General features: G+C 46.4%; 1 protein-coding gene across 1 annotated transcript; it reads left to right on the top strand.

Moving 5' to 3' along the window:
* The first annotated feature begins 39,193 nt into the window (after positions 1-39,193).
* Positions 39,194-66,430, top strand: LOC142767203 (plancitoxin-1-like). The gene is made up of 7 exons (XM_075868433.1): positions 39,194-39,423; positions 49,208-49,406; positions 51,647-51,725; positions 54,527-54,691; positions 57,442-57,639; positions 60,286-60,533; positions 66,236-66,430. The coding sequence occupies exons 1-7, from the start codon at positions 39,317-39,319 to the stop codon at positions 66,338-66,340; spliced, it is 1,101 nt and encodes a 366-aa protein (XP_075724548.1). The 5' UTR covers positions 39,194-39,316; the 3' UTR covers positions 66,341-66,430.
* The last annotated feature ends 5,646 nt before the right edge of the window (positions 66,431-72,076 follow it).

Genomic DNA, 72,076 nt, shown 5'->3' with positions numbered 1-72,076 from the left:
CAACGTTCGAGTTCGAGTGCAGAGCGTTGAAAACATCATCATTGCTAGTATCACCGACACAGAACGCGCAACCCAGCTGAGAAATATTGCTACCATGCAGTTAGGCGGCACATTTTTGATGCGGAAGCATCTTATACTCGCGCCTTGTAGTGCGCCGTCCGCGCCGTCCGCACCGCTTCTCGAACATTCGACAGCTGACGCGCGCGCATGCGCCGTCGCCCACTCTTCCACCATCTGTGCATCCCTTCCTCCTCTACACACCGTGCGCTTCACTCCTCCACCATCTGTGCACCCTTCCTCCTCTACACACCGCGTTCGACATCTACAATTCTCCTGATTCTCCAGTGGACGCGCATGTGGCGTCGCGCTTCGAGAACATTCAACAGCTGACAGTGCATGCACCGTCGCGCTGTATATATACTCAAGGTCGGCGCTCGCTCGCTCAGTTGCCGCTCGTTGGTTGGTTTGTACGGCGCGTCGACGTCCAAGGTCGCGGTGAAATGAATGCCAACGAATCCACAAACACAATGATCGACGTCCCTTCGACCAGCGCCGCCCTTTCGCATACGTGTGTACGTGTTCACTCATTTAACACCCCCTCCTACAACCACGTTAACCAATTTAGCCATCGACCCAAGTAAGTCGCAATTTAACACCCCATTTCACAACCACGTTAACCAATTTAGCCGTCGACCCAAGTAAGTCGCACTTTAACACCCCGTTAACCAATTATATGTTCCGCATCCTCCTCAGTGTTCCCCCGAGGGAAGCTGCGGGCAATTTTTTTAGTATGAACCCCCACGTGAGACATCCCGAAGATGTATGGAGATGTGTCATCAAGGAACTTCCCCCAGGCACCACCAGTGCCGAAATCGTAACTGGCCTCAGAGTCGACTCACGATACACGGTCCTTGGCGCTCGCATGCTTGGTCGGTCTTCCACCGCCGTCATCACTTTCGATGGCCCACACGTTCCGACTACATCACCTACCAAAGTGTATACTACCGCTGTAAACCCTATCAAGAGTCTCTGCAGTTCTGCCGCAATTGTGGTGCCGTTGGGCAACGACAAGACATCTGTCCCAGGCCCACAGGAGATTCCTCTTACAAGTGCGGACAAGACGCAGTCACCGCAAATCATAAATCCATACCCAACTGCAAAATATGTGAACAACACCATAAAATGGCCGGCAAAAAAAGCCAGAAGAAGCTACGACCAAACCCACCACATTACCAAGCTAGACAACAAAAACTTGAGAAAGCGAAAGCCCAACAAAAGGCTGTGTTTCCCACAGTGAGGATTTTCTCGAGCTCGACAAACCGTTTCCAGCCCCAGTGGCACGCTGCACGACAAGCGCGGCCGAAGCAAGTCTAAGTCTATTCTGCGATCACGCTCCAGGCCTCGCACAAGTCCAGCTCACTCTCCACCAAGCGTCCCAGCTATGCTGATGCAACACGATTAGATTCTACTTCACTCAACAACAACAACACTCCATATTGCTCATTTGCTGTGACTACTGCATTTAAGAATCTGAAAAAAATGGTTTAGAATCAGCAGAAAGCTATGCAAAGTTGCGTGACCAGCTCCAAAGACAAGGTACAGTTGTCGATAAGCTTGCTAAACTATGACAAGAACAAGACAAGATTATTGAGAAGCAAAATGCAAGCATAAAAAGGCTCACTTGATTATTCGAAGAACAACACCAAGCTAAACAACCGGCCACGACAGAGATATTGAAGCTATCGTGGAGGCCAAAGTACACTCTATGATGAAAATTGGCAGATCCCACGTACTGTGGGAATCGACGATATGTGAAGCACGAATGAGAAATGTATACATGTCACTTTAAAATCAGCGCAAAGTTACGAGGTGCAGGTAAATCATGCTGTACAAGACTTTTATGTCATGATTATCCTGTTTGGATGGGTCGTGTACCTTCGTCATCTATTCACGTCACGTGATACCAAATTTAGTAAACGTGGACCTAGAAAAACAGCCGCGAGTACATCATGAAGGGCCCAATATACTCCAATGCAGCGTTGACGCACGCGCAAGCTACATTGCAAAACGCGAGCACTATATAGTCTGATCAATCGAAATAGAAGCAAGGGGCACGCCGCAAGGGGCAGTGATTTCACCAATGCTGTTCAACATTGCCATGATTGGACTGTCAAAGAAATTATCTAGCATTGAAGAATTGAAGCACAGCATCTACGCAGATGACATTACCCTCTGGTGCACAGGTGGAAGCGAGGGGCAGATTGAGAGCGCCCTGCAAGAGGCGATCGATACCGTAGAAGAGTACCTTCGTCCTTCTGGGCTCAAGTGCTCCTCGAGTAAGTCAGAACTTTTACTGTATCGGACTGCACGCCGGGGACCGAAGCCCAGGGGATGGAAGCCGTTAAACCAGATAGACATCCACCTCCGTACAAATCAAGGGGATGCCATCAAGAGGGTCGACTCCATCAAAGTCCTGGGCATGCTGATAGAGTCTAGCGGCACCAACAGCAAATCTATAGCCAAGTTAACTTGGAAAACAGACAGTGCGGTGCACCTCATACGCAGAGTGGCCAACAAAAGAAAAAGGATCAAGGAAGACAACCTCATCAGGTTGATGCATGCGTTTGTTCTAAGCCACTTCACGTACGAGGCAGCAATGCACAACTGGTCAAGAGCAGAGTCCGAGACACTGAATATGCTCCTCAGGAAAGTTTTCAAGAAGGTCCTGGGCCTACCCATACATACAAGCACCGAGCGTCTGCTTGAGCTTGGCATTCACAACACGCTCGAAGAAATAGCAGAAGCCCAAGAGAGAGCACAGTTTGCAAGGTTATCTACAACAAGGTCGGGCAGAATGATCCTGCAGGAGCTGGGCCAACACCCAATGGAAATCAGACGCAATTACAATGATATCCCCGACAACATCAGGGAGAATATCACGGTATCTCCTATACCAAGAAACATGCATCCAGAACACAATGTCGGAAGAAGAATAGCAAGGGCCAGGACTATACTTCGTCAAGTCTCAAACGAGGAACGAGGGGTCGTATTTGTTGACGCGGCTTTTTACGCCAATGGGAAAGCGTTTGTGGCTGTGGTGGTCGATGGGGCTGGCCATGTCGTCAACTCAGCGACGGTCAGGACGAAAGACACAATCATTGCCGAACAGGTGGCCATAGCCTTAGCACTCAAGATAGATAACATTGAAGTCGTCTACAGTGATTCCATGGCAGCACTACGAGCGTTCGCCAAGGGGACGGTCTCTGAACAAACGCTGAGAATACTGCAAGGCAAGAACATAACGCATCATCTTCTGAGTTGGTTCCCAGCTCACCTTGGGCAAATCAACGATTCCCCTCCCAATCTCAATGAAGCAGCCCACGAGGCAGCGCGAGAACTCTCGAACCGCGCCTCCCCGGGGATGCGTTCTACCGGTGAAGGGGATAACCGGGAAATTCTTACAACATATAACGAGCTCACTAAGCATTTCTACCTGTCTAGAAGGATTTTCCCTACACCTCACAAAAATCTAACCCGGCCCCAAGCACTTACATTAAGGCTTTTGCAAACGCGGATGTACCCTACTTTGAAAATGTTACACATTATGTGCCCTGACCTATACCCAAGTAATCTTTGTCCACATTGTGGGGAAATAGCCTCATTAGAACACATGCTCTGGCATTGCAACAAATTCGCTCATATATCGAACATCACCTCTGCCAGATGGGAGGCGGCAATCCGCAGCTCGTCCTTGGCAAATCAGCTCTGGGCTGTCCACCAAGCCCGCGAGGCGGCTGAGGAGCTTGGCATCTCAGTCCCCACGTGGGAGCTGCCCGCAACACAGTGATCTGTGTTTTGGAGGACCAAATAAAAGTTTATCCAATCCAATCCAATATAGTCTGATGCCAGGCGCGACCAGCGTCCGTTGGCGCGGCTCGACGGCAACCGGCACGAAACATGATATACTGCATTTCGCGCCGACGCGTTTTCCAGACAAAACTGCGCCTCCCTCTTTTCGTGACGGAGGGACGCCGGATGCGCTGAAACGTGCATACGTCAAAGCAACGCAGCGCGGCGCGTGCCTGCGAGTATATGGCAGGACCAGCGTCAGGCGTGGCAACGCCAGCGTGACGCGACGAAACGAACGCTGGCGAGCACGCGCACCGCGTCATGCCTTTACTGCGGCATGTAGTCATGTTCTCACATGACACGCATCTCATGATTACCATGTTTGCACCAGTCGCATACCTTCTTCATTCATTGGCGCACGTAATACCAAATTTGGCATATGTGAAGCTAGCGAAACGGCCGCGAGCGCATCATCAGTGTGGAACGTATACATGTTGTTGCATGACAGGCATGTCGTGATTATTATGTTTAGATGTGTCATTTACCTGTGTCGTCCATTCGCGTCACGTAATACCGAGTTTGGTACATGTGATGCTGGCGAAATGGCCGCGAGTGCATCAGGAGCATAGCATGTAGTCATGTTGTTACATGACACGCAGCTCATGATTATCATGTTTGCACGAGTCACATGCCTTCGTCATCCATCCACGTACTGTAATACTAAATTTTTTATGTGTGACGCTAGCGAAACGGCCGCGAGCGCACCATGAGCGTGGCATGTAGTCATGTTAGGGTCTGTCGCTTGCGTTCGCCATGCAATCATGTTATACCATGCCAGTTTTGCAACATGCAATGTGAACGAAACCACCGCGAGAGCTGCAGGAGCATGAAATGTAAAACATGACATTCATGACATACATTTCGTGATTTTTATGTCATGACTAGTCAAATATGTTCTTCATACAGTCTTGTTATGCCATAGCAAGTTTAGTACCGATAGCAATATCGAAACGGCCAGGAGAGGTAAACGCCGTAGGCGGATAGATAGATAGATAGATAGATAGATAGATAGATAGATAGATAGATAGATAGATAGATAGATAGATAGATAGATAGATAGATAGATAGATAGATAGATAGATAGATAGATAGATAGATAGATAGATAGATAGATAGATAGATAGACAGACAGACAGACAGACAGACAGACAGACAGACAGACAGACAGACAGACAGACAGACAGACAGACAGACAGACAGACAGACAGACAGACAGACAGACAGACAGACAGACAGACAGACAGACAGACAGACAGACAGACAGACAGATAGATAGATAGATAGATAGATAGATAGATAGATAGATAGATAGATAGATAGATAGATAGATAGATAGATAGATAGATAGATAGATAGATAGATAGATAGATAGATACGCTTAATGTCGCCAAAGTTCCCTTAGAAATGCTTCGTATTTAAGAACTATAGTCGTCGCCCTTTTTGACTCGCAGCTCACGGTGACAGTAGAACCAAAACGCACAGCAGCAGTCTAGTCGACACTCGAAGCACTTGTCGTGGCGAAGTTGGAGCCCATCTTCGCGAAAATTAGCAACACGTTCACGACGCTCAGCCATAGGATGGACACTCATACAGCACAAATCTACGATCTCAAGTCGCAGCTAATCAACTTCATGTCCCATGTCAAGAACAGCTACATTAGTCACGCGGAACTTGAAGACTGCCATGGCAGAAAAAAATCATGCCCACAGAGAGAAAAAGTTTCTCACTCATTTTCTCTCGAAGGCGAGCAGGTAAACTTGCATACAAGATATTGATAAAGATGGCAGGCTCTATTAATATGATTTCCGACCCCAGCTGGTGAATTTGCAAGAATATATAAAAATAAATCAATGCGATATTATTGCTTCACAAGAGAACAATACCGAAAAAGTGTGGCTCACGGGATGCAACGCCGTCGCTCTGACCCCAAGAACCGCCATTCTACTCAAGAAAACTGTCGCGGCCCAAGCGCACAGGATCGAAGACACTACAGTTGAACACTCCATCGTGGAAAACATACCGTAATTAAAATCGTTACAACGCCTCTACGTCACTAACGTGTACAGCCCACCGCGAGATTATCTCAGGGACTATGATTAACTTCATCCGCGAACTCAGAAAACGCACAAAATGTCAACGGCTCTTGGTCGTAGGGAACTTCAACGTGCCTCACACAGCTTAGGGCTATGTCATCACCACCAAGAAAGGTGTGAGAGTCCACGACTTCTCTCAGCAGCATGGTCTCACATTTTTGGACGATCCGCTCCAGCCCACGAGAGTGGGAAACAGCGTCTCGAGAGATACCACCCCCGACCTCACCTTTACACGAGACGTCAAGATGAGATAGACCTGTGTCCCCGAGACGCTTGGTAGTGATCACCACATAATTCAACTCGAAATTGAATATGACCAACGACTAAAACAGGCACATCAAGACTGACAGATTGGGACGCCTTCAGAAACAAGCTCGATGGTGACGGAATAGCGGACATCGACGCCTGGCTCACCAAGGTTGTACATACCGCCAAGCAGTGCCCCAAAGTATTGCATCTTAACGAAGACAATCCGGCAATAGAATTCCACTTGCTCCACCTCGGCGAGGCCAGACAAGCCTTACTGAATAGATGGAAGAGGCGAAATTGAACAAGAAACTCGGGAAGATGATTTTCTTAATACAGAAGAGAATCACAACAGTATGCCGAACAGCTAGTGAGACACAACTGGCGGGACTTCTGCGATAAGCTGCAGGGTACGCTCAGCACCAAAAAGATGTGGCGCCTGCTGCGCACTGCTCCCGGTAACCGCCCCACCAAGACGCAACAGCGGCAACGAGTACGCCGGCTACTACACAACTACGACGGATCACAGGAAGGCCTATTTCACGAACTTTGCAACAAGCTGTGTGGTGATGTCCAATCAGTGGCAATGCCACCACCACACAAAGTATACGAAGGCATGCCCAACATCGACCTGGACAGGCCCTTCACATAAGCAGAGCTTCAAGCAGCCCTTTCTTAGCTGACAAAAAACGCGAGTCCAAGCAAAGGCAGGATAGTCAACATGCACTCAGACAGATACCCAACCAGGCTATGACTGCTCTCCTACGGTACTCTAATGGCTGCTGGGACAAAAGAGAACTTCTAGCCGTGTGGACGCATTCGGAGGTTATCGTGAAAAGCCCAACCAGTCCTTAGCTATTACCAACCTAAGGACCATTTCTCTGACTTCATGCGTTGGCAAGCTGTTTGAGCATATGATCCATGACCGGCTCACGTCGACCTTTGAGGACAACGGGTACTTTCCAGACACCATGTTCGGATTCTGCCAGCTGCTTTCAACGCAGGACATCTTCGTACTCCTCAAGGAAGATCTAGTTGATCACTTGATTAAGAATAGCAAGTCGTCCGTTCTTGCAACCAATGCCAGAAGCGCCTTGGACAATGTTAGCCATAAAGAAATACTACAAAATCTCGAAGACACCGGCTGCAGTTCCAAGATTTATGACGCCGGCGTTGCCATGCCAGTCGCCGGTCCTGCCATATACTCGCACGCACGCGCAGCGCTGCGCTGCTTTGACGCATGCGCGTTTCAGCGCGTCCGGCGTCCCTCCGTCACGAAAAGAAGGAGACGCAGTGTTGTATGGGTAACGCATCGGCATAGCGTAATGTTACTCTATGGCATCGGCTCGAAATGCAGCATGTGGCATTTCGCGACAGTTTCCGTAGGGCCGCGCCGACGGACCCTGTTCGCGCCTGGCGTCAGACTATGGAGTGGTCGTGTTTCGCTAACGTAGCGTTGCTGAGCCCAGCGCGCGCGCACGTCAACGCTACATTGCAGTACATTGGGCCCTTCATGATGCGCTCGCGGCCGTTTTACTAGCTCCACATATACCAAATTCGGTGTTACGTGACGTCAATGGAAGACGAAATATATGACTGGTGCAAACATGATAATCCTGACACGCGCCTCATGTAAAAACTTGACAACATACCACGCTCATAGCGTGATCGCGCCCGTTTCGCTAGCTCCACATATGCCAAATTTCGTATCGCGTGACGTGAACAGATGACGAAGGCAAACGACACATCCGATCATGATAATCATGACACGGAAGTCATTTACAGCATCATTTACCTCCACGTCGTAACTTTGTGCTGATTTTAAAGTGACATATCAACATTTCTAATTCATGCTTCGCATATCATCGATTCCCACTGTACGTGGTATAGACCTTTTTTTTTATTTCCACCACCTCAAAGCCTTTCTCTCGACTCATCCGCCATATCTCTTGGTTTGCGTTGACAATTGCTCTTTGCAGGTTGTCGTCACGCACCGGCACCTCTGTTATCGCGCATATCACTACCTGTACGTGAGGAGAAATGGCGCGCATGTCATCGACGCTTTTTGCCAGTGTGGTCACTATTCCTGTCGTATCTACATTTAAAACTTCGTTTAAACCGCTTGCAATTATTACGAGATTTCATCCATCAGCTGTATTTTCTAGTTTTGCGCTCGCTTGCGTCACGACTGCTTCCAGCTTGCGTCCTGGGACCGTCTCTACTGCAACCCTCTTGTCACCTCTTACCCACTTTTTGATTGCTTCTGTGCATCAATTTAAATTCGAGTCACCTGCGATTATCACAGACTGTGACTTTTCAGCTTGAGGGTCCTACACCTGGGGGTTACTTGCACCTGTGACGCCAGCTGCTTTGTCCCCTCCCAGTCCCACCACTACATTGCTGAAGCTGGGTCTTGCGACCATTGAACCGGCTAAACCTGTTTTTTCTGAACTTGCTTGCTCTTTCTTTTCCGCCGTTCTGGTTGCCGGTGCCTTACCGTTCTCTCCGTCGGCGCTCCTTTGTTCGCCTTCGCTAGTGCCTCCTCGGTGGATCTGAGCTTTTCTCCCATAGGCCTCGTTATTTCTTACTCTGTCACCAACGCAGTCTCCAGCTCGGTGATTGTCATCAGCAGTTCACTCTGCGCAACCATCGTTTTCCCCATTTTTTCCTCAAGCTCCCATTGCCTACACTTGGCGTCAGCCTTCCCTTCATTTGCGTCTGCACTTGGGTCAATTTTCAAACCCACCACGCATCATAAACATTTTACACTTTTTTAACCATGTCTTTACGACACCTATGGTACTTATGAATTGTCCCACTCGATAATTACAAAACAAGGCGTACGACAAACCCTGCCCAACGAAAAAAGGGGAAAGTTTAAGCTCTACCGCAAAAATTTGCGTGTTCGGTGTACGTGCACCTACCGCATGGGGTGGGAAGAGAAAAAGAAACACTAAGAAACAATCACACACACAAAAACTAGTAAATACCTGGTAAGTGACCTCCGAAAAATCCGTACAATGTAATAAGTGCTAAAAATGTTTTAACTGCTGCCTTATGAATTATAAAAGCAAGCTCTAAACATGCAAAACCACTTATCTGCGCAGACGATCGGAAGCGCTAAAAAAACACGTCCATCCACCACTGTGACCTCCGGATGCGAATCATCGTGCACGCTCGACACTATCGTATACCCTTTACGCCTGACTCATGTGAGTACACCGCAATTTCAGGTGTTGCTAGGTACGCCGCAGGTTGCAGACAATTGGCCCGTTTACTGACTACCGAGGACCAAGGCCACCAGAAGCAACGGAACGTCACCGACCGACCTCTCCCCACTTTCACGACTAGTGCCCTCTTTTGGCTATGGATTCCACCGAGTGCTCCTGGCCTTTCGTTGAAATTACTAGATAATACCACGGGCCCTACCACATTCTCGCCCGTACGTCACCAGTCAGTTATGAGAATGAGCCTTTGACACCGTCTCATGAATTATACGTCGTCGTAGAGAAATTGTACATGTTAGTCGCCTGAAGCCATATTATGACCCCACTATAGAGACTACGCTTTAAGTCACCACGATGGCTACGCTTTTCATCGGGTGATAATCTTGGGAACAATGCGAGACGACGACGAAGCAGCAAGCAAGGCAAGCCACAGCGTTGGTGACGCGTGACCCGAGCTTGCGCTTGCTTGGATTTCGGTTTGCTGCTCACGTTCATTGGCCTTCCAGTTCGTCTGTACGTGAATAAATCACGTGACTCCTGTCTTCCGTTATTTTTCGCGTTGCGACAATTATATATATATATATATATATATATATATATATATATATATATATATATGTGTGTGTGTGTGTGTGTGTGTGTGTGTGTGTGTGTGTGTGTGTGTGTGTGTGTGTGTGTGTGTGTGTGACGTATCAAGTGATGATTAGTACAGGTAGAGAAGGAAGAAGTGCAGAACGGAATAAACATGGGGTATGAGCCACGCCACATCGCCCATTCATCATAGCGTCACACGAGTCGACCGGATCAAGACCTGGCCACCACTCATCAACCTCACATCATTCATGAAGCCACCTGCAGTACGCTTCAACTGAATATCGACCACAGAAGAGGTGATCTCAGGCGCATTCAGTTACTGGCACCATGACAGAACCATCGACTGAGCTCGACATCCCCAAGTACACCGGATCAGCGGACGACGGACCCGTACAGGACTGGTTCAACCTATTCGAGGTCCAAGCCGCCGCTGCATCCTGGTCGGAACGGGAGATGATCATCAACTTCACCGACTACAACTCCGGTGAGGCATTCAAGTTTTACCTGACACACATATTCGAAAACGACGAATCATGGCAAAAACTCAGGGAAGAGATGATTACCCGTTTCAAAGAATACGATGAAGACCTGTTCATACCTCATCAGGGGAAGGCTTTTCAACTGACCCATCAAAGTTACGCGAAGTCTTCCCGCAGTAAACCCATTTTCCAAACGAGATCTCAGAGAAAATATACCACCATTGTACCATCATATGACTCTTCCGAAAAAACGTCACGCATTCGAACACCGACTGGTAACGTGCACGTCGCAACAGACAAGGTAAAGCGTCCGTATACAGAACGAAAACTAGAAAATTTCTCCAAAAAACTAAACCTAAACCTGCCTTTCCCAAGTGCAATGAAATCGGCAATTTCAACGTTTTCACTGCACCACAACTCTTCAGATTTTACAGAACCACCCAAATGCCTTGATGCATCGTGTCACACACAAGGCCCAAACGGTTTCGAGCGTGTGACGGAATTTACGTGTGACGAGCTGGTGAATCCTCGCAATACCAGCCCCCACCCTGACGTTCCCGACGAGGGTCGTTCGACAGACACTGTCAGCCTAACTACGCTGCAAAAAGAAAAACATATGCCATCAGAACCACCTGAAGCCATGTCTGTTGTGCTCTCATCGTCAAGTGACAACACACATGTGAGTCAAAGCACTGCAGGAATTTTGAATCCACCAACGCCGGCGCATTGTCAACTGACAGAAGCATTTAAAATCAAGGATGACTCACAACCATCCTGGGAGCGTTCTCATCAGCCTGTCACGCTGCTTTCATCGCAGGACAAGCCTAGCAGTACAGTGTCGACTACCGACAATCTACTGATCACATCACCATCTAAAGAAAAACAGTTCAACAAAGGCAACTCCACGAACTCCAAGAACTGCAACGGCTACTTGAACAAGAACAACGATCAAGTGGAACCTCCTCACGAGTACACTTGTGGCTGAAAGGTCATCAGAGACAACATCAATTGAAGAAGCAAAGACGAAGTCGATGCCTAAGCCATCTTCGCAGAAAGCAACGTCGACAAAATTTCCTGCACCAGTTCTCAAAGCCATGTCTGCGATCCAACAAACTGAGAGAACGCCACAGAAAGTTGCGAAAGAGACATGAAGCTACTACGTATACAACGGAGAAAAAAAGACATCGTCCCATCATCCTCGGTTCTCACGCGCGCCGACTTGAAGCAAAGCATCTATTGCCACGACGACGCTGGATCCGATGCCAAAGACATCCGTCAAATCAATACTACAAAGATTTCAAGCCTTGTTCGTTCTTCACAAGACCTCAAGTCATGTCATCATTAGAGCAGATGTGCAGGGCGGGGTTATGCTATCCTGGGCGCAACACCCAGCCTCGCCCACCAGAGTTACCCTATATTTGACCGGACAGTTGCCCTCTGCTGTGAATGTGAAGCTTTTGTGCGAGATAAGAAACTGCTTTATGAAATCGAACTACTGTGCATTTTGACATTCTTCACTTTATGCTTTTTGTTGTTTTGTTGATTGTAACGTGCTCATTCTTTCAGGGGGAGGGGGAATCGTGTGACGTATCAAGTGATGGTTAGTAGAGGTAGAGAAGGAAGAAGTGCAGAACGGAATAAACATGGGGTATGAGCCACGCCACATCGCCCATTCATCATAGCGTCACACACACACACACACACACACACACACACACACACACACACACACACACACACACACACACACACACACACATATATATATATATATATATATATATATATATATATATATATATATATATATATATATTGTACCGAAGCATAGTGGCGCCAGCTCTGTGCCAGTGTGAAAGAAGACGTTGACGTCCGTGTGTGGCTCGTGCTTGCCGGGTTCCTGTCGGTACCAGCTTGTTGCGGCTAACGTTTCTGGAATAATAACCTGTGTTTTTACGCAACCTTGCTCGTTGCATTTGGTGGAAACGTGCGGGGTAACGTCCTGGAGCTCCGCAGCCGTAAGCTACCATCTCAGTCCACGATGACCGAGCGCGTCGATCCCCCACAAGGCTCTTCCACGCTGCCACCCGTCATGTGTTCTGGTGTACTTCGTCTGCGTGACCCACCAGTATACAACGGCACTGAAGATCAAGTTGTCGAGGACTGGCTGGCAGAGTACGAGCATGCCAGCGCGATTAACAAGTGGAATGACCCTGCGAAGCTGATTCACGTCATCTTCTACTTGACGGGTTTGGCCAACCTATGGTTCACCAACCACCAAGCTGACATCCCCACCTGGTCGGTTTTCAAAGAGGCCGTCACCTCGTTTTTCGGTCGTCCAGCCATGCGTAAGCTTCGCGCTGAACTGGGACTGCGGGGACGATTTCAGCGAAATGGTGAGAGCTTCACGAGCTACATTGAGGATGTGATCAGCCTCTGTAGGCGAGTTGATGCCAGGATGACGGAGGCTGACAGAATAAAGAACATAATGAAAGGCATTGATGACGACGCTTTTCATATGCTTGTGGCCAAAGACCCACAGACCGTCACGGCCTTGATTCAGTTATGTCAAAGTTTCGATGAGCTGCGCAAGCAACGAGTTTCTTCACGTCGCGCTAATACGCAGACAGCTGATATTTCGGCCTTGGAGTGCAAAAGCAGTGGCCCCGACTACAGCGTGTTAATGCCTCAAATTCAACAGTACATCCGGGAGGAAGTTGCTCGACAGCTCTCTCTTGTCGCCGCCATCAACGAGACCCCCACAACACTGGACCACTCACTTCGCCGTGCTATTCAGACGCAAGTTGCCGAGGCTCTCCCTTCGCCCACATCCCCAATATCAGTGGCTGCACCGCTGACTTATGCAGAAGCCGTCCGCCGACCTTCTGCCCAACCGCCGCTCCCTTCATACAGTCCAGCCACCAACTACTACAGGTCACCAGTTTCAGTTTATCCGGTAAATCGGCCCATTCCACCATCTCGAACACCTGTCAACTCTTGGCGTACTCCGGATAACCGGCCCGTCTGCTACAATTGTGGTATTGCAGGACATGTCGCGCGCTACTGTCGTCGCCGTGGATTCTATTTTAATGATGTGCCGCATTCCAGCAACATACCTCGGCCATCAGAATCGCATGTGACACCTAATTCACATGACCCCCGCTCACGTCGACCAGACTTCAGCCGACGTCGATCTCCTTCACCCCGTCTTCGGTCTCCTTCCCCCATGCTTCGCCGTTCCAACCACGCCCAGGAGGAAAACTAACAGTCGCAGTTCCTGAGGCAAGAGCTGCGCCACCGACGAAATTTCCAAGCCTCATCTATCGCCCCCTAACGAGATTGCCGTGTTTGTGGACGGTTTCGCCACAACTGCTCTTGTCGACACAGGTGCCGCTATTTGTATAATCAGTGAAGTGTTATGCCGCAAACTGAACAAAGTGACGACTCCACTGGTTGAAATTTCTTTACGCACGGCGAGTTCGCAACACGTCCAACCTTCTGCCACATGCACTGCTCGTGTTGTGATTCAAGGAGTGCTATACATCGTAGAATTTGTCGTCCTTCCGCATGCGTCTCATGAAATCATCCTGGGATGGAACTTTCTTTCCGCTAATCATGCGGTTGTCGACTGCGCTCGTGCTCAACTCGTTTTGTTTCCATTCAGCACGACATTCATAGATCTCCCTCGCTCACCCAAAAAGGTGATCGTCGCCGCTGACGTCGCCATTTCTGCTTTTTGGGTCACCGCGGTATCTCTTTTGTGCAACTCCGTTTCCGATTCAACTGCCCTATTTATGCCGTCACAAGAATGCGCTCGTCGCCGGAACCTTGTCGTCCCGTTTGCCGTCATAACACTTGCCGATGGCTCCAGTGCCGTGTACGTGTGTAATCCGTTCCCTTGTCCCGCTACCGTATTGCATGGCGAATGCATTGGGAGTCTTGACACTTATGATGACATCTTTCCTTTCGATGCCCGTTCTTATACGACACCGATGTCCGTGGATGCTGTCACAGCTGGCACCGCGCCCTCACTACCTGACGAAGACGTTCTGTTGCGCAGCGTAGACACCGGCCTTACGCAAGACCAGCGCAATCAGCTCATTCAACTACTTGACCGTTTCCGCGCCTCCTTCGACCACGGACAACCTCCCTTGCGACGCACGTCAGTTGTCGCTCACCATATCGACACCGGTCATCATACTCCACTTCGTCAGCGCCCCTACCGCGTCTCGCAGGCCGAGCGTGACGTCATCACTCAACACGTCGACGAGATGCTGCAACGTGGTGTTATTCAGCACTCACACAGTCCTTGGGCTTCGCCAGTGGTCCTCGTGCGAAAAAAGGATGGCTCCATCAGGTTTTGCGTGGATTATCGTCGACTAAACAACATCACACGCAAGGATGTTTATCCCCCGCCACGCATTGATGACGCCTTGGATTGCCTTCAAGGTGCGGAGTTTTTCTCTTCACTGGATCTGCGCTCTGGATATTGGCAAGTACCAATGGCTGAACCAGACCGTCCAAAAACGGCGTTTGTGACCCCTGACGGCTTATATGAATTTAATGTAATGCCCTTCGGTCTTTGCAATGCGCCTGCGACTTTTGAAAGAATGATGGACAGTGTCCTCAGGGGACTTAAATGGCACATCTGTCTTTGCTATTTAGACGACATAGTTGTATTCTCGGTGAATTTCGAAACTCATCTTTCCCGTCTGGAACAAGTTCTCCAGTGCCTTACGGCAGCCGGGTTGCAACTTAACTTCAAGAAATGTCGTTTTGGCGCCCGCAAACTCACAATTCTTGGCCACGTCGTTTCAAAAGAAGGAATATCGCCAGATCCTGCCAAACTGCGTGCCGTTGCCGAGTACCCCAAGCCTACTACCCTAAAGGAGCTTCGTAGTTTCATAGGCTTGTGTTCCTATTTTTGGCGTTTCATTCGCAATTTTGCCTCTATAATTGCCCCTCTGACTCAGCTTCTCTCCCGTAGCACGGACCTCTCTGGCTGGAATTCCCACTGCGATGAGGCATTCACGGCGCTACGCCGGCTACTCATCTCTCCGCCAGTTCTCCGCCACTTCAATCCCAATGCACCCACTGAAATTCACACGGATGCAAGCGGTGTCGGCCTCGGTGCCATTCTCGCTCAACGCAAGGATGGCTGCGACGAGTACGTTGTCGCCTATGCCAGCCGTACACTAACGAAGGCAGAGTCCAACTATTCCGTCACGGAAAAGGAGCGCTTGGCTATCATTTGGGCTATAGGAAAATTTCGCACCTACCTTTACGGACGCCAGTTTGATGTCACAGATCACCATGCCTTATGCTGGTTAGCGTCCATGAAAGATCCTACTGGCCGCCTCGCTCGTTGGGCTTTACGCCTTCAGGAATACGATATCCGTGTTGTTTATCGCTCAGGACGCAGACATTCAGACGCCGATGCACTATCCCGTTCTCCACTGCCTCCTGACCTTGCCTGCTTATCAACTGCCATTTGCGATTCGTCATCGTTGAGCATCACTGACATGCCATCCGAACAGCGCAAGGATCCCTGGATCAATTCTTCGCTCGACGTCCTCTCTCACAGTTCGTCAGAAACGACTTCACGCTCCCTCTCTCGTCAAGCAAGACACTTTGCTGTCCGTGAAGGCTTGTTGTATCGCCGCAATTACGTGACGGATCGCCGTAGGTGGCTCCTTGTCATCCCTCGTCATTTGCGTTCGGACATCTGCGCTGCCTTTCACGATGACCCCCAGTGTGGCCACGCTGGAGTATTTAAGACTTACTCTCGCCTTCGTCTAAGATACTACTGGCGCGGCATGTATCGGCACGTTCGCCAGTACGTTCGGTCATGCACCACGTGTCAACGACGCAAGACGCCTTCTCACAGCACTGCTGGCCCTTTGCAACCCTTAACCTGCCCAGCGAGACCATTCGACCGCGTCGGAATTGATATTTATGGTCCTCTACCCAACTCTCTTCGAGGCAACCGGTGGATTATCGTCGCCGTGGATCATTTAACACGCTACGCTGAAACATCTGCGCTGCCTGCTACCACTGCGAAAGACGTTGCGTCCTTTCTTCTTCACCATCTCATTTTGCGACACGGTGCACCTCGTGAATTACTCAGTGACCGTGGATGCGTGTTTCTCTCGAACGCCGTCGACGAGCTACTCAAGGCATGTCGCACTGTTCATAGGAAATCCTCGGCATACCATCCCCAAACCAATGGCATGACAGAACGCTTTAACCGTACCCTTGGAGATATGCTTGCCATGTACGCCTCTGACGACCACACCAATTGGAACCAAGTGCTCCCTTTTGTCACGTACGCGTACAACTCTGCGCCACAAACAACCACTGGCTTTTCTCCTTTCTTCCTTCTGTACGGACGTGAGCCATCATGCTCCATGGACACCATTCTCCCTTACAGGCCTGATGTTTCCGAAGCGACGCCTGTTTCCGAAGCAGCTGCTTATGCCGAAGAGTGTCGTCAACTCGCTCGCTCATTTACCGCACAAGACCAATGGCGCCAGAAAACTGACCATGATTCCTCTGCGTCTACTGTACACTATAACCCAGGAATGCTGGTTTAGCTCTGGGTCCCGTCCACCCCTCCTGGTCTTTCCCCGAAGCTTTCGTCGAAATACCATGGCCCCTACCGTGTGGTACGGCAAACATCTCCTGTCAACTATGAAGTTGAGCCCTTTGATCCACCCTCGGACCAACGCTGCCGTGGGCGTGAAACAGTACACGTATCACGCCTCAAACCGTGCTATGACCCCCTTGTCGTGTCCTTTCCCTAGGTCGCCAGGTTGGCTCCTTTCTGCGCGGGGAGTAATTGTACCGAAGCATAGTGGCGCCAGCTCTGTGCCAGCGTGAAAGAAGACGTTGACGTCCGTGTGTGGCTCGTGCTTGCCGGGTTCCTGTCGGTACCAGCTTGTTGCGGCTAACGTTTCTGGAATAATAACCTGTGTTTTTACGCAACCTTGCTAGTTGCAATATATATATATATATATATATATATATATATATATATATATATATATATATATATATATATATATATATATATATATATATATATATATATATATATATATATATATATATATATATAGATGAAATAGATGATCAGAGTTTCTTCCGGCTACCGTAATAAAAGTTATAAACTTCGAGAATAGTGCAGTATAGGAAACAAAACAATAAAATATTTATTTAATCCTAACAGTTTCGGCTGGTGGACCAGCCTTCTTCGGAGGATGTAAGTGAAATGATACAAGTTCCCGTAGCAGAGGGTGACCCTCTGCTACGGGAACTTGTATCATTTCACTTACATCCTCCGAAGAAGGCTGGTCCACCAGCCGAAACTGTTAGGATTAAATAAATATTTTATTGTTTTGTTTCCTATACTGCACTATTCTCGAAAAATATATATATATATATAGTCTAGTAGATCCTCCGTGAGCGGTCACAACGTGGTTTATTTCGACGTTTCGGCCTAGAGTCTAGCCTTCATCATTCCTGATGAAGGCCAGACTCTAGGCCGAAACGTTGAAATAAACCACGTTGTGACCGCTCACGGAGGATCTACTAGACTATATGCAACGCTACGGCCACTCAACCACCATGCCTGCCTATATATATATATATATATATATATATATATATATATATATAGTCGCAACGCGGAACATAACAGAAGACAGGAGTCCAGTGCGACAAGGATAAACCAAGGTCTGTATTTACAGATCGCAAGCCAGAACATAAGACCCAACGTCGTCTTCCTCAGATCTCAGTAAGGGTTGTTCCTCGTGCTTGTTGCTTAGTTGTCCTCGGTCATCCTGATGGATTTTAGTCTTGACATCAGCCTCCCTTCCAAAAGAACATCGTCCCGATGCTTCATAATCACAGGTGTTTGTATCCCCTGGCAGCGCATGAGTTCTTTCGGACAAGTATGGTTTCATTCGAACCACGTGCACGACTTTTGGTGCATGTCTTTGACGTTTTGAGCAGCGCGCACTATCAGGAACGACCTCGTAGTTAACGTCACTGAGGCGTCGCAGAATTTTATACGGCCCGAATTACTGTCTTAAATGTTTTCCCGAGAGGCCAAGACGCCGAATTGGAGTCCAGACCTAGACTCTTTCTCCCAGCTCGTATCAGACAGGTCGGTGACGAAGGTTGTAACGCCTTGAATCGTCGTCCTGCTGACGACGAATACTTATGCGCGCGAGTTGTCGGGCTTCTTCGGCAAGCTGGGTGACGTAATCGACATCGGTTTCTTCACCTTCGCACTCATGTGGTAGCATATAGCATCCAGCATTGTAGTAACTTCACGGCCATGAAGAAGACGGAATGGCGCCATTCGTGTTGTTTCTTGATGCGCCATGTTATATGCGAACGTGACGTATGGCAAGATCTCATCCTAGTTCTTATGTTCCGCATCGACGCACATGCAAAGCATACCCGCAAGTGTCTTGTTGAGGCGCTCCGTCGCACCGTTGGTTTGCGGATGATGCACCGTTGTTCGCCGGTGAGATGTGTCACTAAGTCTTAGAACCGTTTGCAATAGTTCGGCTGTGAATGCAGATCCCCTATCGGTTATCACCACTTACGGAGCGCCATGCCACAGCACCACATTCTCAACGAAAAATGTGGTGTCCTCACTTGCAGTGCCTCTCTCCAGAGCCTTGGTTTTGGCATAACGGGTGAGGTAGTAGGTGGCTACTATAATCTATCTACAACCCACCGAGGAGGTTGGAAATGGACGCAAGAGGTCCATTCCGACTTGGGCGAACGGAGCACATGGTACGTCAATAGGATGGAGGAAACCTGCTGGTCTGACGGGTGGTACTTTCCTGCGCTGGCAATCAATGCATGTCCGGACGTAGTTTTGAACGGCCGCCATCAGTGTAGGCCAGTAGTATACTCTGTATAGTGCTCGCGTATAACCTAAGTGGCCGGATGCTGGTTCATCGTGACGTGCCTGTAATACTTCACTCCTCAGAAAAGTTGGGACTACAAGTAAATATAATCGCCTCCGTTTGACGTAAAGTTCACCTTGTACAAGACGTCGTTGCGCAAGCGAAACGATGATAGCCCTCTCGCAAACAGTTTCGGCACAGCTGAAGTGCGACCTTCCGGAAAACGAATGATGGGTTTTATTTCCGGGTCGCCTCGGTATAGCTGTGCAACAGTATACCGTGTTTAGAACTCCTACAAAGACGGCGTCGTCATCTTCTGCCTTCGCAGGTTCGTATGGCGCATGAAAAAGGCAATCGACGCCTGAGTGTCGCTTTCCCGACCCGTAGACAATAGTCATGTCGAATTGTTGGAGCTTGAGAATCTAGCACGCTAACCGTCCTGATGGGTCTTTTAAATTGGTCAGCCAGCAAAGGAAATGATGGTCAATGACCACATTAAAAGGGTGGCCGTACAAATATGGGCGGAATTTCATATCGGCCCACACTACCGCAAAGCACTCTTTTTTGTAGTGGAGTAATTTTCTACCGATCAGGAAAGGGTTCTGCTCGCGTAAGCGATGACTCGTTCGGTGCCATCCTGCCTCTGCATGAGTACAGCTCCTAAGCCGATATTGCTGGCGTTGGTGTGAACCGTTGTCTGGGCGCCATCGTCAGAGTGTCCGAGGACTGGTGGTTTTTGGAGACGCTGCCGCAGCTCGTTGGAGGCTTTTAGCTGTTCGTCATTCCACACGAATGCGACGTCTTCCCTGGTGAGGCGTGTCAACAGCGAGGCAATGCGGGAGAATTTCTCAATGAAGCGTTGATAGTAAGCGCAGAGCCCTAAAAATTGTCGGACCGCCTTTTTGTCTGATAGCACTGAAAAATTTGCAACTGCTACTATTTTTTCGGGGTCAGGCCGCACTCCTTCACTGCTAACCAGGTGCCCAAGGAACAAAAGCTCTTCGAAGCCAAAGTGGCATTTTTCCGGTTTAAGCGTTAGTCCTGCAGAACGTATAGCTTGAAATATTGCGTGCATTCGCTTAGTGCGGTCGTCAAATGTAGCAGAGAATACGATGACGTCATCCAAATACACTATACACTGCGCTCTTTCCTGTCTCTCTTGTTTTTTTCTTCAAGTTTGTGCAGCAATTCAATTTTTCAAACACTAAGCACGTCTGCCACTTGAGGCCTGATAACACGGTGTCCATTAGCCTCTGAAATGTTACCGGTGCTGAGCACAAGCCGAAGGGAAGTACCTTAAATTTATAAAGGCCATCGGGTGTCACGAATGCTGTTTTTTCGCGATTTTTTTCATCGACTTCTATTTGCCAATACCCGCTCCTTAATTACATCGACTTGGCTTCAGTCATCGGTGACGTCAGTGGAGCCGAGTATAAAGCACCAAGATTTCGCCTTCCGCCTCAGAGGGCACGGCAACGTTCTTCAGAACAACATGTCTAAGCTTGCATGGATTGTCGTGCAGGTGTTTCTTCTTGTGAAGCCTGGTCCGCTGCCTGATACTGGACGGCCATCCCACTCTGGGCATGCGCCGCTGGATCGCGCTCCAGGCACGTGGAAACCACCGTCGCCATCGCAGCTACGCACCCTCGTCTCCAGTGAACCACGCCGTTGGCTTCAGTCATCGGTGACGTCAGTGGAGCCGAGTATAAAGCACCAAGATTTCGCCTTCCGCCTCAGAGGGCACGGCAACGTTCTTCAGAACAACATGTCTAAGCTTGCATGGATTGTCGTGCAGGTCAGTTTTCACACCCCTAATTCATCTGTCCGTACTAGTTGCTACGCGCTTTTGATTCTGCCGTGCCCTCGGCAATGTGCCCAAATTGTTGACGATTGCTGGTCTGTCTTAACGATTTTGCTGTGTGGTGATATGGAGAGCAACCCTGGTCCAGATCTTGAGGAACTTATAAATAGTATACTAGCTGAACTAAAACAATCTAAAGAGGAACAAAAGAAACGCGACACCATACTTTCAGACATTAACCTTTTAAATGCCGCACTATGAAGCAATAGGAAAAAAACTGAAATTTATGTTGATAATGTGCATTGGCCTTCTAAATTAACTATGATAAAAAATCCAGCCACATTCACAATGACTAAGCATGTTTTTTCGCATGTTCCATTTTTGGAACATTGGCATTTCCCATATGCAAAACACACATTTTCTCTGGAACAACTTTTATTGACTTTTCAGTCGGGTTTTCTCATTCAGGATAACGGAAGAATAATATTTAGCGTCATACAATGTCTCTGAAAAGCATAGATATTTATAACAACACTTTATGAAAATTTCTTCTTTCATACTACTGGCTGTAATACAGTGAGCAAGCAAATCACAAACCGTGGTAAGCGGCAAAGCCTTTCTTGTGCATCTGCTTTTTGCACTGCTGGCACTGATTCATTGTATTCTTCTTGCATTCCGCGCACCTTCCCTGAGTCGTTGAGATGATGTAGTGGCCATCAGTGTTTCTGTCCTCATATCTCGGATGAACCCAGGGTCCAGGTCTTACAGTGAGTTTCTGCTTGAGCTGCAGCAAGGACATGGTGACATCCCGCCGAAAGGCGATGTGCGTCATGGTGGCATCACTACCCTTGTGAATCTCGCAGTGGAGGAGCCATCCTGCGACGACAGCTATGTTCAAACCATTGCTGGAAAGGTTCCATCACTATTTCTTGCTCCTCAGTCTTGGTCGATAGCTTCCGAGGAGGCGGTCCATTATATCTACTCCACCCCTGCCCTAATTGTATTTTCTGATCAATTATGGTTGAGGAATGTCCACCTTTTTGTTTGAGCGTCGTGAGGAGCGTTTCGGACTTCCAACAGGCTCTTGACTGAGGTGGTTAGATGAAACTGTGACGACTGCATTGTCATTCCACCTGCATGCGCAGACTGCCCCGTCACACTTGTAGTAGAAAGATCCTCTTTCTTCCTTTTCGATGTTTTTCAAGCTCTTCAGTGGACAACAACCGGTTCTTGTGGCATGTTCACCCCATACTGGTGTATGGGAGCGCTTTGAAGTATTTGTTTTCCGAGCGTTCGTTGAAGCTTTGCGTCCTTTTCCAGCAGTAAATTGCCGCCCCGCTGGTTTCTTTCGTCGTGGCTCAGGACTCGCACATGCAGTAGACGAATCAACGTCTTCATCGCTGCACTGCATAACTTCAACGTGCCAGCAAACATCATCGGGAACAACTTCAGAAAAGTCGTTTTCGTTCACGTGTTCCTCGTCAGTAATATTGCCATCTTCAACAGGCGGCAATTGGCATACAGACGCACCTTCGCGTTCGTCACCGGGAAGGCTAAACAAAAGGTCAATTGCTGCCTCCAAAGTGAGGAAGCATTGTGCCATGACCTACAACGAAAGTTATTGCGGTGTAAAGCACAGTACTAGAAAAAGAAAACCAGCTGCAAGGTAGTTTTCTACCTACATTCACAGGGATTGATGTAGCTAGGCACTGTAGTTCAATGCTGCTCTTTCCACGTGTCTGGCAAACTCAAAATGATGCCCAGGAAAGCTTATGTTCAAGTTTATGCCAAGCGCTGCCCAGCGGGCGCCATCGACAAGGCAGAAAAAGAAAAAGAACGAGGCGAAATGCTCGCGTGCGTCTACGCTGCGTTTGACACTGTGAAACGCCAATGTTCCAAAAAAGGAACATCCGCACAAAGCTCTCAAGCTGAAAACTAGATTGTCTTTGTTATTTTTTTATTGTATTGTCACGTAATCCCGAACTATTTGCCGATATTTTAGTTCTGCTTTGCTCACTGCAACATTACTTTTTCCATCGGAATAGTGCAACAAACATCTGGTGGTCAAGGAGCGCCAAATATGCATGTTTTTAAAAATTTATCTAATGATTTTCCGTAGGTTCATAATAGAAATTAAAACTGCTATGTTTTTCACAAGCATCAATGAGTATGCGTGAACTTATAATATTAATATGCGATATATTGGAGAGGAAATAAAAAATTAGGTTTCGTATGTTCCAATTTTGGAACATTGGCAAGTAAAAGGTTAACAAAAAACTTTCCAAACTAGACGAAGTATTAAAGGTATCAAAGGCGAACGAAGAAAAAATAAAGAAACTGGAGGGAAGAATAGAGCGCGTAGAAAAGGCTCTGACAGGAGAAGACAAAAAGCTTGTCGATTACGAAGATCGTTCAAGAAGGAATAATTTGGTCGTATTCGGCATACCGGAAGGACCAGACGAAAACAGAGAAATTTTGGAAGACAAAGTTGTTTCTAAAGTTTTCCAAGACATCCTAAAGGTCACAGTTACTTCCGTGGAGCGCATTCATAGAATTGGACGGGTGAATGAACAACGCCCAAGGCCGGTCATTGTGCGGTTGTACAATCACAACGAAAAACTTTTGCTTTTCAAGAAGTGTAGCATACTAAAAGATTCGGGTGTATCAATATCTCACGACTACTCGCAAGCAGCACTTCAGCTACGAAAAAAGCTCTGGAAAACAGTAAAGGACAACAGAAGTCAGGGTGATAAGGCGTACTTAGTTTATGATAAGTTTTACATCAATTATGACGTCTACGTATGGGACGAGCATCAAAACCGTAGGAAACTGTTGCGCAGCGCTGCGCGCTCAGAAGATTGACATCACAATGACGAGCAAACCTTAGCGCACAAGCGGCTTCGTTTGATAAACCTCAATGCACAGAGCCTGCGGAACAAACAAGAACAGTTTGAACATGTTCTGCTATCCTATGACCCTCACATAGCCATAATTTCAGAAACCTGGTTGCACCCTGACGATCGAGATAGTTGCGTGTTTCCGCCTTCATATACGTGCTATCGTAAGGATCGCAAAACAAGGGGCGGTGAGACTGCAGTTCTTGTCAAAAGTGGTGTGCCGTCATATCAATTGCCCGAGATTGATGTCGACCACGAAAGTGTGCTTTGCAGATGTGAATTTTTAGGAAACCAAATCATCGTCGTAGGTCTGTACAGACCACCCAATGCTGAGCCAGATTTCTTGTTAAAACTTTACGACAAGCTAAATCAGTATCGCAACCAAATTCTTTTAGTTGTTGGGGATTTCAATCTGCCTTGTATTAATTGGGAAACGCTAAAGTGCGGCCCAACAGACATACCGAATTCTGAAATTTTTCTGGACATGCTCTTGGCGTTTAATCTGACCCAAACCGTTTTACTTCCCACTCGGGTGACAAGCTGTACGTCTTCGATTCTAGATCTCGTCTTGTGCTCCTCAACTATAACTGACATTACCACCGATATTTGTGAGGGAATTTCAGATCATAAACTGGTATACTTTACGTCATTGCTCCCACGTCAATCCAACCCACCCCAATACAAACCTATTACTATAAAGCAGTACACATCTGCAGATGATGTAAATATAACTAATTATCTCGAGGAAGCCGTTGTTTTGTTTGATGATAGTGATGACATCAATACATTATGGACAAAGTTCAAAGCGCACTGTCATTTCTGTATCCAGCATTTTATTCCAGATAAAGTGAAAAAAGTTGGCAGGACGAATCCGTGGATAAATAGAGAAATAATTCATGTGAAGCGCAAATTAAAACGCTTGCGGAAACATTCCAATGCTGCTCAAGCAGGCATTTTTGATTTACAGGCTACATTAAAGTCCAAATTAGCTGCTTCTAGGGATCACTACTTTAATGTGACACTCAATCGTTTTGTATTCGAAAGTCCCTCTAAATTTTGGCAATTTTTATCGAATAAGGGTGGCACGAGGCTTGATCAAATCGCCAAGGGTGATCGGGTACTTACTGATCCAAGAGAAGTGGCGGAGGTGTTTAACGAGTATTTCCAAAGTGTGTTTTCAACGTCAGATCCTTTCAACGGGGCTGTTTGTGAAAATGGTGATTGTGGTGTCATTCAGATTTCTTTGGAAGGTGTCACAGAATTGCTTTTGCGATTGGATCCGAAAAAATCGACAGGCCCTGACGATATCCCTTCCGCATTTCTCAGACGCTATGCTACACTGTTAGCCAGGTTCCTTGTAGTCATTTTGCAGAAATCCGTTTCGTCTGGTGCGATACCTGATGATTGGCGTATTGCACGTGTGACTCATGTGTATAAGAAGGGTAACCGTCTCAATTTTTGAAACTATCGGCCCATCTCTCTCACCTGTCATTGTTGTAAACTGCTGGAACATATTATCGCAAAATACCTCAATAACTTTCTTCAATCCCAAAATATTCTCACTGAGCACCAACACGGTTTCCGACGAGGTCTTTCTACTACTACGCAGTTATTAACTACAATTAATGAATTTGCGAAGGCTCTAGATGCTGGTAGCCAGGTTGACGTGATTTTTTTGACCTCTCGAAGACGTTCGACAAAGTTCCCATAAAAAATTAATAAATAAACTGAAGTCAATTGGCATTCCTTCAGGTATAACAAATTGGGTCACATCTTACCTAGTAAACCGTAAACAATACGTAGAAATTGAGGGTTCGCGCTCGCGTTTCTTAGACGTTTTTTCCGGAGTACCGCAGGGGTCCGTACTCGGTCCTGTTTTATTTAACATTTATATTAATGATTTGGCTCAAGCAATAGATACCAGCGTATCAGTTAAACTGTTCGCAGACGACTGCATTCTTTTCAAAGTCATAAACTCAACGGCAGATCAACAAGTTTTAAACAGAAACATCGGTAACTTGGAAACTTGGTGTTCCGAGTGGAACATGGTAATTAATCTAGAAAAAACTGCTCACTTGTGTATCACCAACAAAATCAACAAGTTTCACTTTAAATATGATACAAAAGGGTCACAGATTACACAAGTCAAAGAATATAAATATTTGGGTGTTACAATTACCTCAAGCCTCAACTGGACAACCCATATAGTAAATACATGCTCTTCCGCACGTAAAAAACTAGGGTTTCTAAAGCATCGATTAGCTAATGCCCCCAGTTCCTTAAAGCTTAAAGCTTACAAAACAATGGTAAGGCCTTCCTTGGAGTACTTCTCCGTAGTATGGGACCCTCATACAAAAAGCAATATACAAAAGATAGAAAAAAATTCAGCGCCTGGCAGCCCGTTTTATTTACAGTAGGTATAGACGCCGCGATTCCCCCTCTGCGATGTTGCAGTTGGCAAATCTTGAACCTCTTGAGGACAGACGACGAGCTGCTCGACTTAACTTACTCCGTCTAATATATTTTTCTAAACTCGAAATAAAGCCAGAAAACTACATGGCAAATGATTCTTCCAGGCCTTCCCGTCACAAACACAGCTGTAGCATCAAGCCAATTTTCGCAAGAACTAATTTATACAAACACTGTTTTTTCCCGAAATCAATCTCTGAGTGGAATTTGTTGCCCCGAAACTCTACTCTTCTTTCCTTTTCACCATGAAATGCGCCCTGTGTTTTCTGGCTTTCACAATACTTGTTTAACAACTTGTTGTGTGCCTAAGAGTGTGGTGCTTTGCTTATGGATTGTGTTGCAGTGGGTGTACTCAGCCCTCTGGAAACAAGTATAATTTGATGGTGATTGCTATGTTTTTCTTACATTTCGTGTATACCAGTATCAATTTTGTTGTAACTTTGTTGTACCTTTATTTTACTTTTGAACTTGCTGTACCTTTCCTGCTTGGACCTTAAATGGTTCGCAGTATATGATAAATAAAATAAAAAAAATAAAAAATAAAAAGCTTCTCGTTCCCGTGGAGCTACCCGGTACGGGTTGGGCGTTATGGGTCTTGTCATGTCATTCATTATAATTCGATGCTTTGTCGGCGGTGTTTGACGAACCCTGGAAGTCGAAGAGAAACATCAGTCTTGAAAACTCGCTAATAAGCTCTAGGATGCTTTTCTTCTGTGCTGGTAGTAAACTTGGGCCGACATCTACGAATAGAGGTACGGGCGGCAGGTCAGTTGATTCATCCTGCTCAACAGTCAGGCAATCACCTTGGCGAACTCTTCCACGTACGCGACTACCGTACCTCGCCTAAGATGCCGGCGCTTAGTGCTGAAGTTCGTAATGAGGACATGTGTGTGTCCGCATTTTAGGTTGACGAGACCTCTTGCAACAGACAATCGATGGCTGAATAGCAACGTCAGAATTGCTCGGCGAGGTTCTCGCAGTTGCCTGGCACGTCACATTTTATGGCCACTAGCGCATTTGAGCGTGGTGGGATCGACGCGTCCTCTTCGGAAACATGTAGAGCTTTAGGTTGCTGATCTTCGCAGAGTTCATCCAAAATCTGACCTGGTGTCATCCAAAACAAAACTGATCTCTCAGGAATGTTTATAATGGCACCATACTCACGAATGAAATTCATACCCAAGATCAGGTCCTTGCAGCACTGTGATAAGATTACAAATGTAGCAACGAAATCTGAATTGCCGATATTAATTAGAGTGGTGCATTTCCCCGATGGCGTTACCGATTGACCTCCCACGGTTCTTACGTTGGGCCCAGTCCATACGGTTTTTACTTTCTTTAGGCAGTTGGCGAGTTTTCTGCTAATAATAGAATAGTCCGCACCAGTATCCTATGACCGCTGTAACTCAATGCTCGTCTATGCAAACGTCTAGGTTTGCACTTACGATTTCTTTTGAAGTTAGTGACGTCGTATCGTTCGTCGTATCGACCGTCGTGTATTCCGTTGGCTGGCGTGGTACTGAAGACGTCGGGGGTGTATCACGACGATCGGCAACCTTCCCCCCAAAGGTCGCTGCAGTTAGTTTCCCCGACGAGGGCTTGGAGATCTGCCCCGGGCCACATCAGCGTAACTGCGGCGGAGCGGCGAGTTTTGTGTAGGCGATGGAGAGCGGGGTCGACGATACGGTATATCGAGGGGCTGTTCTTGTGGCCATTCATAGCGGGTACGTCGGTCATTAAAACAAGCACGAAGGATGGTTGGTGGAAAGGTCCGATAAATATAGCCACGGTACGGGCAAAAGCGCTAAATAAGGCCTGGTTCTCCGCAATTGAAGCATAGTGTATGGCGGTCAACCGTGCGCCACAAGTCGGTTCTACGAACTTCTGGTCAACTGGTAGGCATCATCTGCGACCAAGTTGCGGATGTTGGCGGAAGGTGAGGCGGCGATGTTTCCATAGGCAGAGCAGGCTGTAGAGTCGGCGGCATTGCATTGTACGTTGAGCTCGTTGTAAGGCCCAGTGGTGACTTTGTAATACGCACGCTGCGATGAGTTTTCTGTCACTGGAATAGGGTGACGAACGGCCGACGTGTAGCTTACAGACCGCTGGTCTGCTAGTGGTCCGGGCAGCGACAATGCCTGGCGGACTTCTTGCCGCACGACTTCTGCTACGGAAGCCACAGCTGGCTCTTGCGGAGAAACAAGCAGTTTACGGATCTCCTCACTAACTACCTCATGAATTAGCTCACACAGAGAGCAGTCATGGCATAAACGCTGATAGATGCGTTGTTAAATCAATCGTAGTAGCCGTGTCGTTGCTGGAGAGCCCGCTCGATTGTTGAAGCCTCTTCAATAAATTTCGTTACAGTAGTTGGCGGGTTGCAAAGACCAGCAAATAGTTGTTCCTTTACACCTCTCATCAAGTGCTGCAGTTTTTTTTAGCTTCAGGCATCTCCGGGTCAGCTCGACGGAACAGTCATGTCCTCCGCGTCATGTCCTCCGCGTCTTGTCCTCCGCGAACATGGCGATGCTCTTGTTAGGCTTCTGTATGCGCGATTCGATCAGCTGCTGAGCCAAATCACGACGATCACAGTTTGCGAAGGTTTCGATGACCTGCTTCCGAAACTCATCCCAGAAAGTCAGTTTGGCTTCCCTGTTCTCGTACTATGTATGAGCACTGCCTGCCAGAGCAAAGTAAGCACGCGAAAGCTTGAGGTCTATTGACCAATAATTTGATTTGGCGACGCGCTCATACTGTTCAAGCCAATCCTCGACGTCTTCATAAGCCTCCCCCTCGAACGTCTCTGGAGCCCTAGGCGGCTCAGCGGTCAACTGGGAAGCGCTGGCGGTTGTCATATTTCTCCAGATGGAGTCCTTAGCAGAGGATATTCCAAGCTTACTTCGGGGCTAAGGCCTCGTCAGCTACTGTAGCGGTGGAGAGACATGTGCACTTGAGGAACGGGTTGCGGGATCTGACTGGTAATGCCGCTCAGTGGAGGAGTGTTGAACATCAGGCGTTGAAGTGCAGCACCTCCAGCAATGTCGCAACGCGGAAAATAACAGAAGACAGCAGTCCGGTGCGACAAGAAAAAAACCAAGGTCTGTAGTTACAGATCGCAAGCCAGAACGGAAGATCCTACGTCGTGTTCAGATCTCAGTAGGGGTTGTTCCTCGTGCTCATTTCTTCGTTGTCCTCGGTTATCATGACGGATTTTAGTCATGACTATATATATATATATATATATATATATATATATATATATATATATATATATCACGACAGGACAGAGAATTCTCCCTATCGGAAAAAAACGAATGGTGGGCATGGTGTAAACCACCACACACCATTATAGTGGATTAATGTAGTGGGTGAATGGTGGGAAACGCCCACCATGGCGCATGGTGGGTATGGTGGGTGCTGCAGTGCAGGCAACGCTTTAGCGCGAAATGACGTCAGAATCACCGTGACGAGCTGCCACAAAATATAAAAAAGAATTCTATAAAAACGGTATAAAAAACACCCGTCCCGTAAAAAAAAAAAAGTTGCCACGGAGGATCGAACGTGCAACCTGCGGATTCCCACTCGAGGACACTAACCACGGCGCCACACTTTTTTTTTTTTTGCTTTATTGCCTGTTTACAGGCGCATACATTAAACCACAAGCAGAACAAAAACAAGCAGTAACAGTCCGACAGAAATTTAAAATTCCCTAAGTGCTGCCAAGGGCTCCACCCTCGACAACCACTCAGGTAAAATCTCCTGAGTTTTCTGCAGTTCAACATACTTGGCCATACATTCACGGAAATACATTCGTGCAGGCCGTGCATCCTGATCGCGATAGTAACCCGCCATACGGGCCCGCCATAAACAGTGAAGTACACACAGCATAATCAAATCAAAAGGCATTCCCTCTTCGTCCACTATTGGCAGAAATCTTATACCATATGAATTTAAAGGTAATTCTTTCTGTAACGTCATTTGAAGTACATTCCAAAAATATAATCCCTCCCAACAATGTAAGAAAACATGGTCAATATTTTCTGGTTTTTTACAGATAAGGCAATTTGTCCCCCAAGGTAAGTAAAAACCACGGTCTGCTTGAAATGTCCTGACTGATAATGTACCTGTGTGCAGCTTGAAAAAGAAAGACTTCGTGCCAGGAGCCACTTGCATTCTCTTCACTCGTTTTAGCACATCCTTCCCTTCACCTCCAGCATACATTGCACAGTACAGCGGTTCAGGTAAAACAACATCGCATACATCTTTGTACAACTTCTTCCGAGTCACTGAAAACAAATATTCATTGGAAAATCTAACAGATAAAAACCACACACTTAGAATAACCTCTTTAAGATACCCGCGCACAGCACCGGTCATGTCATTCGTGCTAACCACATATCCAGGTAAAGCCCGCATCAGACTCATTTGGCACACAGTACGTAAGAAAGGGTCCCTTGTGTAGCGAAAAAAAAAAGAACCTATTTACGACTTGGCGTATGAAAAGATGTGTTAAACCAAGCCCTCCGTGTTTCACTTTTCGAAACAAATTAGTTCGACTGCATCTCTCTCAGTTCGAAGCCCACACGAACACTGCGAAAATGCGATGGAACTTCTGTATGTTTGCCCTTGAACAATGCAATACTTGCATCATATACCAAAGTTTTGAGGCAAAAAAAAGGTTACAGACAGTCGCCCTAGCAAACACTGACAGATGATTACCGCCGCATCTATTACCTTTCGTCCGGATTTCTTTCGCTTGTTCTTGCCAGTAGTTCTCATTATCTTTATAAAATTTCAGTGGCACCCCTAAGTACTTGACAGGTGTGGTCACCCATTTAACATTGGCAAAATAGTCTGGTTTTGACAACCACTCTCCATGCCAGAAACCCAGACACTTTTCCCAGTTTACTAGACTGCCAGTTGCCTTGCCGAACCTTTTAACCACACTGATGGTAGTGGTAACACTATCTTGATCTATACAACAAACAGCCACATCGTCGGCATATGCCAAAATTTTAACTTCGGATTCTTGTAATCTAAAGCCACGAATGCAACTGTTTCGAGCTATTGCTAAGCACAACAATTCTATATATAAACTGAAAAGAAGGGGACTCAGGGGACAGCCCTGACGGACAGAACGCTTTATGTTAATTGTATCTCCTAGCGTCTTATTGATTACCAGTCGGGTTGTGCAGTTCCGGTATGCCATAGATACTCCATTTCTGATTACGAAACCAACGTTGACATGGTCAAGAATGGCAAGCAGAAGGTTATGGGAAACACAATCAAAAGCTTTCTCGAGATCAATCTGTAGAATGGCTACCCCTACTTGATTGGCATCGCTACACTCGAGCACGCAGCGCATCTTGTGTATATTAGTCACAATGGAGCGTCCCATAATCCCGCATGTTTGGTGAGGCCCTACCAATTCTTTGATTACCCCTTGAAGTCGCCGTGCTAGTACTTTCATTAAAATTTTGTAATCACAATTAGTTAGTGATATCGGTCTATACGAAGAAACTAATTTTAACTTCTCCGAGTGTTCTGTCTTAGGTATCAAAACTGTATGTGCTTCACTAAAGGGCCTAGGGAGGCCATTAAGTTTAAAAGCTTGATTGAAGACGTCTGCAAGTACTTGGGATAATTCATTTTTGAACTCCTTATAAAACGAAGCACTAAGCCCGTCCGGCCCTGGAGATTTACCAGGATTCATTTTATCTATAGCTCTTTCTACTTCCGTTGGCGTTATAGATAGCTCTAAAGCTGATTTGGTGTTATCTGACAACTTCGGCATTCTGATAAGGAACTCCTGCTTAAATGCCTCTGAATGAATGGGCGTGGCAGCGAAGAGTCCTTCGTAGTGTTTGCCAAACGCTCGTCCTATGCTCTCATTGTCTGAAACTTCAATACCGTTGTCTTCAATGGCATCTATATGATTTCGTCTGGCATGACTCATCTCTAATCCAAGCGCTCGCTTCGTCGGGCGATCATCCACAGTCATTGATGTTTCTCTGGCTCGCACTAGCGCTCCGCGATAGCGTTCCTCCTCATATACCTCTATCCTCTCTTTGATACTCCGCAAATCGTCACCATATACTCTAGGTTTTTCACATTCAAGAGCTGTTAGTCTCTCAAGTGTCCGTCTAAGCTCTTTCTCATTCTTGTTAGATTCAAAAGATAAAACGCTAGATCTCTCTATTGCTTTTATTTTGATTCGCTGCTTGAATTGCTCCCATTCTTCTCCTATTTTGTCCATACACTCTATGTTAATATTACTTATTTCTTTAATAACTGATGCGCTAAACGACTCATCCCTTAAGAGGTTAGAGTTCATTTTCCACTGTTCCCAAGAAAAGGCGTTCCTTTCTTTTTTTTGACCCTATATTGCATTTTACAAGACAGTGATCGGAGAAGGAAACAGGGACAACATTATAACTGCTACATTGGGATATCGCATCTGCAGTAAGGTAAAGTCGATCCAATCGGGCATTACTTGTGCCTTGAAAGTGGGTATACTTAACATCTCGGGAGCTATGCAAACACTCCGCTACACCTACTAATTCGTGTTCAATAATCACCTGTGCCAAGACATCACTGCTTCTATCTTTAACGTTGCGCCTGCTTGATCTATCACTTTCATTCAAGACACAGTTGAAATCACCCACCAATAAGATTTTCCTACCGGTACACATATGTTGTCGTAAATTGGAAAAAAAACCCGATCTTTCCTGGCCAATAGTTGGAGCATAAACACATATAATTCGCCATTCAGTGTCACAATAAACAATATAACACCATACTACTCGGCCTGACGAGCAAGAAAAGACATTTTCTATGACTAATCCTGGCAGTTTTCTAACAAAAAGAACACATCGCCCTGATTTGCCTACGGCCTGGCTCACAGTGGCAAAATACCGTGATGTAAACTTAAGCACCATGCTCCCAGTCTCCTCCTCGCCTTCAACTTTCGTCTCCTGCACAGCAAGCACATCCAGACTTTCTTCCAATAACAACCGGTAGACTTGGCTTTGCTTCTTCTTTGAAGCCAAGCCTCTAACATTCAGCGTGGCGAAGCTAAATGATACTTGAGGCGCCATTACAACCATGTGGAGGAGTTAGGCCCGGAGCATGGCGCTTACCTTGCATGTCTAGCGCTACGCTAGACGCCTCCAGGACCGTCCGACCACCCGGTTTCACTGCACAGTAGAACTGAATTGTTCACAGCTTTCTTGTCCGTGGTGCCACCAGCTCTTGCTCTCATGCTGGTGCGTCTACCAGTTGGCGTCTTTGCCGGTGGTTCTTCCACGCTACTTGCACTGTTCTTGTCTCCCGTCTTCACAGGTTCTTCCAATGGTCTTTTAATGGCTGAAACGGCACCGCTGGGCCAAGAGACGCGGCTGGCGTTGCACGTGTTTCCGTCTATCTTCATGTCGAAACCATCGCTACAGGAGGCACCATCGGCAACTTGGCCTTGCTCCGACACATGGGCAGACGCTCCGGCTACTTCACAGCCTGCGTCTGTCACTGCATTGTCAGCTGTCTCGGTCGATACAGCTGCAGAACCTGGTCGAGTGTCCACAGGTGCCGGTGTAGATTCGTCTACTGATGTTGCAGATGTGCAGTTCGAATTTCCGCGACTTGATCTCCGCAACCTTCAGCCGCGTCCTCTGCTTCTGTCACGTCCATAATGTGTTCCGACGCATCTTCGGCCTCCGCTGACGCGGTCACTATGGCGTACGAACGGACGCATTCCGCGTCCCCATGCCCGAAACGCCGGCAGCGAGAGCACCGAGGCACCTTACACTCGCGACGCACATGTCCTGTTCCGCTGCAACGCAGGCATTGCATAGGCCGACCTGGGGCTACCACTAAGGCTAATTCACCGGCGACTCGTATCTGATGAGCCAGGTCCTCGACTTTCATACCGCTTTTCAGCTTAATGAAAACAGTGCGGGTCGTCGAATTCTTCTCATTCACTCCTTCCACACGCCAGCGTTCCCGGGTCACTTCTGTAACTTTCCCGAACGCTGCCAACGCCGTGCGGACATCTTCGTCCGAAACGCCGTGTAACAGCCAGTGAAGCCGCAGCCTCACCTTCTGCTCCTGAGGGTCGATAACGAGGCAGCGACGTCCCTTGACCTGGAGTTCTTTCAAATCAGTCAACCTCTTCGTCGCCTCCTGGCTGTTAAAGGTGACGGCCCACACATGGTTGATCTGGTAGGCGCCCAATGCAATTACGTCGGGAAACAGACGCTCCTTGTCCAGGGCATCTTGGAAATCTTCGACCTTGAAAGGCCTCACTCGAATATCACCGTGCAAAAACACTGTGTTCAAAACAATACGACCTGTTGGCAGATTCGGCAAGATGATCTCATAATCCTTGTCACTTTCGTCTGTAATCCTGTTTCCGCGGCCACCAAGGACCGCTTTTGCCGCTCCACGGGAGCCCATGATTCCTGCGTCCGACGCGTGCGAGTGCCGGCGAAAGAATGACTGCGCCACACCAACATGACGTTGCTTGTGTGTTAAGTACTTAGTTGGCATACAAACTTACGGTTCAACTTAAGTTATGTTTGTCGTGTACACAACATAGACAAGATCTACACTTGCTACTATAATTGCACATTTATTAAACACAAGCAACTGCGGCCTGTAACGATTGCCACTATGTTAATGGCACTAGTGCTATTTTTTTTTTACAATTCACAACTTCAAGAAAAAAAAATCTAGTGGACTGGGGAGCAGCAACAGTTTACAGGCGGGGTCTGCCAAGTTTAATATCCGTTTCGCGCTCGTTCTAAAGGGCGACATCTGCTCACGCTTTATGACGCTTCTAGGCTCATTCTATAGATACGCCCGCCTAATTTATTTGATTGAGTATTGGAAAGCTTTTCGTGCAATGTAGAGGGCGGTCATGCCAGTGAAATTCTGTAGCTCTTAATTTCGCTAAAGCAACAACTACATAACGGCTTGGCCAAAACGAATGCAGTGTGCCGGAAACATTACGCTATCCTATTGTTTCACCAAGCATACGAATTGCCACGTCTGAGTTCTCGTACAAAAGCTAGAGAAGTGCCGGCGAGTGCGACGTGGTGGCTGTCGGTGACAAGACACTTAATTACGTTCTCTGGAACTGCTTTAATCGCGTCACATCGATGTTTGTTGCTTCTTGAGCGGACACCATACACAATGAAAAATGCTCCATTTAGGTTAATTGATGCCATGGCTGCGCTGTATTGTCATACTTAATCGTCAAAATCGTGTATTCTGAAACCCGGAAGCACGGATAACACAATTGTACGGGCTCAGTCGGTAGGCCTAACCTTTGGTGGAAATCACGGTGGTAGAACATGTAGTGTACAGATCCCAGCTTGGTACACTATATAAATTGCCCGCAATTATAAGCCCACCCATCATCTGCTTACTGCTTCCCAGCATTATCGCGATGGTGGGCAGAGCTTCTCAGCTTGGTACACCATGTAGCCCACCATAATAAGCACCACCCACCATATGCTTAGGGTTTCCCAGCATTATCGCAATGGTGGGCAGAGTGTCCCATTATTGCCCACTATCTAGCCCCTGCTTTCCACCATCATTTCCACTTTACCCATCATCTGTACACCATATCACCCAGTATGTCCCGGCATATCCACCATATTTTCCACTACGTCCCACCATATCCATCACAATTTCCACCATGCCCACTATTATTTCCACTATGCCCACCATGTTTTCCAGTATCCACCATGGCAATTTTTCCGATAGGGCTATTTCACTGCTTGCAACGCTAAGGCCACTTTTTCCACTATGCCTGCCTATATATATCGCATTTTCTCACATATAGCCCACAGCAAAAAAAAAAACTTGCTAAACGTGTTTAAAAAGTGGGTTTGTAAATACTTATGCGGGAGCGGGTTATGTGCGAGAAAATACAGTATATGGCTGATTGTACTTGGCTGGTGATAACGCAACGCAAGTTTATAGTGACACCTCGCACAGCGCAAGGTTTCAGGTATGCGAGATTTTTAGATAAGATTTCTTCGGCTTCCTATTGTTGCCTTTAAATTGACAGGGGCGACCACGTCGTAAGGATCTCTGGTCTACTGACAGCGCTACTTTACTTGTGGGGCATTTCAGAGTACGTCGCTTACACTATCGGAGGCTTTTCTCACTCTTTGAAAAACATTTGTGATCCTCGTGAGCAGAGAACGGCCAATCCACAAGATATAATGCTTCGGCCTTGAGAGTAAATAAATGAAATGAAATGAAATGTTGTGGCTGGCTCTATTGTTACATTACCTGTGGAGCTCCCGCAATATTGTTCCATTTGCGACCGCACGCACCCAGCATGTGTCAAGTTGGAGTTCTTCACGTGACAAGCTTTGTCAATCTTGATATCAACCATTATTCCATTGAGTGCAGTGCTTGTCCTCAAGCGTTAATTGTCACGTGCGTTCCACCCCGGTCAAACGTAGACTCTCGAACTCATTAGCTATCTCTGTTATCTGCAATGATAAGCCTAATAGATAGCGCTACTCTCTGATTTTCTACGTTACAGAAACGACGCTGCAGTGCTCACCTGATTGCCTCTACGGGAATATGAGACGTAGAAAAAAATCTAAGGATTTTGACGTATTTGTTTTCGTCTTAACGCTTAATCTACCCAATAAACATATAGATTTCTGAACTCTTGGTTATTCGAGGTTTGCTTATTGGCTCATATGTGATGTTTCCGAGAAAAAAAAAGTATAAGTATAATTCAACAGTATACACCATACTCAACCACGATGGTGGAGAGTCATTGTACAGCATAGAATGCCGTGAAGGTAGAAGCTAACACACCTGTCACGTGGCAACTTTATCGTCACTTACAGCGAATGTTCTTCACATTTGTGCAATACAATTACTTCTGATGACAACCCTTATACTTTCCCTGGCATTATTTTCTGTTAGTTCTCATTAATATTGTATCTAAGAAAAAAACTAGTCCTAAACTAACCCTTTTTCATTCGTTTGTAATGTCACGTGTTTGCTCTCACATGAAGAAAATGACGCCATTTGACCAAAACAATATTTTCGGCCAAATAAGTTCATACACACATTGGCAGTCGATTACAAACCGAATGCGCAGTCACGACGCCAAGAACCTCCCATGGAGATTCCTATTTACTTATGTATATGTAACTTTGAAAATTCGTAAACTATTTTATTCCTTACTAGATTTACTAACTACTAACTGCTGATTCGACGACCTGGTTATACGCGTGAACGTCCTTAATATACAGCTCCTTTCAAACACAGCGGCTGGACATGCTGGACACCAGCCATGCTTCGTTTGGTCTTTGTTGTCATTTTTTCTTGAACCACTGTTGCTTATAGTTCGATCGCTCGTGTTTTTTGATCAAAGTGGTGGCTAAATAATTCAGGTGCTGTCGTGACGTCTCTGCAGCATGATTGTCAGTTGTGCCCTACACTCATAGCGTCTGCCATGTTTTGATTTTGGATTGGGTCTTAGCTTGACTTCATTTGTGTCGTGCAGCTGTGTACAGTTCTGTAAAATGGCTGCTCTTATATTCATGGAGCCGCCTTTTAAGCAAAAAAAAATTCTATTCAAAGATAAGAGCTTGTGAAATGCAAGTTTAGATTCCTTATATTTCTCTCAAAACAATGGCTCATGGGCGCTGGACATAATTTTTAAACGGCATTTGATTTTGTCGTCAGGCAGGAGGCAGGTAATATGACATTAAGTTCACCTAACGTTATTCGTTGTAAAAGTCAGGTAAGCCGTCTGATAGGAGTGTAAGACATCTTAAGAGTATTTAAGGCACTCATCCCTGTAATGGAGATGCGACTTCTATTACTGCAAAAGCAATAATACTATGTCGTAATAACAAGGCTGTTCGTTGGCCTGGTTGGTGCTTGCTTAGCGACATATTTTAGCCGCAAAGTAGCGCATACACAGAGCAAAGAAACACACAGCGCCAGTCCTGTAGTTGTGCTTTTTTGCTCTCTGTATATGCGCGACTAAATTATGTGACTAACATGCTGTATTTTTATGCCCATGATTTTATACAGTACAAATAAGTAATATACGTTTGTCGGCTGCGGTGGTCGTATTTGGATGAGTGAAATATTCTAGTGTGTTGTGCGACGTTAATGCACGACAAAGAACGACAGATGGTCAAAATTTCCGTAACTCTTCATTACGGCGTATCTCATTATCGTATTGTTGTTTCAGCAACGTAATTACTCAAATAGAATGTCGTTATTGTGAAGCCATCAATGATAACGCGCACTTTTGTTTTGCGGAAACGCTGATATTCAATGAAACGTATAATGCGTGTGCTCAATTAATTCATTTCCGCGGCACATCTAGATTAGTCCAAGCCTCTATTCAAGGAAATGGGATGGCGGCTATCGACACGTTACAGATATCACGCGCTGATGTCCCCTCAGAAGCAATACGTTCACGGGGGGTGTTGCACCGATATGTCAAAAGGAGTTATCTCTCTGGCCGTTTTGAGCGTCAGAAGAGTATATATGTCGGAGTGGAGAGTTTTGTTAGGCTAAAGCTGCGGTACGAGACAAGTCACAGTTGGTAACATACCAACAATAGCTGCAGAGGAATTGGGCGTACTGACTTTAGCGCAGGCTCCTTTGGAAGGAGATCATATAAAATGAATTGTTTCAGACTCACTTGCGTGCTGCTTACGTTGGCATCGCTAACAACGCTGTCACATGCGGCTACCTCCTGCAAGAACGATAAAAATGCCGATGTCGATTGGTAAGTCCTGATATTCCAACTCAAAACACAAAAGCCGCTCTGCTTGTATATTGCAGCTGTACTCTCTCACTTTTTAACATTCGTCCGCCCATTGGTAAATGCGCACGTTATATCATATAACTCGAATATGAAAAAGCGGCATTGTGAGTATATCTCAACTGTGCTGGTGCTTTTTTTAATTTTTTAGCCACTTTCGTGACCGTTACTATATGCTTATCTGAATACACGCCCCATTATGTCCTCTGGGCTCGCTGCTGCGAATAATGTCGTTTTTCTTGTGATTAGAGTACCCCAATTGAAAAGTTCATTATATTATTCCGAGAATTTTATATGTTTTTCTCATGGAGTACATATATATATAGCGTCCATACGTTTCCCATACTGTTGACATACGTTTACGTAAGACTTATGTGGACATATACTTCGTAACCAATGTTTCCCCTAAAAACTACAGAAATATTGAGTTTTGGAATAGTCAATGGAACGTTTCATTACAGATGCCTTTCAATGTATATTTTCTTCTAGTTACGCTATTTTCGCATACGCTTCTTACGTGGCCCATCTTCATGCACTTATAACAAACCTCAGATGGACCTACCACCAATTACTATACCTCCCGTGGCGTCCCTCAGGGTGCCGTATTAAGCCCCACTTTATTTAACCTCGTGATGGTAGGACTTCGTGAAATTTTACCAAGTACCATCCTCATATCCATATATGCTGACGATATTTGTCTATGGACTTCGGCTGTAACTCGTCTACAAGTACGTGCAAGGGTCCAGCAGGCTGCCACCCTGACATGCTCATATCTCCGCAAGCAAGGTCTTTCAGTCTCAACGGATAAATGTGCATTGGTTGCGTTTACTCGCAGAGCCATGACACAATACCCCGTTACCATCAATGGACAAAATATTCCGTACCAGAAGAACCATCGCTTCCTGGGTGTGATTATTGACAGGGACCTTTCGTGGAGTGCCCACTGCAATTACCTGAAGAGAAGGCTAACTTCCATCGTCCATATAATGCGGTTCCTCTGCGGAAAATCTTGGGGCGCATCGATAAGGTCAATGATGCAGCTATACAGGGCACTGTTTCTGGGATTTTTGCGCTACAGCTTGCCGTTACTGGCAAGTACGTGCAAGACGAACATCCACACTCTCGAAAGTTTGCAAGGACAAGCACTACGCGTGTGCTTAGGATTGCCGCGATGCACCTCAACCTACGGGACAATTATGATTGCAAGAGAGCATCCAATTCGAACATACATCACCACTGACAATTTGAGAGCCCACATAAGACACCTCTGCCGAGTTCCTGGTCACCATGTCGCAGTGTTGCCACTTCAAAGACCACTCGCGATGTTTTCAAAGATTATTTCTGCCCATAGAGAATGCCTTCCTTTTGGCTTCACTCCAGCAACAAGACCAGCGTCACCCCCGTGGTGCCTACAACAACCACAGGTGTGCCTCATTATTCCGGGAATAACGAACAAGAGCCATCATTCAACAGTGGTCCTACGACAGGTGACATTGTCGCTACTCAACGAAAAATACGGTCAGAGGACCCACATTTACACCGATGGATCGGTCTCGGCTGACAGCTCCACAGGTGCTGTTGTCATCCCGGCGTACCAGGTCACTATAAAGCTCAAACTGTCGCATAGGACAACATCCACAGCAGCGGAGCTTGCCGCCTTACGTGCTGCTATACTTTATATCGCGGAAGCCCGACCTCAAAAATGGGCTGTGTTCTGCGACTCCAAGGCATCCCTTCAGAGCTTGCAATCAGCTTTACGACAGAGGGAGCATCAACAACTTGTGAATGAAATAAGAGAAGTGATTCACGAAGTTTTATCGAAAGGACATGACTTGGTGTTCCAGTGGTTACCGGGACATTGTGGTATTGTCGGTAATGACCTTGCTGATAATGCTGCCCGATCCGCCCACGCAGAAGCCCAGACAACCCCAATTCCATTGTCGAGAACCGACGCTGCAAGGGGCCTTCACTCGTTCGCTAACACCATGTCGGAAACTTGGCTGAGTGACCCCAGTCTCAGGAACCGCCGCCTACACAAATTGGACCCATCGAGAAAGCTTCAAGTTCAATCGGACCTCTCCCGCCAGGATGCAACTTTACTGTGCCGCCTGTGGTTAGGAGTAGCTTTTACAAAGGCGTACTCCTTTCGCATAGGAATGGCGGATAGCTCCCGATGTGAATCGTGCGACACTGACGAGACAATAGAACATCTACTGTGTTCATGTGAACGTTTTGCGAGCGAACGCAACTTGCTACGCGAAACGTTAGAGACACTAGACAGTAGACCTTTTTCCGAAGAGAAGATACTTGGCTCATGGCTCTACGCGTCGCTGGCCAGCAAAGCGACGTGGGCATTGCTAAGTTTTCTAAAGACGACCGGACTACGCGACCGCTTATAAGCGTGCAATGGACAAGGTCGCATCTACACACACGTTGCCCTTCACTTCTCTCTCTCTTCTACTTTAATCTCCTCACCCCTTCCCCCAGTGCAGGGTAGCAAACCGGACATGCGTCTGGTTGACCTCCCTGCCTTTCATTTCTTCCCTTCCTCCTCCTCCCTTCTAGTTACGCTCACTTTCTTAACTTCCAATATGAAATGTTTATTGGACAAAAGTTGTTCTTGTTCGATATCACGAAGCGTAATTGTTTTGTAGAATACTTGAGCCGGTAGTTAATTGCCGTTTCCCGAACGCGTTTCCCTATGAAGTATGTTTTTTAACGCAATTGCAGTTACCTGTGTCAAGCAAAGTTCCAGCGCATTACAACTTGGGCGAATGACTAACCTTCAACTAGATGCCGCTCTAACATTGGTTCCCTACCTAAACAATTCTCATGTTCAAAACATATTGGTCATATTGTAGTTTAAACATTTAGTCTTACCCAAACGCTGCTTGATAAATGAGGACAAAATTAGCATGCAACGCGAGCATTGTATGCGATAATGGCATGTTATGCGGAAGTGCGACTGCACCTCTGGCTTCACTGCCTCAAAAGGAACCTGTCCATGATGAAGAGAGGTCGCGACAAACGAGAACAAAAATGAACAATGCGCGTTTTTTTATGTTCTTGTGCTCTTGTGGTGGGCTTAGGCAGAGCCGGGCCTACCGGTTTCACCAGAGCGGAAGCTCTTGGGATCAAGAGGCGTTTCGCGACTTTCCCACAAAGGTAACTGCGCATGCGCCGTGACATCTCGAAAACAGCTCATTGCGGAGCTCGGCCATTGTGTAGTCTTGATCTCTCCTTTTTCGCGGATGTCTGCGCGCCTACGCTCTTTTATTATTAACTCATGCAAACGATCTTGACTTACAGTCGTTCAAAAATCCTTAATACAAAGGTATCTGAACATCTTTCTCGATCTCTCTTGGTCTTGGCCGTGTGGTTCCTCTCCCGCACCCGATAGTGCAAGCATGGTCATGGCTGGTTCCTTCTTCTATCGGCGGCCTGCTACATGGTTTATTCACAGACACCTTCGCAGGACATGACGCGGAATACAGCAACAAGCCGGGCACCACTTCGGTTATGCCCTTCGATGCCCTGCCTTCAAGGATTTTCGAACTTTGGCTGCATCTTTATCAACCGGCTCCGTTTCCGAAAGCGCAAGGGTGGCCAAGTTTGGTTTCCTCGTCTACTGGCGGTTGGCAACATAGTTCGCTCCGAGACACCCTCGTTAACCATGACGTTAGATTTGAAAGCCAACCAAGTACCAGTACGGTTGGGCACGACGCTGTTGAAGGGATGGGACGCTTACCACTGCTGTATTTCCAGGTTACGTTTCCCAGTGCCTTGTCGACGTGCGTTTTTGAGGCGGGGCCGTTCGTTCTTGGCCATGTAATTCTGCTCCCGCTTCTGATCGTGCAAGATGGTCACGGCTTGTTTCTTTGTATACCGGTGTCCTGCAACATGGTTCTTTCACGGACGCCATCACAGTAAATGACGCTGGATATAACAACAATGCGGGCGCCACTTCGGTTATACTCTTCGGTGCCCCGCCTTCAAGGATTGTCGAACCTTGGCCGCACCGTTTCCGAAAGTGCAACGATGGCTAAGTTTGGTTCCGTTGTCTACTGGCGGCTAGAAACATGGTTCGCTCCCAGAAGCTCTCGCTAACCATGACGTAGGATATAAGAGCCAGCCAAACACCAGTTCGGTTGGGCACGACAACGTTGAAAGGATGGGACGCTTATCGCTGTTGTATTTCTAGGTTGGTTACTTTCAAGACACTTACAGTTTAAAAAGTGGCCATTATTACCTTGTTGCGGTGTCGTGCCCTGCTTACCTGCGTCTTAAGATGTTTCGTACATTGCTGTTTCTGGCATACTTCCGCCGGAAGTTTGCATCGTTATTGTTGTTGCTTTCAGGTGACATTGAGTCAAACCCCGGCCCTAACGTTGTGAAGACACTTGCAATCGTTCTTGAAACAGTGTGTAGGCATGAGACTGGTCAGAATATCATAATTTTCAAAATTATGGGGCTAAAAAAAGCGGGAAGCTGCTGATAATGAAATAAAAAACTTCATTAAGAGAGTGCCAACTCTGGAAGCTAAGCTTCTTTCTAACGTTCCTCCTTCATCTAACTTTGCCGATGGTGCTATTAGCTCTATTTCTGATCAGCTTCAAGTAGTTGTACCAAAGTATAACGAACTTGAAAATAGCATGCGATGGTGCAACTTGTTTGTTTCGAATTCCCGACGAGGACAAAGAAAGCTGGGAAACGTCTAAAACTAAGATTATCGCCGTATGTTCAGATATCGATCACCTCTACGAGCTATCAGTATGAACGTGTACACCGGCTGGGTGAATTTACTCCAAACAAAGGTAGGCCGACAATTGCTAAGTTTACGTTTTTTAATGACAAGCAAGCAATCCTCGTCGTTGCAGGTCTGCTGAAAAATACTGGTATCTCTGTTAGAAAACATTTTTTGCAGGCTGCATCGCTAGCGCGCAGGAAACTGCTTCAGTTTTCTAGGGAACGGAATCGTCCTTACAAACTGAATGTAGACAAACTTTATGTCGATAATACTACATATATTTATGACACTTGTTTTGACGCCGTCGTAACTGCTAGATAGCTAGCTGCCTGTGCACGCAGTGTTAATATTCTACTTCATGTACCTCTTCTTTTTTGGTATCATTTACTAACATTCTCAGCTTGATACCTAAACGTGCTTTGCTTGATTCGTATCTTGATGATCGTAAATCTATTGTTTTGTTATACTAACCGAGACTTGGCTACACGATGACGTAGGCTACTTATACTTCAATCTGTACTCCATTTCGCCATGACCGGTCAAGAAGTGGCGGTCTGCTGTTAGCCATCAAACAAGCCATCAAGACAGCACTCTGTCAGAATCCTTCTTTGTCTGATTCCTCGTTTTTTGTGTTGTTTCTCTTTCGCGATGTCGCATCAACACGCCCAAGCAACCACTTTAGCTTCTTTTCTTGTTGTCACTAACACTTCCCTTTATTTAGCTTTGGCCGCTTGTCCTACCTTATCTGAAAAATTATTATTGGACGTAGGCTATCGCCCATTTTCTTCCGACCGTATTTTTGTATCCAAGCTTCACAGAAGCATTTCCAGTATCCTGACCTGTTTCACACAAGAAAAATGTACTTATTTGGTTATTTAATTTGCTTGACATTAACTGGTCGTGCATGGCTTCATTGTGCAGTGCTTCATGTGAACTCATTGAGCTATGTCTTGACTTAATTTAGCCCAGCTTGTTCTAGATCCCACTCGTGATAATATTTTAGATCTCATTCTGATACAGAGACACATACCGTAGGTCATGTTTTGCAACTAAATGGCTTTAGTGATCACAACCTTCTACTGTTTTCAAGTAATAACCCACTAACGTTTTTTGTGTGTGTCCAGCGTAAGGTAATCGGGGATTATAGTAAAGAAAATTATGATTAAATGAACGCTGAAATGAAATAATTTCTATACAATACATTTATTATCATATGCACGAGCAGGTATATTCAGGATAACCGTATTTCCTTGATAAATATTATGACGCTCCTAATAGATAAATACGTTCCACTAATTCATATCGATCACGACAAAATCCAAACCATGGTTAAATCTCACAGAAATTACAATGTTATAGGCTTCTGCTGAAAAATTATGAACTCCTGAATCCTGGTCTACATACAAAGACTGTTTAAAATATTACTGCCTAGTAGTTAGTGAAGCAAAAAATAAATATTTTATTGTTGATCTCACTACAATTTTGCACACTTACCTCAGAAAGTTCTGGCGTGCCGTTTCGCCTGATCATTGTAATGACATGGTTACAATACATAACACTGATAATGTTCTTGTTTCTGCATTTGAATGTGCTTCAACCTTTAATTTGTTTGTTTTTTTCGCTCCGTCTTTACAAATGAAAATTTTTCATCAGTTTTCTGCGTCTCTCACCTTGAGCACTACTTCATGTCTCCTATCAGTATCACTGTCGAAGGCATATCTCAGCTTGTAAACAGTGTAAAGTTGTCTACATCGTGTGGCGTCGACAATATTCATTCTGAGGTACTAAAAACACATCCGCTTCGTCCAGTCATATTTTATGTCACATTTTCAACAATATTTATTCACTGGTCAGATTCCCATCGACTGGAAAACTGAAAAGGTCATACCGTATTTAAAGACGGGAACAAACACTCCCCCGGTAACTATCTCTCCATCTCGCTAGCATGCATCTTGCGCAAGCTGCTTGAACAGATCATCGCCTCCCATATTTACAATCATCTTGAGTGAAATACTTTTTTTGTTAATCAACGTGATTTTCGGAAAACATTATCGTATGACACTCAGTTGTTATAATTCACATCCAGTGATGGAAGTGACGCTCTAAATGCTTCCAACTGTTTCAAAAGAGAAATGCTGCTCGGTGCTCCTCCAAGCAACAATTTTTCTTAGTAACTGCTCCAAACGTGCTCCGAAATGACACTGAGAGAACGAGGATGTCGAGCTTTTACTGTTTGGCCGACTCATATAGGTCCCAAAGTAACTGAAAAGGATCTGCATATTATCATCCCAGTGTGCTACTAGTGTGCAGCATTATCGGCTTTGATCTCGTTTATTAAACAAGGACTGGCTTATTAAGCAAAGGGCTCATTTGGCTGTGTTTTTGTTTTTTTTATCTTGGCATGCAGGCAAGTGTGGTCATATGTGAAAATGAGCACGATTGGTTTTGGAACAGACCGATTATCTACTGTTTTGGCTACATTTTATTGGACTGTGGTTCTTTCTAAATTGTGGCGCTCGGCTTTACAGGTCTGATTTTATTTTTGCCACAAATACCAGTATACTTTATATAAACCTTTTTTCATGGCTCCATTTTGACAGTCAGCTATCTTTTTAATTGTTTGCTTTTTAAAATTTGCACTTATTTTTGTCTGTTGCATATACTTCATAATAAATATTGTCACGGGGTCCTGACGTGGCCAAAGACAGCAGACTTCGTGCTGGGATTTAACTGTTTATTTGGGCGAACCTGTGCCCGGTGAACGGAAAGTCAAATTACAGCAGCGATCTCGCACAGATAGTAGTCTCGGACTGATAGCGGCGAACGGAGCGTCGGCCTTCGATCAACTACTGACAAGCGGTGAAGCGCGTCGGCATTTATACTCTTGCCGTCGAATGTTCTAGCGCTATCGCTGGCGGTGGCGTAGGTTCCAGAACAATCTGTATCGTTCGCACAGTGGGCGTGATTTTATCGAAATGATCTAGTACAGTCCGGAACCTTCTCGAAAACTGCAGGCGCGGTTTGCGCTGAGAATCGTGTGGCGTTTAGGGACGATAACAAAAACTTGGGAAATGGAACGTGGCAATATTAATATTTACGTGGTCTTTGACTATTCTTTGAGCTCCAAATAATGATTGGCAATTTTTGTATCTGCTCCAGAAGACCAATAACTGCTCCAAGCTATCATTTTTTATGCTCCGAAAACACTTATGGATGCTCCAAAGCAGTAATTTTCCTGCTCCAAAGTATGCTCTAAAAAGTAAAAAGTCACTTCCATCAGTCGGATTCACATAACGGTACGAATAATAATAAAATCATCTATTGCATCTTTCTAGACATTGCGAAAGCATTCGAGAAAGTTGCCCACTGTCGCCTAATTGCTGAATTATCTACACTTAGACTTGACTCATAAACATTATTTTGACTCCGGATTTTTTCTATAATTGACAACAGTTTACATCTGTTAATAACTCCAGCTCATATACTTCATTTGTGTCATTTGGTGTGCTCCAGGTTAGTGTATTAGGCGCTCTACATTTCCTGATGTAAATTAATTATTTGTCTCGTAACATTTTTTTTCTTCAATTCGTCTTTGAACGAAGTGTTTTCAATTTGTCTTTGAATTAACGCCGAGAGGATTGTAAGTAGATGAACGGAGAATTTCAGCGGAACAGACAGAGTAAGGATAGGGAAACATTTTTTTTAACGAATGAAAGTACGCAGCACTTGGATGTGTTAAGCGTCATTTGCCAGCGGTCACACCACTGATTAATTAGGTCGAGGTCCTGTTGCAAACTTACATTTTATTTTTTTTATTTGAATATACTGCAGCCCTAATGCAGGGCTATATCAGGAAGGATAGGGAAAACATGGTCTTCTTCAGCGTTAATAGTCGTGGACAGTGTCAATTTTTATGAAAGGGAACACGGGAGCGCGTGGCCTGCGTGCAGGCGGCTGCTGGTAGCGCGTTCAAGCGAAATCGACAGCAACCAACGTCTCTTTTCGCGTCATCTCGCGGCGAGCAAAACAACCCATCCAAAATTGTGGATCCCGCTTCATAACATTAAAATAAAATCGCTGTTGCAGCACCACCCAAATCAAACGTGATATTGCCCTTCCTAACCTGGATTCCCAACGCTCTGTCACCCATCTATGCCTCTTCAATCAGTACCATTACTATTAATGTACCAGTCACCTCTCTATTCATTTTAATTCTATAATTCTTTCGCGTAGATCACTACGTCTTCATAATCATCTCAGTTTCAGGCGCATCTTCGGCCACATGCAGTCGTTCAATAATTCCGCTGTACCACGTGACATCACATCTTATCGACTTTGTCCCCTTTGTGCACTTGGGGAGGGAAATAAGACTCCAAAAAAGAGGAAAAAAATGCCTGAGCATAGAGTATTCACGAACATTTTGTTGCACAAGTGGAGACGTCAGGCGTGACCTAACTAAACACTTACGCACTTCGGTATAACTGAGAACGCAAAACGCAAGGTTATAGGCACACTTCCTGCACTGATCTTGATGATTAGGCAGTCTCTTATTTCACGCTTACGCAGTTATGACTAAATTAGCCGGTCACACCTAAGTGGAGCTGGCAGAGGCCTTTATTTTACGTTTTTCTTCTTCTCTCGGCATTTTTGTCTCTCTCATAGATAACCGCTGACTTCGCGCTTAGATAATCAAGCTGAGCAGTCACGCTTAGCGTATAGCGTATCATGCTTCAATGGCGCAAACAGGTGCCTTTATTCTATGTTATTTTTCCTTGCCATATTTTTTCGCCGGGCTTGGAAAATCGCTTTCATGCTTAGAAAGTCGCTTTGGCTGTATTTTCTCGCTTGGACACAGTCAACCGGGCCGCATCGGCCTGCAAAGCATCGAAGAACCCTGAAAACCAACAAGACGTTTGCGCTTGCGACGTGCTTTTCCACTTTTTGCGACTTTGGCCCTCCAACAAAAAGGTCACCGGTGTAACCTTTAAAACTGTTTTGTAGGTTTTTCATGTACAAGCTGCCTAGAGGAGCTCAAGATAAGCACAAGGTAAGCATTCCCAGTGGCGACGAATATGTGTACATCGACTCCACGACGCCAACATCCACACCTTATTGGAAGCTGTCTACGCACACCATCTTCAATGGAAGCAACGCACTGGCCAACACAATCGCTCCACTCACAGCAAAGCAGAAACCAAAGGTAGGCCGCCAGATATCGGCGCCTGAATGGCGAGGTTTCTTGTTCACCTGATGCTATCCCCGGTGCCATACAAAACAACTCCAACCCTAACGTTGATCACACTGGCCTATTTAGGTTTATTTATATCCTCAAAACTATTACTGAATGAAACTGCCTCACTAAACCAAGCGATCAAACTACAGCATAACGTTCTCGGCCTCTCTTGTTCTTCCTGCATTGCAACTTTTCTTTAATGTTAGAAGTGTTAAAGTGTTAAATGTCTTTCTTATTCATTGTTTGAGTTATGTCCTTATTCTTCGCGCTTTTTATGTTCTTGATCTTCTGTTGTCCTTATTACGAGCTTTGTAAATACGTCCCTCCTGCTTGGGCCCTTCACTGGGTCTGCAGTATTATGTAAATAAATAAATAAATAAATAAATAAATAAATAAATGTGAAGCATTTCTTATCAAACTTCGGCGACTATGGGCGTATCTATCTATCTATCTATCTATCTATCTATCTATCTATCTATCTATCTATCTATCTATCTATCTATCTATCTATCTATCTATCTATCCGCCTACGAATTTTAGCTCTCCTGGCCGTTTCGATAACGGTATCCAAACCAAAATTGGTATGGCATAACATGACTGTATGACGAACATAACTGACCAGTCATAACATGAAAAACATGACATGTATGTCTTAAATGTCATGATTTACATTTCACGGTCTTGCTTCTTTTGTGGTGGTTTCGTTCACTTGGCATGTTGCAAAACTGGTGTGGTATGACACGACTGCATGGTGAACACAAGCAACAGACCCTTACATTGAAGGCCGTGGTGGTCTAGTGTCTGAGGTACTCGGCTGCTGACCCGTAGGTCTTGGGATTGAATCCCGGCTACGGCGGCTGCATTTCCGATGGAGGCGCAAGTGCTGTAGGCCCCTGTGCTCAGATTTGGGTGCACGTTAAAGAACCCCAGGTGGTAGAAATTTCCGGAGCCCTTCACTACGGCGTCTCTCGTAATCATATGGTGGTTTTGGGGTGTTAAACCCCACGTATCAATGAAAGCATCAATCCCTAACATAAAAATCATGACATGCGTGTCATGTAACAACATGACTACATGCCAAACTCATGATGCGCTCGCGGGCGTTTCGCTAGCTTCAAATATACCAAATTTGGAATTACGGGACGTAAATGGATGACGAAGATATGTGACTGGTGCAAACATGATATCCATGAGATGCGTGTTGTGTAACAACATGACTACATGCCAAGCTCGTGATGTGGTCGCGGCCGTTTCGCTAGCTTCGCAAGTACTAAATCTAGTATTACGTGAAGCGATTGGACGACGAAGACATGTGACTGGTGCAAACATGATAATCATGAGATGCGTGCCATATAAGAACATGACTACATGGCACACTCATCATGCACTTGTGGCCGTTTCGCTAGCCTAGTATAGACAAATTTGGTATTACGGGACCTCAATGGAAGACGAAAATATGTGACTGGTGCAAACATAATTTTGACATGCGTGTCACGTATTTAATATGACAACATATCCCGCTCATGATGCGCTGGCGACTGTTTCGCTAGCTCCACGTATACCAAATTTGGTATCATGTGACGTGAATAGACGACGCAGGCATATGAAATGTTCAAACATGATAATGATGGCATGGATGTCATGTAAAACATGACTAAATGCTACACTCATAGCCCGCTCGTGGCCGTTTCTCTAGCTCCACATATACCAAACTTGAAGATCACGTGACGTGAATAGACAGACGAAAAAGGTAAAGAGCACGTCCAAACATGATTATCATGACATGGAAGTCATGTACGGCATAGTTGACGTCCACCTTATAACGTTGTGCCGATTTTAAAGGGACATATAAACCTTCGCAATTCTTGTTTCACATATCATCGAAGCCCACTGTTCGTGGGATCTGTCCATTTTTGTGTTTATGAATCGGCCATCCTGCTTAGTCCCTGACTACGGCGTAAATAATATACTGCGCAGATATGACCGTGCCCCATCGTAAGTAAAAGTGAAGGCAATCTCCTAGGTTGAATGAACTTCAATTTTATAATAGCTTATTTCAGAGCTTATAAAACCACCAGAGTTTCCATGAAAGTTCTTCCGTCTGAAAAGTCCGCTAAACTGAGATTTGTAGAAGTGATAGTTCACTGTAGAGGAATTACTACGCACCTCACGTAACGCCGTAAATACATTCGTGTGGTCTTTCACAGAACCTGGCGTACGTTGTCTACAACGACCAGCCGCCCATTCACCTGGAAGACAAAACGTCAAGCAACGGACACACTAAAGGTTCGTGTAATGACCTTCTATACTAAAGTTGCTCAAAGGCTTTAATGTGCTCATTCTGTTGATTCCTTTTTGGCAGTCATTATCATTGTAAATAACATTAATTTCATTGTAAATAACGCTACGAGGCAACAGAAGAGAAAACGAGCGCAAATTTACAATTGATTTTACCAGTGACGCTGTTTAAGTCGACTGGAAAAACGGTGGTGTGTACAAAAAAAACGTTTCTCGTCGCGTCTCTGGAGGCTATAAATTGAGTTACACCATGAACTGGTGTGCCACAAAATCCCACTCCTCACCGCTGAAAACAACAGATGCATAGGTGGTAAGAAACTTCAATACTTTTGGATTGACACAAGTAGTATCTAAATTTTTAAAAATGAAACTTGAAAGATGCTTGAGCTTCAATCGCTTTCAAGAAGTGAACGAAATAGCGTAATCGGTCGCCATGCGCGTCACCTTCTCAATTGCTTGCCTCGCTTCCATTCTCGGTGCATGCCTCAACCGTGCCGTAAGGAAATTAACGACTGTGCGCGTAACACTGGCTGATTCAAACTATTCGAGAATGTCCACTGCAAATACAACTGTTAAGTGTCCGCTACGCCACTCTCGTGCCTTTTGCGAATCAGCGAATTGCCCACTACGCTCTCGTGAAGCAACTCGTGAACATATTTTGTAAAGAGTGGGCCTCTAAACAATAACTCGTTGCGTAGTTCGAATATTTTTACGCGTGGCACGATTCTATGAATGCAATTTTACGTGTATTAGGATACTCCTTCCGCTACATGAAATTGTAATTTTTTTCTCATTAAGTTTCGAGCAATATCGTGGCTCTGTGGTGGAACACCTGCTTGCCAGGCAGATGGTCTGGGCTCGATCCTTACTGGACCCGAAATTTTCTATTTTACTTGCATCTATCTTTTTTGTTGGGCCACGGATAAGATGAGGATTTTTCGCCCACAACCAATCACGCTGACGCCCACGCCTACACCGGAATTTCTGTGAAGCGAGCGCTGTAACGCTGTCGTGTTTGAGCCATCATGATTAAACGAGGGATAAACACTGTGGCCGCACAATTAAGCTTCGCTTGAGCAGCAGTATGGAGTGCTTCAGAGGTACGCGTAGAGCAAAAAAATACTCGGGAGTAAAAAGGCCAGTTACGGGTAAGCTGAGAACACTCGCTACAGTGGAGCAGACAAAACTCACGAAAGCTTTTCTGTGCATGCTCATGCAGTATGCCAATAACCTATCAGTCAGGAACGCATGGAGTTTTACGAGAGAGACTCTTGATTTCGTCTTTATGCAGGTTAATTGAAGGTTGGCTCGTGCATGCGCTGTCGATATGCCGGCACTCCAAGCGCGTATCTTTATTCCTGTACAAAATAGCACGAATTTCGGTGTGCACTCTCGACAAGACCGACGGAACGGCGTTTGAGGAGTTCTGTGTATCTGTTTTCACGCCCTTTGATAGGACTATTTGCCAACTAGCTGCCTTTATTTTAAACTTTATTGTCCTTACGTTACTTCATCACTTGGCTGTCGCTCATATGATGGCGAGGGTGGGACGCACTCCCTCTCCGTGACCTTTCAACTTTGCATTTGTATACACATAAAAACAGGAGCATACACAACGGGTAGTCACACTCTCCCCTTTTTCCCCCCACAAAAGAATTACAGAAAAAAAATGACAGATCCCACGTATAGTGGGAATCGATAATATACGAAGCAAGAATGAGGAATATTGATATATCATTTTAAAATGAGCACAACGCTATAGGGCAGGCGTAAATTATGCTGTACAAGGCTTTCATATCACCGTTATCATGTTTCGACGTGCCATTTACCTTAGTCGTCTATTCACGCCACGCTATATCAAATATGGTACATGTGGAGCTAGTGAAGCGGCCGTGAGCATGCCATGACCGTAGCATGTAGTCGTGTTACATGACACACATGTCATGATTATCAGGAGTAGTATTGAAAACTAGGCAAGTTGGTAACGATTCATTGTTCGAGGTGCGAAAAACGAAGACAGAGAAATAAGAAGACAGCGCTCGTCTTGTGTTTTCCTATTTCTCTGTCTTCGTTTTCGTTCTTTTTACCTCGAACATGATTATCATATTTGCACCAGTCATATACCTTTGTCATCCATTCACGTCCCTTAATACGAAATTTGGTATATGTGAAGCTAGGGAAATGACCACAAGCGCACCATGAGCGTGGCGTGTAGTCATGACTTTAGTGACATGCATGTCATGATTTCCGTGCCAGTCTGTCGCTTATGTTCTCCATGCAGTCATGTCATACCATACCAGTTTTGCAATATGTCATGTGATGTAAATAAAATGTAAATCATGAGTCATGACATTCATGACACACTTATCATGATTTTTATGTTATGACTAGACACTTATACTGTCATAAAGTCCCGTTTTGCCATACCAATTTTGGTGCCGATACCATCTGGCCAGTAGAGCTAAAGGTTGAAGGCGGCTAAATAGATAGATAGATAGATAGATAGATAGATAGATAGATAGATAGATAGATAGATAGATAGATAGATAGATAGATAGATAGATAGATAGATAGATAGATAGATAGATAGATAGATAGATAGATAGATAGATAGATAGATAGATAGATAGATAGATAGATAGATAGATAGATAGATAGATAGATAGATAGATAGATAGATAGATAGATAGATAGATAGATAGATAGATAGATAGATAGATACGCTCAATGTCGCCGAAGTTCGCTAAGAAATGCTCCACTCCTACCTCCAACTAAGTGATTTCTTGCAGGCCTCTTCATCTTCGACGAGGAGTCCGGAGTGTGGATCATTCACAGTGTACCCAAATTTCCTGAGATGCTCCACCACGGCTTCTACACGTTTCCAACCAACGGACGCGAGTTCGGCCAGACAATGCTGTGTGTCACCTTCCCCACTAGTCAGCTGGAAACTATCGGTGAGTATATATTATTTCATTCAGAAATGACGATTGTCCGCCTAACTCAAACTCGCAAAAGGTTGGTTACTGAACTGTGCTACTATCAATCAATCAATGAATCAGTCTCTCAATCAAGTAATCAAATAATCAATCAACGCAGATTTTATTTCAGCATCTGAAGCATTCAGCAACCCTGCTGTATAAATTGCGCTGGATAGATACAACTGCGCATTACTTTAGTCTGTAGTATACTACTGCACATTTGCTCCGCAGCTGGTCATAGGGCTCTATTGTGTTTGGGCATTGAAATGCAAGACTAGGAGTCCGGGGCTGCCGCTAGTGAGAGTGACAGTTAGAGTGGTAGTTTAGCCGAAAACTTTGCGTTAACCTTGCGCCGGATAACGTATGCGCAAACAAGAAAAGACGGATAGGTGGCGCCATCTAGTGAGCGCCGAGTTGAGTCAGGGAAGCGTAGAATTGTTATTGCAGAGACAAACGCAATTTACTTCTCGTCTTGTGTGAATTCTCTGCAGGGGCAAGTACCGAATCAGTTGCGTTTTAAAACTCTTTTTTTTTTATTACAACAGAAGAAAACGAACGTTTTGCTATATTGGTTGCACGAAGCGCCACCAGGTGCCCACATCATCGTCCGGCAAGCCCCGGAAAATCTTTTCCGGTGGTGACGGATTAACCGTCACCCCCGGAAATCTTTTCCAAAGCTTCCGGGGGTGACGGTTAAACCCTTTGAAGTGGTCAGCAGATCAAGAAGGGAAAATTTTGAACAACTTCCCCTTGCTACAAAACGGCCACGCAGAAACCGACGAAGGAAGCTTAGGCTAATCTATGGAGGAAGGAAACACTCTTTCCTTGCTCCGTGATTAGAGACGCTTTTCCGCAGCCAGTTTTCTAAGCAAAAAATGTATGCGCCATCGCACCGAAGCACCATGGCCTGCTACTCGGTGGCACGGCCGTGATGTGGTGGACGTTGCCCTGCAGCCTACGGTGAGAAACGGATGGCGCAGACTACGCGGGGGGGGGGGGGGGGGGGTGATCGTAAAAAGAAAGTCATCATCATCACCATCATCATCATCATCATCCTGACTACGTTCACTGCAGGACAAAAGCCTCTCCCTTGTTCCGCCAGTCAACTCGGTCATGTGCTTGCTGCTGCCATTTTATACCAAAGTACGTCTTGTTATAAGTGACTATTGATTAGAAGACGAAGAAAAGGGGAAAGAGAAGACGCTTCTTCCTGCCTCCTGTATAGAACACGGCTAAGCGCCTACTCGTTAGCAGTTTGCCGAGCCCGGTGCGTTGCCGTACGACGATGTGAGAGTATGTGAAACACCGGCGCTCACCGCACTGTCTGCCATGTCAACACCTCACCCTATAACCGCTGCGCCCGCGTTGCTGGCCTTCAACCCGCGAGCGGCGGCGGCGAATCAGCTGGCTGTCGGCGACGGATGGCCATTAGATCACGTGTTCAAACGTGGCAGTGCCCGTTCGCCACTGCGGAATACCCATGCTGGATGAAGCGTCATGTGTTGCAGCTCGCATAGACATTAACCCGAGATTTTTCTCTAATGTATTAATAAAGAACTCATGCTTGTTTAATTCCCCCAAACCACCATATGATTTTGAGAGATATCGCAGCGGAGAGCTGCGGTACTTTTGACCAGGTGGGGTTTTTTGGCATGCATCTGAACCGATCGAGGTACACGGACCCACGGCATTTTCACTTCCATTGAAAATTCACCCTTTGCGGCCGTGATTCGATCCTGCGTGTCCGCCGTCAATCACGTCAGAAGGCCACTCACCAAGATCTCGAAATACGAAAAAACGCAATATTATCTCCTGATATTTCTTGTCCTCCTTACGCGCTTCTGTGACGCAGACTGTAGTTCCCGTGACATCTACAACGTACGTTCTCTCCATTGGTCCATATACACGAAATATCAAATGTGATTCATCTGTTGTACTGCTTTGTCATGCAGCCGCCCATTCGTTTTTCTTTGTCTCACAGGAATATCGTTCGTGATCTACCAATCACACTTCATTTTGTGTGCGATTGGCAAGCGGCGGTATCAGCGTGTTCTGATGTGCGTGAAATCCTGATAGTCCTTAGCGCTTAGTACTGACATTGTTCACATGCTTTTAAGAATTGAGGGTCGAAGTAGATGCATCGCGTGGCGAAGACTTGCGAAGGAAACCACGCCCTCGTCTTCGAACGCGAGTGGCCTACTGCCATGTCGGGTATATGCTTAAAACCTTGGTACGTACCGATCATCCGCGCAAAATTTGGAAATGCCGAGCCAAGGCAAACCTGCATTCATTTTGTTTTCTTTTGTTCGTGATATCGCTCAGTGCATTGTCTTGTGATCAGGCGCGCAGTGTTTAAAAAAATGTTTTGCAATTTGTGTTTAGTGCATAACCACTCTTGCTGTAACGTTTTGAGGCCAAGCGGGGAAGTGTCTCAATAAACAACAAAAAATAAATGACTCTAATCGTTGTAATGTAATGTTTAGAGACCGCCAGATTATAGCATAAAGAAACTGAATTTACCCTCAACATGCCTCTGTATTCTGCTTAGCAGCACAGTGCATGTTATGAGCGCGTTTTAGAACATACCGAGTATCAAATCATGTATTTTCGATGCCTGTCGAAGCATCGGGAGTGTTGATCTCATTTTGTACCTCGTGCACAACACTTACGACACCAACTGTACCTCGTTCGCGGCGCAAGATCGATTGTCCATTCGTTATTCCCAGCCACGCACTTGCGACTGCAGTACCCCAACATCTACGACAGCTACGCGCCGGCGTCGCTTCGCAAGGGTCGGCCCGCCCTGAATCTTCTGCTGAATCGCAAGTTCATTCGCGAGGCACCGTGGATACTGACTGCTTCACTCAAGGACGTCTCGAACAACCCTTACATCAGCTTCGCCAAGCACGGCCGCTACAACAGAGGTGAGTAATGCCCCTGTCACATGGCGAATCTAATGTCATTTACAACAAATGACATTAAGGGAACCTAATGTCTTTTTATCTGCGCGCTGTCACACGACAAAAACATGTCATTTTAAAATTATGACCACTACCTTAGCCCTCTCAAGCTGCGTCTTTGGGAGAAATAAAGAACTATCAAATCTTGCATTTAACACGTTCGTACCTTCAAAAATGACTTTTGTATCACTAAAAATTTCTGCAAGAATATATGCGCAGCTGTTTCCCAGCGTCCAGAGCCTCTGTGGAACGCGCCCAGTGTCCCCGACGGACGCATCTAGTGTCTCTTGAAGGGAGGCCAGCAAGGGGGGTGGGATAGCACTGCCCAAAACGTAGCACGTTCATAACAACACCCAATGCTGGAGCGCCTCGACTATCGCCAAGTACAGTTTGCCTTTTCGTTTAGCTCTCCGGAGGTCGCCAATGTGATCCGGCCAAATTTTAATTAAAACAAACGTCGCCGTTTCCGTCCATTGTACATAGCCTCTGGGCCCCGGCTCACACATGATAGACGCACGTGCGAATCTCGGCGGATGAACAACAAAAAGAAAAAAAAACGAACGGAACTGGCTACCGAGGCAACTCGACAACCGTGACAACAACAGAGCGAACTAAAACATGGCCGCCATCTAGCGTCTGTTGCTGAGCGCAATTTTTTCGCACAAACATTTGGGTGTGATTTAATGTCCACAAGTCAACTACTGATTAATTTGCTAAAAATAAAGTGCTAACACTTTAAATTAGTTACATATACACGAACCGATAGCGACCTTCGTAAAAGGCCCCTGGCGTTGCGACTACTCATTCGGTCCAAAACCGAATGCGAATGAGTTGCGTAAACTCAATCGATGGCAAATGTCATTTTCATCGAATGACATTATATGCCATGTGACAGCAAACAAGTGACATTACAAAGGAATGTCATTCGTTGTAAATGCCATTAGATTTGCCATGTGACAGGGGTATAAAATCGGAACTCTTATAGCTGTAGCCAGGACTACACCCGCCAATATATATACTGACCTATTTCATGTTTTTGGCTTGCAGAAATGTTTACACTGCGTGAAGAATACAACCACATGAAGCATTTCGAGACCATATTGAAAACGATTCAAAAACCTTATCGGTAAAATGGGGACAATGAACGCGTCGCATGCTTGACATTTCTTTGAACATTAACAACGGGATCGGACAGCTTCCCTTCCGCACTGCTCTCTCTTTCTTTCTGCCTGTATCCATGGAATCTGAGCCACACACGGGCTCATCACCACAACGCTTCATTTGCTACTGGCAACAACGGTCATATTCAGGTTACAATTAAATGTGGCCATGTGACCTTGTGGAATCGGGTCGATAAGAGATCAGACTGCCGCGTCATAAACGACTGATCGCCGACAAGACCATGATTGCTAGTAATATCTGGGTCAAAAATTGGGGGACCCTTAAGCTTCACCTTTAAGAGTTGAACACGATAGCAAAATCCGGCCCCTAGCACACCCTTCAACCGCTAAGTGCATACTTATTAATACGTTTTGTTACATACACACGCACACAGACATGCACACAGTAGATTGGACCAGCGCAAGCTATTATCGCCGAATGGGCTCGTTTTCGTCGTGACACCTGTCAAACAAAATGTGTTAAAGAAGCCCTGAAGCACTTTTTAAAGTAACCATGGATTGAATTCACTAGAAGAGCTTATTGCCTCATGAATTCAACGCCGCAAAAATTTTAAGAATCCGTCCAGTGCGAAGGGAGCTACAAAGGTTTGTCGCTTCCTGCAATTGCATTATCTCTTCTCTCGTCCCGACGAAAGAGCTGGAAGCTAGGCAGGGAGGGGTGGCAAGGAAAAGAAACTACCGTGCCTCTTGACCTTGAGCACTTTTTTTTTCTTCGAATGCGCGACGTTGTCAGTGTGATCGCGCGCGCACGCGTGGACAAGTAGCGGCCTCCCACGGCTATCTAGGTAACTTGATTTTTCGGTCACAGACGCACAGACGATTTTTCGCTCACAACCAACGGGGCCGACGCCGGCGGTGGGGTTTTCTGCGACACGAGCTCTTTGGCGATATTGCGTTAAAACCTCGGTATGGTTATGAGGCACGTCAGGGCTCCGGTGCCTTTCAACGCGCACTCACGAGCCCCTAACATTTCGCCTCTGGCGCGGCAATGATAGAATCCTCGACCTTTGGGTCAGCAGTCGAACACCATCGAGGCGTACAAGCCCAAAATTAAGGCAGCATCTGTTACTTATACAGGACAGCGTGCGAGCAGCCGGCTCTGCTGTTCGGGGGGAGACTTTGCGGCAAGTATGTGGTGTGCCCAGCAGCGTTCGCGGCCTAACAGGCATGCTGACCTGCTGTGCACGAGTGAAAATGCTGAAAGATGCGCTTGCTTAACCGGATATTCCCGTTCCGTCAGGCTGGTTTCGGAATCTTTGTTTCAGAAAACCTCGCGTTTTGACTTATCCCACATGTTTCGACTCACATTGCACGTTTGGACTGATAACGTACGCCTAGGTGCGTGTTATCAGTCGGTAGCAGATTGAGTGCTAATTCCTTGTTTTCTTTCACATTACTCACGATTGTACTGTTCCCAATGGTTTCACAGACGTCTACTCTGCCGCCGTCGCCAGCAATCTGGAGTCCAACTTATTCGCTTCTACATGGCGCAACGGGGCTGGTGGCAAAGTGCCCGCCGACTGCAACTACACCTACACCGTCGCGAACGTTGAGGCGCTGCGCTTAAATATGGGCAAGCAGCAGCTTCAAATTAAGAATGGCGAGGACCACAGCAAGTGGGCCATTTCCGAGGAGACGGCCAAGCGATTCGTGTGCATCGGTACTCTCAACCGCATGGTAGGCAGGATTTTCCTCCTATACCAGTGTTCACTATGGTAACTTTGGACTAACCAACTATGGCTTTCTGTCTTGATGGTGCATTGTCGGAACTATCTTTCGACGATGTGGATGCACTGATTATTCGTATTAATGTTAACTCACTTGACAGGTTCCCTTTCAGACACAAACCGTTCGCTTTACTGCTAATTGTTTTCGATCACTTGTTGACTGCCCGACTGGATTAGACTCTCGTGGGAGCGCACGCGCTCATTGATCATGCGTTACTGCAGCAGCTATAGGCTATTACATGTGTGCTGAGGAGCATGCGTGGTCTAGCAGTGCACATAACGATCACCTTATCCCGGAGGTGCTGATATTATGAGGAATCAATTTATTCAGCTGAGTTCAAGACATGACACATTGATGACGACGTACAGCTGACGAAGATGACGCGCTATATAAAGGCAATGAAAATGCCTTCGTTCGTTCATTTTCTTTGCTCACAATACTGACATTACCGATAATTTCACATATGCATAAAAACGATAGTAACGACATCACTGTGTATCTGTCAGAGATGAGAAGAAAAAGGCCCAAAAAAGAAAAAAGAAGGATGCATGGCACGCACGGAAGATAGTCAATTCGAAGAGAGGAAAAAAAAGAGGAGTGCGCGCGTGCACGAGAGATTTTTAGGACGAGCGCACTCATAATGATCTATTATGAGGTACAGTGTGGCCAATCCTCCATGTGGGTATGAGCCAAAATCTCCTAGGAGACAAGACAAGACAAGACGAGCGCGCTCAAAGGGGAAAACGTTGGCACGACGGAGAAAGACGGCGGATGATCGAGGCAGCCTAGGGCCTGCCCCAGGACTGCAACGCGTCGAGAGCCACCCGAGGTACCACCTCGGCGAGCTACCGCCTTTGTGCTCCGGTCGTCCAGCTGGCGGGTGGTGAAGTGAGTAGCCGGGACAGGTCAGTGTCACGCCGCCGACATCGAGCGAGCCAGAACTCGTGGACACCCGCCTGCTACGTGAACGGCCCACTGTCCAGAGTGGTCTTGGAGGTGCCCGGAGTTCCTGCCGACATCACGAGCTCCACCACCGAATGGGAACGACGTCGCGTACGTCGCCTCGTTGACGGAGTGCCCTTTCACACCAGCAAAAGCAACAGCATGGACGGACGCGGTGAGCGACGCTCCGGTGTCAGTGGCCGACACCTTACATCCCGTTCGTCCTATAGACGTTAGTTGCTGAACGGGACGCGCGTAGGACTCGCGCATGCTAGGACGTGTTAACTGTTGTGTTTCGGGGGACTTCATTGTTTATAGAGATTGTTAGTCTTCTGTGTTTATTGTATGTGTTTAAGTGTGTAAAGAAGAGTGTTTTTGTGTCACATCCCACGTCCCTTTCTTGCATTCACTTCGCTGCCTTAACAAACCGAGCCGGGTTGTATCATGACAGTATCATAGACATTTTCTCTTGGCTTTGTTTTAAAGCGTGCTTTGTTTATTCTTTTGTTTTCTCGCTTATTTTATCTAAAGTGGGATGTTTACTAATGTGTTCAATATACTTAATTTTACCGGTGATATTATTTGATTGATTTGTTAGTTGTTAGACTCAATCATGTATAACTGATATATTATCTGGGTTTTCACACGCCAGAACCATAAATAGGAAGGACGCGGGAGTTGAGGGCTCCGGAAAATTTGACCATCTGGTGTCCTTTAACGTGCACTGAAATCGCACATTGCACAGTCCTTTACAGCATTTCGCCTTCATCGAAATGCGACTGCCGCGACCAGGATCGGACTATGTACGACCTTCAGGGCTACAGTCCAGCGATTCGGTGATTCAGTTTTAGTTTTGCCATCTTCGAGTGCAATAGAGCCGGATGAATATAGAGGATAAAGCTGGGTGGGTGGCCATCACCAAGTTCAATGATGATACATTGAGGCACATCAGCATCATCGATCGGGTGGTTGGGAGATGCGAACACGGTGTACTAGGCTGGTCGCACTATGCTAGCTCTACCGGGCGCCACCGGACCCACAAGGACGATGCAGCAGTCCAACACTGCAGCCGGGCCCAAAGAAGGAGTAGCCATCACACGCACCTGCGACGTGCCCTTTTGCAATACGAAGACAAGCAGGACATTATGCTGCCAGGCGCCTGCCACAACGGCATGGTTGTTGGTCTCCAGGACGTCACCGCTTCCAAGTCCAACTCGACGAATTTATCGTGCTGCTCGGTACTGGTATTCGTCACAACGGCATGAGTCAGTGATCGTCTACTTCAGCCATTAGGTCACGAGTGTGTGGTGCCGTACATTTCGTGAATGGATGCATATGGTATTTTGTGAAGGCAGAAGTGTTATATGTGTTAAAAGTATTGGTTAGAAGTTATTGGTTAGAAGTATCTAGCTTATGTTCTAGATTTTTAGGCCATGCACAAGATGATTTTTCGAAGGCAACCAATGATGCTGGCACCGGAATTTCTGCGAAACGAGCTCTTTAATGCTATCGTGTTGAAACAGGCCACTAACGACAAGAGCAATACATCACCCAATACAAATTCGGAGCTTAGGACGTAAGTGGATGTGTCCCTTTGCACTTTGGCAGGTAAACATATACTGTTTGGGTATAAAGCGGCAGCAGCAAGCACAGGACCGAGTCGACTGGTGAAACTTGAGAGATTCATTTGTGCTGCAGTGGGAGTAGTCAGGCTGATGATAATCACCTTTGTTCCAAGCAGCATATGTAGACCGCTGATACTTGGGACGCTTCTTCAAAACCCCCTAACCTATCGAACGCCTGTTCAACACACCTTAGTAGCGCATTCTGGGTTAATGAGTAAACGAAATACTTTAGGTCTATTGAAAATGCCATAAAAATTGTGGTCTTGTGCTGCTGAAAATACTCTGCGCACTACTTTTGACCACCTTCTTCTGATACGAGTGCTATATGGCACAGAATACGAGATGTGCTGCATTAAGCTTCGCCGAAAGACAATGGCGTCGGCGGGCGAATGTCACACAAGTGCGTTTGGTGCAGCCAGAGACACGCCGAGGAGGAGCAGGAAACCTTCGCGCGTTCATGGCTCTACCTGGGAACTCTGCCTATTGCGTTTTTGAGGCTGAGCGCATCGCAACCCAACAGGCTGCCACTAACACACCTAAGCAGAAGTGAAATGATAGTATATACTTGTAACAAAATTACCCACCAGCACTACGTCGCATACATGCACCTCCACTGAATGGTAGCCGACGAGTGAATCGTGCACCCTTGGCTACAGCAGACCGGGAGTTCACAAAATTAAGTGAAAACCCACGTGGTTTCGCGTGAACCATTTGCGAACGCCCCTGGTTCATCTGTGATTTGCGTGATGCTCCGATGCTCGTCCAACAGCCGATTCGCGGCACTGGGGGTACATAACTCATTTGCAGAGCTGCGGGAAGCTTATCGTGTTAGCCAAATTAATCGTCTGAGCAGACGCCCTCAGGGCGACGTCTACTCTACAGGCTCGGCCTCAATGCAATCCCCGATAAAAACACTCCGTTGCCCATACCAGAGCTTTGGCGGCAAAAATTATGGGTGGAACCACTACCCCGCCACATAAACCTCGAGCTACATCCCGGCCGTAGACTAGCACGCTCCGCAGCCCTTCAGGCGCGACACTCCGACCACCTTGGCGTTTTCTACGTAGACGTCTCGGGCCCCTCCCCCTCAGGTCACTTCACGGCAACCGTGATCACAGGGAAAACACGTTGATGGCCTTTCTGTTAGAGCCAACACTGACACTGTGACTGGTTGCCATTGCTTTGGCCGCCTCGCATCCCACCTCACGCCTCATCCTGACGTGCTCGCGCTGAGCCGTTCCCAATACCTTCGGGGTTGCATCGCCCCGCTGGCAGCTCACCTACTTCAGGCAGCCTCTTGGCGCTTTAACCCTCACCCCATTCGTATAGTACGGACCCTAGGCCTCCCGGGCTTGCGCGGCAACGAGGCGACGAACGCCGCTGCCCGCGCTTCTCTCATCCGGGCCGTTGTTCCTCCATGTCCCGAGTCGGACATCATTTAACCATATGGTGTAGTAGCGCAAATTTACGGGGACGAAGAGGACAAGAAAACACGACACTCGCTACACTCGCAACTAATTTTTTATTTCAGAAGCAGCACTTCATATATAACCCATACCCTAGCGACACAGAAAAAAACTACGAACACTGAATCATTGCCAACAGAAGCTTTTGCGCAGACTCAAGCGATAGTATACGGCAGTTAAGCTTAGACACTTTTAGATGACATAACTAAAACAGCCCTGGGTGACATCAAGAGAGTATGACACATGCAAACACTGTGTCATACTCTCCATCTGGCAATATGAATCTGGCAATATGAATCTGACGCGCTTTCGCGAAATTCTTGCATATTACCGGGCTTCGCGCCGCCTGTACCCGTGCCCCGCAAGTGGTCTGGAGAAAGCGGACGAGCGAATATTACGCCATATTATTAGAAATTTGGCGCAACCTCGACTCACGCAAACACTCACACAAGCACTCACACTTCCACCAGAGCAACACACACGACACGCAGCGCTCACTACCAACTGCTTTATTGCTCCTATCTGACCTTCTTAAATACATACATCGAAATGCGCAAAGGCACTAACTAACAGGACTGCGCCAGCATCTAATAATATGATGTATAACCAACTAGCCCAACAACAAGAATATTACGCCACTTCCAGACGAACACCTATCTCAGTCCGGCGGTCGCCAAGCATTTTTGCCAGAAATCAGTGGCACCTGCACGACCTGCCAGGTCCTGGCCGATACCTAGCACGTCGTCGATTCGTGCCTTACTGACCCCCTTCCCTTTTCACCCCCTTTCCTCATCCCAACTAGACAGGCTTGGGAGCAGTACCTGCTCGGCTGCACGACCTTGGATGGTCAACGCTCCTTGGTGAGGTGCGCTCGAGCAACGGCCAACTCCATTGGCATCCCGGATAAGCCTTGCCACTCAGTCATGCAATATGCCGCAACTCTCTGGTACATTTTCTGTTATAAAATGTGTCTACCCCCACCGGTGCGCGCAATGCAGTGACTCCGGAAAATTGTATCGCGGTCGTGATGGAGGTTTGTCACCAGGTGTAAGCATGTGTTTATCGACATCCAAGGGTGCTGTAGCCACTAAACACGAATAAGAGTCATACATATTAATGTGCTATAAACATTGAAACTGCTTCTGTGAAGGAACGTTTCATTTTCGTTTGTTATACCGATTCCTATATAAGAAGAATAAAAAAACTTTAAGTTGTGACTGAGTATAGGAATGCTGAAGATGTGGAGTGACTGGAATGTTTAGGGAGAGCGTAGCTAATGAGTTGACTTAGAATATTAGGCAGAAGCCTTGGTCTTGCAGTGGCACGAGATCTAATAATTAAAATAATACATGTGGCTAGTACATGTGGCTAGGCCTACCAAAACCTATTAGTGGCTTGAGTGGCAGAGCCTGGCAGACAGCGCAATAAACCAAACACGCCACATGATTGTGTTTCATCACATAAGAGAGATGATAGGGGGAAAAAAGCTACGTGCACTGTAGATTTGAAGCAACAGGACGTCCAAGTGGTAGTTACCATTATACAATGATTACCATTATACAAGAAATGGCCATACATTTGATGAATACATTTACAAAGCTGATATGCCTTCTTACAGCATTCCCAGTACCGAAGAGGAGGACAGACGCTGTGCTTCAAGAACGCCCTGCTTCACAAGCTGCTTATGAGGAGCGTGAGCGAGTTCGATAGCTGCGTCATATGAAATGATCACCGGGTGTCGAATTCACAACAACTAATCACCATCTGTTGCTGCAAACATGTTAGCTGGAAATAAAGCTCGCATGGTCCTTTATACATTCGCTTAAGACGACTCGAATGCAGTCCTGGCCTTTTAGTCAATATTTCATTTATCCTCCATTCCTCTGAAGCTTGTACCTCTCGTGTTGTTGCATTGCCTGCGAAATCGGCTCAACTTTGGCGAAGCAACGATGACGTGCGGAGACGTCAGTATGTGGCGTCGAACGATGTCACATTCTGCGGGAATTCTACGTCCGTGATATTAAATGTGTAGTTTGTATTATTATTTATTCATTTTGTTACACTACCAGCCTCATTCGGGCCAATAAAAACATACATACACAAAAATTATGCACTCCCTAACCAATATGAAGTATTAGCCAATGATTCCCGTCCTTATATGTGGTATAGAAGCGCGTAAACCTGGGCGGGTCGCTTCATATATATGTACATGCGAGTGAAAAAGAAAAAAAAACAGCGAAGCTCTGGACAAGGGCGCAGAAGAGGCACACTCATTCGCAAACAGTCACCGGAAATAGTCGCTGATGACTATGTATGAATGAGCCTCTTCGGCGACCTTGTCCAAGCTTTCACTATTTTTTTTTTTTTACTTGCATGCCAATACCATGTGGTGCGTGGTTCCGTAGCAATGTGGCGCCATGGAGCTGCTTCTCGGGTTGACTGCCTTCCGCAACTCCTTTCACTGGAACCCTGGCTTTCCTTGTACGCTCTGTTTATGTATGTACTGGATACTTGGGTAGTTTCGACATCCCCGTGCTGTATAATGCATGTTTCCGGGAACGCATAGGAGCCAATACTACGAAACACTGGCGCACCACCGGAAGCAACGATGCCTGCCGCTATCGGCCTGCTCACAAAAGGCTCGCTGGAGAGCAAGCAATAAACAAGACCAAGTGGGCAGCTATCCGTATGTACAGCCGTCAGCACCTTTAACACGAACACTACGATGCGTGGCCAGGGCTAGTTTGATTTGATTGATGCCAGCCGCGAGGTGCTAGGTACTTTTGCCAAGATAATACCTCGGTACGCTTGAATAATATGTCGGCATGTATGGTTAGCATCTTGGCAACGGAACCCAAACGTACGTGGTGTCAGCGTCAACATGAAAATCATGTCATGAATGCCATGATTTACATTTCATGGTCTTGCTGCTCTTGCGGTGGCTTTCTTCACATGACACGTTGCAAAACTGGTATGGTATGATGTAACTGCAGGACGAACACAAGTGATCGACCTTAACATAAAAATCATGTCATGAGAGTCATGCAACGACATGACTACATGCTACACTCGTGATGCGCTCGCGGCCGTTTCGCTAGCTTCGCATGTAGCCGAATTTGGTATTATGGGGAGTGAATGGATGACGAAGGTATGTGACTGGTACAAACGTGATAATCATGAGATGCGTGTCATGTAAAAACATGACTACATGCCACGCTCATGATGCGCTCGCGGCCGCTTCGCTAGCTTCACATAACCAAGTTTTGTATTACGGGGCGTGAATGGATGGCGAAAATATCTGAATGGTGCAAACATGATAATCATGAGAGGCGGGCCATGTAAAAACATGACTACATGCCACACTTCGAAAGCGCCAATACACTTTCACGTGACCCGGCGCGTGTGCTCGCCGGCAATGGTTTCGTCGCGTCACGCCGGCGATGCCACGGCAGTCGCCGACCTGCCAGCCAAACGCCGTTGGCCTGCTATACACTCGCAGGCATGCGCCGCGCTGCGTTGCTTTGGCGCATGCGCGTTCAAGCACGCGCGGCGTCCCTCCGTCACGAAGAGAGGCAGACGCGGTTGTGTCTGGGTTACTTCGTCAGCGCGAAATGAAGAAGAAGAAGAACATAAACTTTATTTGTCGAATACAGACGATTCGAGTCCGGCGTCTTTAGTGGGCCTGGGCACCCACCGCGGATGCGGTTCCGAGACCTTGTCTCGAAGCGGCTTCCTCGGCACGCTGGACGACCCAGAGTTGTGCTGTCAGGTTCGAGCTGAGCAGTGCGGCCTTCCAAAGCGAGCGGAGGCTGGTGGTGGAAGAGTGAGACGAATCGGCACTGTTCGAATTGTTTATTAGGTCCTAACACTCCCACAGCATGTGACTAAGGGTGGCAACCTCGCCACATGACGTGCATCTGTAGTGTATATGCCTGGATGCATGGCGTGCATGAGTCTAGGGTTTCTGTATGAATCTGTTTGTAATTGTCTGAAGTGCACCGCTTGCGTTCTGTTTAGCGCTTCGTAAGGAGATGGGTATATGCGTCTTTGTAACTGGTAATGTGTGGTGATGTCGTGGTCATACGATCCTGGTCATACGATCCTCCCATGCCCAGATGTCTGCAGTTCAGCGCGAAATGAAGCACGTCGCATTTCGCGTCGGTGTCCGCGGGGCCGCACCAACGGATGCTGGTCGTGCCTAGCGTAAGGCTTCAGAGTGCTCTCGTTTTGCTAGCATAGCGTTGCTGCGCCCATCGTGCGCAAGCATTTATGATACTGCCATGTTCAGTCCTCAAGTTTTCTTGTCGCATCGTGTTACTGTCAATATTTCTCAGCGTGAACCACGCCTACACTGTTCGAGAAACTTCGGGATGGCAGTAGATCATTTTGTTAAGATTACGCCCGCTTTGTGAACATCACGGATTATTCTGTAATATAGGTCGTCGTTAGCGATAACGCTAGAATATTCGATGACAAGTGTATAAATGCCGACACGATTTACCGCTTGTCAGTTGATCGATGGCCGACGCTCTGTTCGCCGCTATCAGTGCCAGCGTCTTACTTTCTTTTTGCGTGGCCACAAGTTCGGCCCGAATAAACAGTTTCTTGTTCGACCTGGAGTCTGCTCTCTTCGTTCACGTCGCGACCCCTAGACATCTGGCAAAGGTGCTGCTTCGTTCATGTGCCGGACACCCCCGTAAAGCTGGGAGCCTAGGCCCCATCGCGGAGAAGACACCGACGCCAGACACGAGCAGCGAGTTAGCCATGGGCAACAAGGTCTGCCACCGGAGTACGGGCTTCTACCCGACGCGACACAGAAGACCAAGACCTTAACGTTGACTATGGCAACAATGATAATGTCTGTGCCACCTGCACCGATCTTGCTCCGGCAACCCAAGGAGCCGCCATCTTTTCGCGGTTCCCCACTCGAAGACCCGGAAAGCTGGCTGGAAAGGTATGACCACGTCACCCTTTTCAGGAGCTGGACCAACGATGAAAAGCTGCGGCACGTTTAATTCGCCCTACATGGTTTAGCACGGACATGGTTCGAGAATCGAGAAGCTACACTTCTGACGTGGGACTTTTTTTGTGCCGCCTTTCTGGGCACCTTCACAGGTGTCCTCCGAAGGAACGAGCTGAAGCCTTATTGGAGAGCCGTGTACATCTCCTAAACGAAAACGTTGGCATGTATACGGAAGAAATGACCCGCTTGTTCCGTCACGCCGACCCTAACATGGCTGAGGATAAGAATATCCGCTTCCTCATGCGTGGTGTCAAGCAGGAGCTCTTTGCGGAACTCATTCGTGACCCGCCCAAGAATGTCGACGAATTCCTGACAAAGCTACAACGATAGAGAAGGCGCTTGAGATGAGAACAAGGCAATACAACCGCCGCTTCATGATGCCCTCGCCGCCGTTTCGCTAGCTTCACGTATACCGATTTTGGTGTTACGAGAGGTCAATGGATGACGAAGGTATATGACTGGTGCAAGCATAATAATCATCACACGCGTGTGATGTCAGAACACCACAACATACCACGCTCATGATGGACTCGCGGCCGTTTCGCTAGCTCCCTATATACCAAATTTGGTATCACGTGATGTGAATAGATGACAAAAAAAAATTACACGTCCAAACATGATAATCATGACATGGAAGTCATGTAGGGCATAATTTACCTCTGCCTCGTAACGTTGTGTTGATTTTAAAGTGACATATCCTCATTCGTGCTTCGCATATCATCGATTCTCCCACTGTACGTGGAATCTGCCATTTTTTTTTATTGTAGTACGTTCTGGCTCGGTGCTAAATACCTCGATTTATAAAACATTGAGACATTCTAACGTTCTTCCTTTCCGGAGACTTGTATAGAAGAAAAATGTGCTTGTTATCGTCGAATCGTGTTGCTCTCCTATCCTGCCTCAAAAATTTACTCTTACATCGCGTACGGATATATATAAGGTGGTCAACCGAAGCGCAATTACGCTGTAGATCACTCAGTGCCGTGTTCATCTCCTTGAAAAAAAGTAAGTGAGAAGTAATTTTGCCGGAATGTTGTAGAAGGATTCAATTAGCCGACTTACATACATTCTCCACGTTTTAACAGTGAAAATGTCAGAGTTGTTATCGTCTCTTTTTTCATCACCCGAACTTTGATTATGTTTTGGAAGCACAATAGCAATATCAGTGCTCTCGACTGCATCCAAATCAAAGGGTCGAACATTTAGCATAACGGCGTCTTTTTAATAAAAACTAAGTATTCACCGAGCTATACTACTGATCAAAAAAAAGTGCAAATTGTCACTCCTATGTAACACCGCAGTGTTTCAAACTAGGTAAATCAAACTCTGAACGCGTGTCGCGTACTTCTTAAACAAGCAAGTATTTCTATGTTCGTTCTTACATTGCCCAACGTATCCTTTGAACACCGTAAAATTCACAGTGCGAATGGGGGACCATAAGTGATCAAAACGTGCCTGTAACCAGCCCGTGGTCGTCGCTGAACGAGTGACGTTCAGTCTAGACATACTCTACACGCATGTCGACCGCCTTCACCTTCCTCATTTTACTGCTTCTGCAGCTCGATGGGGGGATTTTTTAAACGGCGTTATAATGAAAAGCAGCGCTGGTTCCATGAAAGGAAATAAAAATTAACCCTTCTAATCCAGTGTAACCCGTGAGCATAGAGCGTGGCACTCTTCTGACTTCGCTTGTTGATTGGGCTGTAGTTTGTTTTCTTCGCCAGTGCCCTCCCATACTCTACAGTCTGCAAACTTACAGTAAGTTTCCAGCACATCCGGATTTCTCGCAGAGGCATCGCAATTATGAGCGTTCTAATATGAGTGGCGCAAATCTACAGCAAAAAAGTCAATTTCAACATATATACGCCCAAACACTGACTTCGCCTCCCGTACACCTTGGCTCGACATTCCCAAATGAGCGCGAAGTTATATAAACGCGCAAAGTTTTTTTTTTCTCACCACATGCAAGCTTCGCCAACAGCGCGGCAGCCTTCTCGACCACACGAAGAAGCGCCGCGGTGCGGAGAAAAGAGCGGGCCACACACACTCCTAGAAATAAGGTCTGTCCGTGCGATTGGGACGGCCGAAGATAAACCCGCCGCGTGCCTGCCGTCTCGGAGGACACGTCTCTAAACTCAATAAGATTCGAGCTGAGGTGCCCCTCTAGCGGCATCCGATTGAAACCAGAGCAATGCACCTCCATCCAATCAGATTAGAGCACGAATGCGCCATCTAACAATCTCGTCTCATACTCACTTGAGCACGCATCTGATATAGAGTTAATATACATACTCGGCATCTGCAACGCAACGAGTGCCGTCTAGTTCGCAATCATAGTGCTAGAGTATCCCCCCCCCCCGCGCAATCAACAGACTTTCTGAGCGCATCTCGACCGACGAGCTGGAAGTTAGTCGCGGCGCGCTGCTGCAACGAACG

The sequence above is a fragment of the Rhipicephalus microplus genome, chromosome 7 (assembly GCF_043290135.1).
Source record: "Rhipicephalus microplus isolate Deutch F79 chromosome 7, USDA_Rmic, whole genome shotgun sequence".
Lineage (NCBI taxonomy): Eukaryota > Metazoa > Arthropoda > Arachnida > Ixodida > Ixodidae > Rhipicephalus > Rhipicephalus microplus.
This window is presented reverse-complemented; position numbering and strand designations above follow the sequence as displayed.

What these genes read in the sequence shown, in the direction of transcription:
- LOC142767203 (XM_075868433.1), top strand. Translation starts at nt 39,317, where the DNA reads ATGAATTGTTTCAGACTCACTTGCGTGCTGCTTACGTTGGCATCGCTA. An exon ending in CAGCAAAGCAGAAACCAAAG is followed by an intron (nt 49,407 to 51,646) that starts GTAGGCCGCCAG and finishes GGTCTTTCACAG; the next exon opens with AACCTGGCGTACGTTGTCTA. An exon ending in AAGCAACGGACACACTAAAG is followed by an intron (nt 51,726 to 54,526) that starts GTTCGTGTAATG and finishes GATTTCTTGCAG; the next exon opens with GCCTCTTCATCTTCGACGAG.